This window comes from Narcine bancroftii, chromosome 14 (assembly GCF_036971445.1).
Source record: "Narcine bancroftii isolate sNarBan1 chromosome 14, sNarBan1.hap1, whole genome shotgun sequence".
NCBI lineage: Eukaryota > Metazoa > Chordata > Chondrichthyes > Torpediniformes > Narcinidae > Narcine > Narcine bancroftii.
Genome location: NC_091482.1, coordinates 48,132,524 through 48,204,612, shown reverse-complemented (window position 1 = coordinate 48,204,612; position 72,089 = coordinate 48,132,524). Strand labels below are relative to the sequence as shown.

The window sequence follows — 72,089 nt, the reverse complement described above, 5'->3', positions numbered from 1 at the left end:
AAGGGGGATTGGAAAATTACACAGGCCTTAATTAGCCACTTTCAGGTGCATTGTCCGCCAAGAATGTGCCTGCAGAAGCGGATTCAGGCCTGTGGAATGGTCGCTCAGGTGGCAGCGCTGAAAGCGCAGCGCTGGCCATCTGAAAGGGGCAGCTTCACGGGAGGTGCCTCGGAGCGCACTCGGCTCCTGTCCCTTTGGGATGTCAGGGTTGGGGCGGCTGGCATGGGATGTCACGGGCTGGCCGCCCCAGCGCTGGATGTCACGGGCCGGCCGCCCCAGCGCTGGATGTCATGTGCTGGCCCCCCAGCGCTGACATCCCACGCCGGCCGCCCTTGCCCTGACATCCCATGCTGGGGGGGGCAGGGGCAATGGGAAGGGGGGTCTGTCAGGTGCTCGCCAGCTGATTGTCATCCCCTTGGCATTCAGGTGCCTGGGGGGACCTTAGTGCTCTGGCAATTATCCCTCTCACTGGAGGGTTGGAAAGTGTGCCTCGGAGGCACCTCCTGCTCTTTCAGGTGGCCTCCCAACAGCCCCATAGAGGTAGAATATGTGGCTTTACAATTGGGGTATTTTGCCCACCTGAAAGAGCCTTCTGAGAAGGATTAAATTATGACAGATCCCTAAATAGCAAGGACTAAGGAATTGGATCCCAAAGTCCAAGGAGCACCAGTGCAACACAGTTGGCAGAAGGAATGGAGGGGAGATTCGAGATTTCTTTTATTGTTACATGCACAAAAATGCACAGAGAAGTTTTCCTTTTGTTTGTCCTGTAAAGGTACACAAAAAGTTCTGTCAATACAGCACTGTCAAGTAAAAGAGAGTCCTTTTGGAGACATCGAGTTTCCATGGATTTTGCCACCTCTTCTGATGCTACTGCTCACCTGTACCGTCTGTCGGCACATGGCCTCCGGTCCGGTCTAGAGGAGAGCCTGAGCTTGAAAGACTCTCCTCATCCCCTGGTTCCAGACCCCCGACGCAACTGGGAAGCGGTTGGCACCCGAGGCCCTTTGTGAGTCCTGGTTCCTGGTTCCCAGCCCGAGGTCCACAGCCCTGGAGCCTTGAGCTGGAGCCTGACTATGCTGCTGTGGCCCACTACACAGACGTCTCCTCAATAGTGGGAGAAGGGGGCACTCTTCCTCATCCGGTGCCCAGTGCTTGCCCACTGCTCCATCCAGAGCTCATCTCTGAGGATATCCATGGGGAAAGACAATGGAGGCAAAAATCCTTTTTTTCTGTTTTTAAACAATGCTTGAGAAGACATGAGCCAATGGGTCACAGACCCAGTGCAAGGAAGATGGGATGAACCAATATGGCCACATTGGGTCAGCAGCCTTTGCATCATATATTTTCCCTGATGCTCAGGTTTAAAATCCAATAACAGTGGGGTCTACACCCAAGATGGCAGTGGCTCTAATCGGCAGCAGCCACAAGGGTGTGAACCGGTGCGGACTCGAAAGGCCGACATGGCCTGTTTCCACTCCGTAAGTGGTTATATGGTTATATGGATTTATGGACTCCAGGGATGCAGAGGACTGGCCCAGGGTACCAGAAAACAGGGAGAACACCCACCCATCTGAGAGGGAGAAGCAGAGGAGACAACCCATGGGATGGCGACCACAGCGGTGGACCAGCGTGGGGTGCGGACCCTGAAGAGGGCCCGGGGCTGGGCTTTTGGCGACTCGAAGCGAGGACCCCAGTGACCGCGGACGAGGGGCTCGATCCGGGCTATGGACTGCTGGACCCAGGCCGAAGGGGCTCCAGGTACAGAACCGGGATGCGGGAGGCTGCCAAAGGGGTTCGTGATCATCTCGGTTGAGGTTCAGATCTGGAACATGGGCTGCTGATGGTTTGGACTGGACGCTGTGCAGCGGCAGAGACTGTGGGAGCGCTGGAGGGCGAATCCACGGACACTCCATAACTCTGAGTGCTTCTCTCTCTCTAAATGCAAGAGGCACTTCAGGCAATTTCTGCCGACGGCATATCTGTCGGCCTTACGGCAAACGAGAGCAAATTTCGTGGTAATACCGCACTGTCTTAATTGCATGACAAGAAACTGAATCTTGAAGCATTTTGATAAACAATGTTAGTGCACTCCCAGGAAAGGTTAACGGTGTTGAGCTCAAAATGTTCAATGAATTTATCCTTTTGAGTTTTGAACAGAAACAATGACCACTTTGGGGCCTTCGATATGTTTGTCCTTCCACATTATTCATTCCACATGATGATCTACGTGATAAGATTAATAAGCAATTGGGAAACCTTGCCATGAAATTACTGGCAGGCACAAAGCATCTTTCACATGCTGCCCTTATTTAAATGAACTAATGATTTATTTATCAGTCTCTATTATTACAGGCTGAGACTGGAGGCAAATTGGCTGAAAATCAAAGCGTGTCTCATTCAAATTTACCCCAACAGTATTTTCATTATTGTTGCTGGTAACATTCACGCTGGGTGGGTGGGAATCCTGACTGATGAATGTTAGTTTGTAATCCTGCTGCCGATCTGCATCACCTCTTTTAAAGAAGAGCCTGACAAATGTCCCCAGCCTCCTCTCTCTGCTTTCATGTCAAGAAAGCAAAGTCCTCGGGTTAAAAGGAGAGAAAAAAAAGGACCCCTGGAATCCATCATCTGTGGTAGGTGTTTCAACCACATCGCTGACACTCCAAAAGAAAGTATAATTACACCGGTTGAAACACTTGGTGCTGCAGTCAGCAATTTATTCTAGCAGTTTCTAAGACTGGCCTCTTCTTATCAGGCAACGGCCCCTCTCTCCACGGTCACTCCACTTACTCTGTGTCCACTGGGCAGTTTCCCAGAAGGAGAATGTTTTAAAAACACACAGTAAGTGCCGAATTAAGTCAGCCAGTCTCGTAGCATCCATAGGAGATTAAAAAAATATATATTACTGATGGTTTGGGCCTGAGCCCTTCTTCAAAGGCAGGCTTTTAAATGAGAATGTTTAATGTGTTTTTAAAAGGAAACGGGCAAGTTCGTAAGAACAAAAGGGGATTCAAATTTATTAGAAATGAGTGGTTGAGTGTGTTGGTGATAGTTCCCTAACTCCCACCCTGCCCCCCACGTCAAGACAGCAAAAGTACCAAAAGTACATTTACAAATTTTAGACATTTTTTCCAATATTTTATTTTTGTTTCTTTTTCAAAATATATAAATATAGTAACATCTTAAGCATACAACATATTAAACATTTTTCTCACAAACACAACAAGCAAAAGCAAAACTGTCCCTCCCTCTCTTCTCCCCTTCCATACATACAGATCTGTCAGAGCTTTTAAGTCTATAGTTGGGGAAATGACATTTGTGTATATATACTAGTTTCTTTTATACGCTATTTTTGTTCCTTTTTATTACTGTATCTGGGCCCTTATGAGGTCCAGGTACGGCTGCCAGACTTTACAAAAGTGTCATATTTATTCTTTAAGTTATATATGATTTTTTTCCTTAGGTAAAACAGGTATTCATTTCCGCACTCCATCGTGCTATGATTCGCGGGGTGTCGGGATACATTTTTTTGCGACCGCCAGTGTTATTTTTATAAATGAGATTTGATATTTGGACAATCTGTTGTTTATTTCCATGAAATTACCCAATAGATATAGCTCTGGGTCGCTCGTGAAGGCCACTCCTGTTACCCTGGTTAATTTTTTCTGCGATTTCTGGGCAAAATGGCCCCACTTTCACGCACGACCACATGGCACGTAGAAAGGTTTCTGTCTCAGTCCCACATCTGAAATACGTCTCTAAAATTTCGGCTTTTGACCTGTGTAACTTTTATGGGATAAGATAAAATTGGTGTAAAAAAAATTAAACTGAACCAGTCCATATCTTGCATTTCTAATTGACACCAATCTGGCCAGCTTTTTTCTGAAATCCAATGCCCATCTTTCCCTTGACCTCTGCAGCCCTGGGTTGACACCTCCGCTCTGGAGGTGTCAAAATAATATTTAACAAAATTAATTTTGTTATAAATTTGTGTGTATTCCCCATCCAGACCATTCGTTCAGTTTACAAGTTTTAGTCTTTTAATTTTATTTGTTAGATTTTCATTTGAAAGCCAGCGTAGATTCACAAGCTTCTAACAGTTGTAGGAAGTCCATGGATTATTATTACCTATGCTTTCTCATTATAGAAACTGTTCCCAGTCTGAAGTAGACCTACTGGAAAGAGCCGATTTCACTGACTGTTTGCAGGTAATTATTTTGGCAGCTTATCAAAAGTCCAAAGCTTATTATTTTGTTTGAAATAGACTGTTAAAACATCATGTGCACTGATGCACATTAACCAGTACCATAAAATATGGTACAGAAGGGCAGCTGGAGGCTTCAAAATATTCCTTTCTCTTATTTTAGTTCTTCCTCAGGATTAGGACAAGACCCAAACTTATTACTCATCCCTTCCTACCCTTGCAAAAAAAGTAGCGAGCCCTGTTCTTGGAATAATTCCATTCGTCCAGTTAAATTATTTCCAGGGTACTTGAGAATCAGAGAACTATCTTAAATTAACAAAAACAGGAAACACACAGCAAGTCAGGAAGCAAAAGGGATAGAGTTGACATTTCATGTCTAAGGCCCTTCACTAAGAACATGGGTAAAACCAAAACGTCTGCAGAAACCGTGGTTAAAGTGAAAACACAAGGCTGGAGAAACACAGCTGGTCAAACAGTGTCCTTTATGTAGCAAAGCTAAAGGTAAAGAACCGATATTTCAGGCTTGAACCCTTCTTCAAGGTCTTTTACATGAGATAATAAGTTTGTTTTGGTTGCAGGCAGGGGCGGGGGGGGGTGAAGGACAGGGGAACCTCTGTGAAAGGGCAAGGTTAGGGGTGGCTAGATGATCCTGCTTGACATGGAACCATCTGGTTGGTAATAAAATCAAACAAAACTCCAGATGCTGGAATACGCAACAAGAAGAACTCGACCCATCAGGCAGCATCTGTGGACAGAGAAATCAGTCAATGTTTCGGGTTTGGGTCTTCAAAAGAGAATCGGGTGGAGGAGTGAGGTGCAAGGCAAAAGCCTATACTGAGATTAGGTAAGAGAGATCAGGCGATAAGGTGCCTGAACACTGACCGTTGGGGGGAGGTGGCAGGTTATAGAGAATGGGACAGAAGTGCGATAATGAGGAACAACGAGAGAGCGGTTTACCAGAAGCTGGAAAATTCCATTTTAGAGGAAATTGAAGGGGATGTTCCAGGTGTTAAATACTGAGCTTCACTTTGTCCTATTCACTGTTTATAAACTTCCCTCATTAAGATATATTGTCAGAGTATATACATGACATCACATACAGCCCTGAGATTTATTTTCCAGAGAGGGCAGCAGAATTACTACTTATTGGTACCACAAAAAACTATACTAGTAAACAATACAGTCCTTAAATGAGTCCCTGATTGAGTTTGTTGTTGAGTCTGATGATGGATGGGTAACTGTTCCTGAACCTGATGGTGCGAGTCTTGTGACACCCATACCCTCTCCTGATTTAATTTTTAAAAAATTTTAGACATAGAGCACGGTAACAATGCTGCCCAATTTACGCCCAATTAGCCTACACCACCGGTATGCTTTGATGGTAGCAGCAAGAACAGAGCGTGCGCTGGGTGGTGTGGGTCCTTGATGATTACTGCTAATCTCCGATGGCAGTAGATGTTCCCGATGGTGAGGAGGGTTAACTAGACAGAGGAATCATATCAGCAAGCTTGACCTTGTCCTATCAGGGATGTTCCTTTCTATCTCACTCCTCCCCCACTTTAAAACAAACTTCGTTCTCACTTTTCCTGCTCCTTCTGGAACATTTAACCCTGGTTCTCTTTCCAAAGGCATCACCTGATCTGCTGAGTGATTCCAGCATTTTCTGTTTTTTAATCCTTGCCAGGCTGGTTCAGCAGGGAAGTGAAGGCAAACCGTTTTGGTGCAAGACCAGAAGAAGCATTTATTCAGCATGTCTGGATGCTTTGCTTCACATTACTGGCAAGAAGTTTGGTAACACTTCCAAGTTTGGATACATTTGCAGTGTCGGAGTTATTGACTTACATAGCAAACCGCGAATCTCCATGATGTTTTACTGCCGGGGTTGGGTGGGGGGGGGAGAGAGCAATTCTTCACTCCTATATTTTGTGCAATTATTAATTTCCAATCAATTCTGCTGCCTGCTTCAAATGCCCCAATCTTTTTCATGTGTCAGGTATCATTCCTCAACCAAGGCCCAGAGTCCATGTTCTCTTCATTGCCTTTAATTTAGTCATACAGCATAGTAACAGGCAATTTTGGGAAGCTGCCCAATTTACGCCCCATTAACCTAAACTCCTGGTATGTCTTTTGAAAGGTGGGAGGAAACCGGAGCTCCCGGAGGAAAACCACGCAGTCATGGGGAGAACGTTCAGACTCCTTACAGACAGCGTAGGATTTGAACCCTCGTTCTGATTGCTGGCACTGTAAAGATGTTGCGTTAATGGCTATGCCAACGGTAATGCTGTGCTATTACTTCTTCAGCGCTTGTTATGAGTTGAATAGCATCAGCCTTTTTCGAGAGTCCATTTTTATGAATATTTTTTTAATGTCTGTTTCTAGGTGTTCAATAATCATTTATTTTACTTATGATTTCTGCTCTTAAAGATGAGCTAACTGCTGTATACAGTAGTTCTTTCTGTTGATTTGATCTCATGTTTTAAAGACAACATTTGTTCTTGGCCAATCCATTTCAATTATTCTTCTCCAGTTGAAATGTAGTGAGGAATATGAGAACTAGAGTCGTGTTATTATCACTCATGCAGCCTCCTGTATTCAGTACGTTACCAAAGACTCTTGCAAATTTCTACAGGTGTACTGTGGGGAACATTCTGTCTGGTTGCATCAGTGTCCAGAACGGAGGTGCCAATGCACAGGACAAGAAAAACCTCCAGAGTTGTGATCTCGGCCAGCGCCATCAGGGGCACCAGGTTTCTTCACTCCATCGAGGACATCAATAAGAGGCGGTGTCTTAAGAAACCACCCTCTATCCTCAAGGACCTCCCCCAGACCACACCCTCTTCACTCTGTTACCATCGGGAAGGAGGAACAGAAACCTGAAGACGAGCACTCAGCGGCACAAGGACGGCTTCTTCCCCACTGCCATCAGATTCCTGAATGGACGTTGAACCACAGAGACGACCTCATTTATCCTTTTTCTTGCATTATTTTTATTTATTATGAAATGTGATTTATAGAAATATTTGCCCTGTGACGCTGTTGCAAAACAACAAATTTCACAACATGTTCATAACAATAAATTCTGATTCTGAACCACTGTGTGGAAAAAGATATTAGTCAAGAATAATTCCCAAATGTCTGAATCTGTCTTGTGTTGATTCCACACCATTAATGTCTCATCCAAGAGTTCGACCATAAACAGTATGACTGCGTCCCCATCTCCATGTCCACATCTCTTCATAGTTGGAACTATTCTCCTCCAGAGGATAAAGATCCTTCTGGCACACCCATGACAAACAATTACTGTGTATTCAGGATGCCAGTGGTAATTGGGCAGGTTTCCATAGATTTAACTTTAGACATACAGCACAGTAACTGGCCTTCTCAGCCCACCTAACCCTAACCCTAACCCTAATGTCACCCAAATACTCCCAATTGACCTACACCCCTGGTTGTTTTCTTTTAGATAGTAGGAAGAAACTGAAGCATGCAGAGGAAATCCACACAGACACAGGGAAAATATACAAACTCCTTACAGACAGTGCCGGATTCAAATTCCGGTTCCAGTCACTGGCATTGTAACAGTGTTCCATTAAATGTTGTGCTAACCATGCTGCCCCATCACATGATCTTGGCCTCGCCCAACCCTCTCATTCAAGCAAACATTCTCAAACCTCAGATGCATGTTTTACCTCTTTTGCTCTGCCTCGAGGCTTTGTTCTGCAGATTAGCAGAGGCTGCAGACCTGAAAGCTTTGCCCTTCAAGATAGGCTAGCGATGAATAAATTCCCACAGGAATTGAGTGATATTAAGAATATTGAACCTAAGTTGAAATTGAATATGTATCAAAATAAATTTGTTCAAATTGCTTTAGCAATAGCAAGAAAATGTATTGCCATAACTTGGAAGTCTGACACGATTCTGGGTATAGAATGATGGCATGCTGAAGTTCAGAGTCGTATACCACTTGAGAAAATTACATAATTTAAGAGACAAATATTATACATTTTGGAAGAGATAGACCCCTTATTTACAAAATATGGGTGTGTATATTTAAATAAATCTCCAACATTCCATTCTCCTTAAGATCTCAGTATATGATAAGAAACTTTAAAGCAATAGGCTTTGAGGGTGTGACAGATTATGTTGTGTTTGTATTGTATATAGTTATGTTTTTGGGAGATAAAGTGTGTCAAGTTTTTTAGTGTAGGTCACATACAAACACTTCAAAACAGATCTCATTTAAAATACTGGAGCTCTGCTCATGCTAGAGAGGCCGGCGCCAAGAGCCTTTGCAAAAGCTTTGGAGAGTGCCAAAGAGACTTCACTAATGGATCGCTATTTATAGAAAGGCAACAGATGAAAGAACTTGTCGGAGCTGCAGGCTGACTGGAGTGGAACTTGCTGTTCTAAGAGGGCCATGTGCTTTTGGAAGCAGAGAGAGTAAAACAGGCTTTTTCTCAGAGAGAGAGAGAGAGAGAGAGAATGAATTCAGTTCTAGAGTCAGCAGCAGCAGCTGGGACTGGAACAGGACGAGCTGGCAAGCTTGTGGAAAACCCCATTTGGAAGATGGGTTGTGAGTTCTTAGTTCAGCCTGGTCAAAGCCCATGAGGAGAGGACTGGCTAACTAATGTTTCACTTGAAATAAGAGAAACAAAAAGGAATTCTATGGTGACCTGAAAGAAAGAGGTTATCATATGAAAAACCCTGAAGGGACAAGTTTCTTTGGCAAGAGACTGATTAGAAGGAATCAGTTTGTGTCCTGTGACCAACAAATCTCTCTCTAAAAACCGACAAGAACCTTCCTGAGCAGTAACCATTTACATTTGAAACACAAAAGCCTGGAGAAATTCATAAATGTTAAATTCTGTGCACAGTATAAGAATTGCCTGATACCAGTGAACTTGGAGGAGTGAGAAGTGAGATTGGACTGTGAGACAAAGAACTTTTTATGAGCTTACACACACACACACACACACACACACACATTATCCACACCTGCGCTTAGAATTAGAAGGGGGTTAAGCGAATAGTGATAAGATAAAGTTTAATCACGTTTTCATGTTTAAAGATAATTAAAAGCAACTTTTGTTTAAGTAACCATTTGTCTTGGTGAATTTCTATTGCTGCTGGGTTTGGGGGTCGTCTGGGCTCGTAACAAGGGTCTCTTGTCCAGTTCTTACTCTCTTTTTTCTTTTCTTTTTGTGAGATAGAGGGGGAAGGGGATTAGTATATAGGGAGATTTTCTTACCTTTTTCTTTTTATGCCCTACATGTATTTGTATTGATTTGAATTATTTTTCATTAAATGTTTTATTTGTGTGGTTCGAAATGTATAAATATTTTTTAAAGATAGATAGCGAAGGGGCTTTTATATTTCGAGTTGTATCTTCAAGACTGACATTGAAATATTGTCCTCCCCCACAAGTTAAACTGATCATCTTCGCCGGAAGGAGCAAAAGCAATACATTGATGTGGCTCCATTTATTCCCTCACCCTGATTAGATGGCCTTCATTATTATGGCACGTCAGTTATTTCATATATGCCCCATCAGTAAAAGCATGGCTGATCCTGCACTTTTGAAAACTAACAAGAATAACTCATAGGCCGCTCTTGACGCGCAAAGGATGATCGTGTCTGAGGATACTGCGAAAAAAAATTGATGATATTTCCAGTTTTTGGGTTATTTTCATGGATGGGGGAACAGTTGTGATCACGGGACCTGTGGGGAATCAGTCCTGAAATAGGCTTCACTGCAGTGGTTAATCTGTCAGCAACATAGCCTGGGGTATACAGCACTTTAAGATGCTCGTACAACTATCCCCCTTGAATACCTATGAGGCCGAAATCCTGCTTGGAATTGGTGACTGTGTAAAAATGTCACAATTGTATTATTACCTCTTATTCTGAAATTACACTGCAGCTCAAATCCCACGGCAGCAGCTGGCAGCATCGACACAACGAGACCCATTTACACTCTGATTATCCAGTCCTGGACAGAGTCTCATGCATATCTTGACTGGTCATGGAAAAAAAAATCTCTCCTAAGATTCAGTAACTGTGGAGAACAATATTTTCATTGTCTAACCATTTTACCTGTGATGTCCCAGCCAATCATCCCACAGTTTAGATTAAGGATAATGATTATATGAAGTCAATTTTATTGTCATCTGACTGTACAAGTACAACCCGATGAAACAGCGTTCTCCGGTCCTCAGCGCAAAACATGCAGACACACAACCAGGCACAACACACATACAGACAAACAATTCATATGCAGGACAAGTATTTCAGCCCTACAGATAAATATTATTTTGTGAATGTAAGAGTCTCGAATGGTTCATGTGAGCTGCTCTTTTGGTCGTTCGGCATTCTCTCTGCCCGTGGGAAGAAGCTGTTTCTCAGCCTGGTGGCGCTGCTTCTGATCCTCTTGGATCTCTTGCAGCTGAAAGATGCAGGGCGGTAGGGGTCCTCAGTGCTTTTGTGTACCCTCTTCAGACAACAATTCTGGTAGATCGTGTTGATGGTGGGGGGGGGGGGATGGCGAGGGGAGGAGGGAAACTCTAGTGATCCTCTCTGCCACTCTATGGTCCTGCGGATTGACCTCTGATCCACTTCCCTGCAGCAACCGAACCGCATGTGATGCAGCTGCTGGAGCTCCTGTAGAAGGTTGACATGATGGCAACTGGTAGCCTTGCCCGCTTCAGTCTTCTCAGGAAGTGCAGTCAGAACAGTAAGTGCAGGAGTTGTATAAGACCATAAGATCTTGGAGCCAAAATAGGCTGTTCAGTCCATTGTGTCCGCCCCACCAGTTAATCATGAGCCACTTCCCCACTCAGCCCCATTGCCCGGCCTTCTCCCCATAACCTTTGATCTCTTGGCTAATCAAGAACCTACCTTAAATACACCTAATGGCCCGACCCCCACAACTGCCTCTGTCTGAAGAAATTCCTTCGCACTTCTGTTCAGGTGCCCTTCAATCCTTAAGTTGTGCCCTCTTGCCCTGGACTTTCTGCCAACGTGGAAAACAACCTTTCGACATCTACTCTGCTGCCCATGCCTTTCAACATAAGATACCCCTTCATTCTCCTCAATTCCAACAACTGCGGATTAAACATTTCTCATATGATATTCTTGGATTCATCCTCACAATCCTACTTTGTACCCCGTTCAATGTCAGCACATCTTTTCTTAAATGAGTAGCTCAAAACTTTTCACAAAACTCCAAAATTTAGGACAGTGACTTATAAAGCCTTAACATCACATTCCTGCTCTTATGTTCTATATTATATTCTAGTGCTTCAGTCCAAGCATAAGCAATTTCCCTGGACCTGAACTCAACCCCTTTCACTGAGACTGAACTTGAGAATGCATAACCCAGACATTGCACTTGACAAGGAGATAGGTGAACCTGCAACCATGTATCTGCCTTCATCAACACCACCTTATTTTTGCTCATCTTGTTTTCTCTTTCCCTGACTCTATTCATTGCCTGCTGAACATCGTACCTGTTATTTTGAGATTTATCTTTACCACAGTTTCCTGGTCAGTATTCCATGCCATAATTATCTGCCAGCCCATGGTCCACAGCCTTCTCTGCCTTGGCCACGCAAATACTTTCCTTACCAGTTTCTCAGGCAGTGGGATCTAGATTGTAATGCCCTGTGAATGGACAAATCTTTCCTCAAATCCCCTCCAAAGTTCTACCTACTCCTTTCAAACCTTCACCCTTTGGTTTATAGAAAGCCTTGCGATGGAGAGCAAGGGTATTAAAAGATATTTAAAACCAAATTGGGAGAACATTGTGAGAATGGTTAAATTGCCTCACTATAGGTTTAGGGCAGCATGGTTAGTGTAATGGTTAGCACAATGCTATTACAGCGCCCGCAACCCAGGTTCGTATCCAGCATTGTCTCTAAAGAGTTGGCACATTCTCCCCGTGTCTGTGTGGGCTTTCTCCGGGTGCTCCAGTTTTCTCCCACATCCAAAAGGCTTATGGAATTAGTAGATTAATTAGTTGCATGGGTGTGTTTGGGCAGCATGTGGCACATGGGCTGGAAGCACCTGTTACCGTGCTACATCTCTACAAACAAAATTAAAACCCAGAAGTCGGGATGACTCAAAGTGGTGGGTACTGTGGGTTAATGTGGGAATGGGAGATTCTACTGCAAAAGGTGAGGGTAGAGGGGGGGTTGGGGTGGGTTGTAGGTAGTTAAGGGTGCATAGTTGTTTAAACTGAGCTGTATTTGAGGCCTTCTCAAATGCTCCTTCCTGAGCAAATATCAGCCAGTTGGGTCACTGGACATTTAAAGCAAAGCATTGAGAACATTGAGTCTTTACCTCTGGCCGCCTGGACATCTCTTCCTGCTACAGATTTCAGAATAGAGTCTCTGCTGCTGAAGTGCTGGTGTTAGATGAAGAAGACCGCAGAGCCCACCTCACTGACAAAAGACAAAGGAGGAAAAACCCAACACCCAACCCCAACCAACCAATTCTCCCCTGCAACCGCTGCAACCGTGTCTGCCTGTCCCGCATCGGACTTGTCAGCCACAATCGAGCCTGCAGCTGACGTGGACTTTTACCCCCTCCATAAATCTTCGTCCGTGAAGCCAAGCCAAAGAAAGAAAGAAAGAAGAGATGTACACAACTGTTTGCACAGGGGCACAAACTAAACCGTAGAAATGGGGAACTAGGGTGGAAAGAACATCTGAGGAATCAGATGGTGTTGAGATCAGCGAGTCATTTACAAAGAAACCAGGACAGAAAACAAAACTTTCTTGGAATACTGTAAGTGGAAAAGAGGGGTTGTGGCACAGGTACTGCTTGAAGGCAAGAGGTACAAAACAAGGCAGCTGTCCATAGGAGAATGAGAATCCCTACAGGTGAGTACACAAGGTAATAAGGTTTGGTTTATTGTCCATCAAATAGAGGAAGAGAAGTGAGAGGGTGATTGTTCCAACAAATTTACTGTGCACGCGTATCATTTGTCTGTAAGTGTGTTTGCAGTGTGTTGCCCCGAGGACTGGAGAACTCTGTTTCGCCAGTACAATCAGATGATAAATAAACTTGATCTTGATGATAAAACAAAGATTTCCCTTGCAGTGCTGTTTCACACCTGGGAAATCATGATTTGAATCCAAGTTGTTAGATAGGAAACTCAATGATAATAACCCACAAACTTTTATTACTGCATGATCCACTTTACAGTTACAGTTTATTTTTAAATTTAGAGATAGAGCACTGGAACAGGCCTATCCATCCCATGAGCCCATGCTACCCAAATACACTAATTAACCTACAAACCCCGTAAGTGAAACATGGGAGGAAATCGGAGGAAACCCACACAGGTCATGGGGGGAATACTCCTTACAGACAGCGCCAGATTCAGACCCGGGTGGCTGGCACTGTAATAGCCTGGCACTAACTGTGCCACCCAATGACAGAGCATTGAAAATAATTCCCATTCAATTCTTCAAAAGTGTACGTGGGATTTTTTTCACATACACTTGAGAGAGCTGACAAGCAACTGCATCAGTGCAGTCTGTGTCAGTGTTGCATGGATTTCATGGGGAATTTCAACCACTGAAATTAAGAAGCCAAAATAAATCTAGTGATAGTGGAGGGGCGGGGGGGGGGGGGTAGATGACCTATAATGAGTACATGCCTTTCTTATCCAAAAATGCTAGAAAGGATGGCTTCACTTCTGGATCTCATAATGGAATGCAAAACATAGAGAATACAGAACACAGAGGCAGGCCCTTCTATCCTCTGCGTACTTCATGTGTTTGTCTAGTAGCCTCTGTAGAGGCTTTCTAAGTGACACATGAATACGCAGGTAATTCTGCTTCCACCGCTACCCCTGGCAATCTTGTTACGCACTAATACGAAAGGGACTTTGTTAGCACTAACACAGGGACAGCAATGGAAAATTCACCAGAGAGTGGCAAATTCAAAATAATAGATCTTATTCAACTATTAATCACATAACATTTCTTACTTCTCTCTAAACTTAAACCTGCTTTGGGCAAATGTAAATGGTCATCTTTTAAGGTTCAGCATCATTTTAATCTTGCTTGAAGGTCTTAAATTCTCAGTTAAAAAATAATTATAAAGCACTTTTAAACATTATATCTTCAGGCCTCTTTTACTCACAAGTATGTTTTCCACACAAAGAATCTGCCCTCTTCTCAAAGACAGTGAATGTGGTTATCTTCTTCCACAATGAATTCACAAACCCAGACAAGGGTTAAACAAAGTGGCCAAACACAAAAATTGACCCAGTAGAAATCTTTTCCAAAGGGACTGCAAAGCGGTCTTCATTAATTCAAAATCCCCATATTCTGTGTTCCCCTTTTGCCAGGATAACACACAACAAACAGCACCAATTCTGGTTACTGTACCTCAACCCCGTTTTTCACAAGGTTTCAACCCTTGTATATCCTAGGGTTTTGACTTCTGTGAACCCCAAGCTGAACTTCTCCAAACTGAAAACAAAAGGTCTGAATTTGGTAATATATTTCAAGTCATATGACAGTTACATCATCACTGAGGTGAATCCCAATTCTTGGAAACCACATGACCATCACCATTTCTTCCAAAATTCTGTTCCTTTTTCAAAACCATTCCATATCCATAACAACTAATCTTCAAGATCCTTACGTGGCTTTGATTAAACGAGTAGCAAATACAATTTCAACTTGATTAGTTTCTCCTTGTGTTATGAGCCCAGAGGACTCCAAACCCCAGCAGCAATATTCACCAAGACAAATGGTTAATTAAACAAAAGTTGCTTTTAATTATCTTTAAACATGAAAACAGAATCACACTTTAACTTATCACTATTGACTTACTAGCCTCTTAACCCCCTTCTAATTCTAAGCACACGTGTGTGTAAGTTCAGAAAAGTTCTTTTGGTTCACAGTCCAATCTCATTTCTCCAAGTTCACTGGTTGCAGGCAATTCTTATACTGTGCACAGAATTTAACATTTATAAAGTTCACCAGGCTTTGGTGCTTGAAAGGCAAATGGTTGCCACTCAGGAAAGTTCTTGTCGTTTTTCAGAGAGAGAGTTGTTGTTTGCTGACACCCACAATTGATTTATTTTCATCAGCCACTTCAGAGTCTTGCCGAAAAAGTTTGCCCCATCAGGATTTTCCAGATGATAACCTCTTTCTTTCAGGACATCACAGAATTCCTCTTATTTCAAGTGAAACATTAGACAGCCAGTCCCCTCCTCTTGCATGAACCACAAGGGTTTTGACCAGGCTGAACCAAACACTCACAACCCACCTTCTGAATGGGGTTTTCCACAAGCTTGCCAGCTTGTCCTGTTCCAGTCCCAGCTGTTGCTGCTGACTGTAGAACTGATCTATGTCTCTCTCTCTCTCTGTGAGAGAAAAGCACGTAGCCCTCTTAGAACAGCAAGTTCCCCTCCAGACAACCTGTGGCTCCAACAAGCTCTTTCATTTCTTGCCTCTTTGTAAAAAAATAATCCATTAGTGAAGTCTCTTGGGCGCTCTCCGAAGCTTTTGCAAAGACTGTTGGCCCCAACATGTCTAGCATGAGCAGAACTCCAGTATTTTAAATATGTTATGTATGTGACCTACACCAACAAACCCTGCTCCAATTTATCTCCCAAAAACATATCCATATTCTGTCCATCTAATCTACTTTCAAAGGTAAAGGTTCCATTATTGTCATGTAATACTACATTTAGAATGTAACATACATGAAACACTTTAACTTTGTCTACCATAAGGAAAACACAGTTGAGCACGCCCTCACTGAAATGAGGACCCCAGTGAGGAACGAACTTGCAACCCCTGGCTTATAACCACTCTAACCACTGAGCTATCAGAGCCTCAAAGATGGGTCCACTTTGTTCCTTTCTCTTCCCTTATTTATGTTGGATTTAAATGCAGTGATTTAATTGTGCTCACTCCATAGAACCCAGCACAGCATCATAATCTACCCCAATTTCTAACAACAAAATCTGAACTAACTTCAGCTAACAATTATCTATGGGGATTAACATAAAATATTTTCTGAAGTCTATTAGATATCATCCATTGACAGTTCACTCTGTACTACCTTGGACAACATTCATAAAGAAAATCATTCAAGATCTTCAGTCATAATTGACCTTGTTTCATTATCTACAGATCTGCAAATGGGACTAAAGTGACCAGGCCCATCTCGAGGCTTGTGATTGGATCATTGTAGAAAAAGGATGTTTTCACAGGTAGATTTCTACATAGTAGGGGAATTAAAGGATATGAGGAAAAGGCAGGTAGAGAAGGTGGAGATCATCAGATCAGCCATGATCACATTGAATGGTGGAACAGGCTCGACGGAACAGATGGCCGACTCCTGCTCCTATATCTTATGTTGGACTGATGATCACCTCCCAACAACCACAAACATCTTCAGTTGCTCGGAGAATTCCATTTTTCTCATGATCACCCGTGACATCGGTCTCAGGAATGTTCCACTTGCTCAGGCACGGACTTGGTGTCACGGCCTGTCACTCAAACCTCATCAATGGAATTCACCTTCTTTGTCCAGAGATTGACTGTGACAGTAATGTGTGACAGTAAGATGGGCCATGAGGTACAAAGGATTCCCAAAATGAACATCAACAAACAGTTTATCGACGAGTAGTTGCCTCTTCATAGCACATTGGTGATTTTTAATCTACTTTCCTGGTGAGTTTGAATAGGCTGTTCAAACTACAATTGGTGTGTTCGATTTGTCCCACTATAAGGTTAACTGTTCACTATTAATGCAATTTCCATTGTATCCTGTAGTTCCATGTGCTTAACTATGAAGACAAAATATAGTATTATTGAAGACAAATTAAAAGTGCATGTAAAATGGACACATGCGCACACACGCATTCTCATACACACGCACACACATTCACATGCATGTATCCAAACATGCACACACTCACACATGTGTATGCAAACATGCACACTCAGACACACACGTGTACAAAACCATGCACACGCACATGCAAAAACACACAATTACACACATGTATGCAAATATGCACTCACACACATGTATGCAAACATGCACTTACATATGTGTACATAAACATGCACATATGAAAACATGCACTCACACATGTGCATGAAAACACAGACACATGCTATCACACACAAGTGCACACAAACATGCACACACATGTGTACGCAAACATGCACATACATACAAACATGCACATACTCACACACGTGGACGCAAACATGCACACATAACCGCGCGCGCGCGCGAACTCATGCCTTTGCCCATTCGCCCCCCCTTTATTGACTCCCCGCAACCTTCTGCTTGCATCTTCACTCCCACCATTCCCTGAATCTCCCATCCCTGTCCCCTCAGAGAGAAAGTTCCGAGTCCAGCTCTGTTTACTGTTCAACATTGAGTCCAGTGCAGCCGGCCCTGGACCCATCAGCTGTCGCTGCAAGGATGAGTGTTGGGACAGGTTGCATTCGATAGCCTCGTCTTGCCTTGAATGTGGGGGGTGGGGGGGTCCGGAATTGATAAAGACCGATTAAAAAAAAGGCCACTGGGCTGCGAATCCTTCCGGGAGGGAACCGCTTGGCTCTCAGAGAGTCACCCCTGAAGTGAGGCCGTGTCCGTGGAAAGAATTATGGGCCGTGGAGCCAAGAAGATCGCGGTCCAGGCGAGAGGGGGATGAAAGGCGGACACCTCCACGTTGCTGTTGAGGCGACAGACTGGAAGAAACGCCGGGCTCCTGGCTCCGGCCACGGCCTGGAGGTGCCCACATGCTCCTCAAGGAACGTCGCTCCACACCACCCCGGAGCACCGGGTTTGGAGAGTAACCCGAAGTGACGGTCACGCCACGGGTGGCCCGAGACCGCCAACAGCGCGGTGTCGATATAAGTCACGTCTCTCTTTGACTCAACGTTGTCTTCATCCTATTCCCTAAGCATGTTGCAGCGCTTGGCGAAGAGTAAGTTTCTATGTGCCTGTTCCCCGCAGAACGGGACTGAAACCCCCCCCCCAACAACACCCCTCCCAACAACACCCCCTCAACAACACCACCCAACAACACCCCCCCAACAACACCCCCCCCCAACAACACCCCCCAACAACAGCCCCCAACAACACCCCCCCAACAACACCCCCCAACAACACCCCCTCAACAACACCCCTCCCAACAACACCCCCCCGAACAACACCCCCCAACAACACCCCCCCAACAACACCCCCCCAACAACACCCCCCCCAACAACACCCCTCCCAACAACACCCCCTCAACAACACCCCCCCAACAACACCCCCCCAACAACACCCCCCCAACAACACCCCCCCCCAACAACACCCCCCAACAACAGCCCCCAACAACACCCCCCCAACAACACCCCCTCAACAACACCCCCCAACAACACCCCCTCAACAACACCCCTCCCAACAACACCCCCCCCAACAACACCCCCCCAACAACACCCCCCCAACAACACCCCTCCCAACAACACCCCCTCAACAACACCCCCCCAACAACACCCCCCAACAACACCCCTCCCAACAACACCCCCTCAACAACACCCCCCCAACAACACCCCCCAACAACACCCCCTCAACAACACCCCCCCAACAACACCCCTCCCAACAACACCCCCTCAACAACACCCCCCCAACAACACCCCCCAACAACACCCCTCCCAACAACACCCCCCAACAACACCCCTCCCAACAACACCCCCTCAACAACACCCCCCCCCCCCAACAACACCCCCCTCCAAGCCAAATCATTGGATTGAAAGCCAATGACGTAATGCCGGAGAGAAACAATGTGATTCCGAATCTTTCAACACTATCCACTCCCCGAGCCCGTGGTCGCTCCCTCCACCAAACTGACCGGTCGGGTGGGGGTGGGGCCGAGCGAGGCTCGGCTTTGTTTTTTTTTAAATCGCGGGAGATGCAGGGGTCGAGACAGTCTGTTGGCTGCCCGGCTCTTTTCCCGGGAGTTATTGATCTTTCTTGGTAGCGAATGAATTGTGAAGCAGGGTCTCCGGCAGCGAAGGCAACTGCACACGGTAGGTACGAGGCAAGGGCTTGGGGAGGGACCTAGTGCGCTGGGGGGGGATTGCGTGGTGTGAGCAGGGTGGTGTTGGGGCAAATGCACGGTGTGTGTGTGTGTGTGTGGTCGGCGTGCACCAGGAGTGCAGGGGACGTGCAATTGGGTTTAAATCGGGTACGATGGCTCTTGCAGAGACCGAGGAGCTCGGCGAGCACAGCATTTATTGCTTTGGAACGTGTGTTTTAAGACGAGGCATTTGAGCGAGTTCTAATCCGGAGTCTCATTCATTGGACGAAGGGTGGAAATCAATTTCCTTTCAATCTATAGATCGCGGGCGAGGAAGATGGAAGCGGCGCCGGAGTACTCGCTGTTTCTCGTGCGGATTTTGGAAGAATTGGACGCGAACCGCGGCACGGTTTCCTACCAGGACCTGTGCAAACTGCTGTGTGCCCGCTTTGATTTAACCCATCTGGCAAAGCTAAGGAGCCTTCTGTTTTACACCGCCTGTTTGGACCCCAATTTCCCGGCCACTCTCTTCAAAGAGAAACTGCGGTGCAATGTGGACAACACGCACTCCAAGAAGATCATGATCGCCGCCGATATCGTGACCATGTTTAACCTGATTCAAATGAACGGTGGGGTGGCGAAGGAACGGCTTCCTCATCGGCACCAGCAGAGGGTGAGGAAGAACGAGTCCTTCGAGTCGTGTCGGTCGGACACGGAGATCTGTCGGATGCGCTCCCCGACTTATGCGTGCAGCCACGACCCCAGCGGCGGCGACCACGCCGCTTCCAGGCGCTCCAGCGGCTCGCCCGCATCCGACTCCAAGGACTGCCCGCAGCGCTTCATCTGCACCTCCGACCCCAACTTCTTCCTAGGGATCAGGGATGAGGGGACGCCGGAAAATAACGGCAGGACCACCTCCCTGGATCGGCTGCAGGTCTCCCCGGCTTTCAACGGGCTCGACCCCCAGGACTGCGTCATGCAGTCCACATATTTCCCCATGGACCCGGGTCAAGACTCCAACTCTGACCAAGACTCTCCCACCAGGAAAATGGAGAGGAATGGGACGTTTGATTCCAGCGACGAGGCGTTCACGATCAGCCCCTGTGGGGAGGATTCATCTGTGTTCAACAGCGAGCTTCAGGACATGCTCCCTTGTGTGGGCAAGTTGGCCTCGATGGAGAAGGAATCGGAGGAGAGGGATCACGAGCCACATGTCCAAAACAACTCATCGAGGTTCTCCACTTTCTTCAGTAACAGCTTCGAGATGCCCTACAACAATCCGTACTGTGATACCATCCCGTCCAGTAACCACGAAAAAAGGTATGTCAAGCACGAAAGTTTGGACGACCTGCAGGCCACCACTTATTTTGGCCCAAGTACCATAACGCAGGAGCCCCAGAAACCTGTCAAGCAGAGCAAACCGGCTCCTTGGCTCCTGAAGAGTTGGAGCCTCAACACCGAGCAGGCGGAGGGGAGCGAGAAGTTTTTTGGCGGTGCGAAGCGCCCGGGCGTCGCTCGCCAGTATCAAGGCAGCACCAAGGAGGACTTGGTGGCCGAGGCGCGCCAGCGGCAAGCGGCGGCGGCGGCCGAAGCGATCAGCACCATGGACAGGGCTCAGAGCTACTTCCAGCAGGCGGACGGGACCGTGAACTTCCCGCCGGCCTCCACCGAGCCCGCCGGCCACGCCAACCCCAGGAGGGCGAAGGAGAAGGGCTGCAAGCCGCCGAGTTCAGAGCAGACTTCAAGTGTGGGCACGCAGACGGAGCAAGCGGCCCGGAGTCGGGGGCAAACGGCCGGCCGATGTCCCCGCGCCAAGCCCGGGGAGAAAGGGCCCGTCCGGCAGTCGGACGAGGATTCGGAGGCTCTCAGCGACGACATCAGTGACATTTTCAGATTTCTGGATGATATGAGTGTCAGCGGTTCCACGGGCCTCCTGCAGTCTTGCTACAACAGCAGTGGGTCTCTGTCCCGGTTCCCCAAAGCGGAGGGCGGCAGTCCCGACAAAACCCCAGCTGAAGGCACCAGTCACCAGCCCGAGGCGACTCGGGACAAGCGTCCCAACCAAGTGGCAGACGAGGAGCTGAAGGTCAGCGTGTGTAAGCTGGTGCTGAGGGTGGGCGAGATCGAGAAGAAGCTGCAGAACCTGTCCGGGGTCCGGGACGAGATCTCCCAGATCTTGACCAAACTCGACCACATGGATCAGAAGATCCAGGAGCCGGCGGCGGAGAAAGCCTCGCCGGACATTAACGCCGACAGCCTCCGCGTCAAAGCCCTGAGGAAGAGTTTGTACGTCCGGAGATCATCCAAGTCGCTGACCGAGGAGAACAGTGCCACCGAGTCCAAGATCGCCAGCATTGCCAACTCGCCCCGGGACTGGCGGGCGCTGGGCTGCGGCGGCGGTGGCGAGGCGGGCCAGGGCAAGCGGCAGGGCACGGCGGACAGCAAGGACTGGCAGCGCAAGTCCAGAGAGGTATTTGCATCACCTCCTGCCTCCGATCCCACCGTATCCCCAGAGTGTCCTTTACCAAGAATGGCACGTGGCCAGGTGGGTTGGGAATTGTCAGACAGCTGGGAGAGTGTATAAGGTGCATCGACTTGATGACATTAGAACCCTTTGCTTGGTCGCAGGTTACAAGTCAATAGCGAGATACAAATTTCAGAGCAAGGCAATGAAGCGTTGCAAAAGCACCTGGCCCTATTGAAATTTTTATCAATAGACGTATAATCAACTGCGCGAAAGAGGAATGCATCTCATAAGTAAACGAAAACAGAATCTAGTCGTAGTATAACCAGTTCGACAGGGCGCGCCGATCACCGGCTTTCTGAGACCCTCCTACTTTAAATCTTGCCTGCCTTGCATTCATGCACGGTCTGCAACAATCTTCCCATCTCTGGACACCACCGCTCGCTGGTTGAAACTAAACCGGTGGTGGTTTGCTGTCGGCAGCAAACAGATTAAAACCCTGGCTCCAGTCAGAAAAGTGGGTTCCACCAGTAAGAGTAGCCTCATGTGATTCGAGTTACAGAGGAGGTTGGATCACTTATTAGAACTGCGCGAATGAACATTGTCTTCCAAGGTGAACGGTTAAGAAATTGCTTGAAACTTGTATCAAGAGCGTCAGTGCCCAAACAGTTGTTCAAATCAGGGTCCTGATTGGGGAAGTGGGGTTCTTACAGTGGGGAATGATCAATGGCTCCATTTTCCCCTTCTCTGATCTGCATCCTCCCAATTCATTCAAATGACATTAGCTTTCAGTTGAAACCACGGGATGGAGAACAGATGTAGACAATTGCTGGAGGAGCTCCAGGTCAGACTGGTGGAAAGGGCTGGTCACGTGGTCAATAATTGTTGTGATACAGAATCCATTTTAATTCATGACATGAGTTGTCAATAAGCAGGTCCTCGCAAGAGATGTAAGGAAAAAAAAGGGTGAAGTGACATGAAATTGAAAGTAAAAACATAACGCATCAAAGGCAAAGCTGGGTCCTGCATTCAACGCGCCTAAGGTACAATGAAGGGATGGGGGAGACCTGTGCAAAGTCAGGATCCTATGTGACTCAGAGGGAGAGTTGGAGGTGATATTGGCCACAATGTCACATGGGTTGTAACCTTAGGCTGCATGTTCCATAGCCACATTGGGGCAGAAATGGAGGAGGTGGATATTGAGTCCAGTGCAGATTCACGATGCAGTTCTGTAAGGCATAGACCCCCCCCCCCCCCCCACCAGGGTTGTGGGTTCACTCCCAAGAAATGGTGAGGGTTCCATCAGACTCCAGACCAGCATTACAGATAGTGAAGTGGGACTGTGGGTTCAGTAAGTAGTGGTGGGTGGGAGGGGGGGGGGTTATTGTTGCAGTTCCCAACTTCTACCTCTTTTTGCCAAAGATGATATAAATATTCTGGTTAAACCTCAAATGTATTCATGGTGGAAGAAAATAATGTTCCTGGATCTACAAGAGCTTAATGTGTTCAACCACAAGGACAGGGTGGACCCCTTGAGCCTTGAGGACAGAGGTGTGATTTAATTAGAACAGAACACACACAGCCCACATTGAAAGCAAACAAAAATTCTTCTACTTGCACTTAATAGATACCCCTATCCCATTCACATTCCTGTGTTTATCTAGAAGCCTCTTAAATGCAACTACTGCACCATCCCCTTACAGGCACCTGTGTAAAATAGATGCCTCATGCATCTCCTTTAAACCTCCTCCCTCTCTCCTTAAACACATGACCTCTCATGTATGATGGGGAAAAGATTCTCACTGTGAACACTATTGAAACCTCTCGTGATTGTATAAACCTCTATCGGGTCTCCCTCAGCATTTTTCACTCAAGTGGGTCTTTTAAGTAACAAATGAATTTGAGAGGGTGGATACAGAGAAACTGTCTCCTCTGATGGAGAAATTCAGAAGCAAGAGACTAATTACAGAGACATTCAGGTGAGATAATACTGAGGATCATTTAAATCTGGAGCTCTCACTCCATAAACAGATTAAAATTTTTTTAGTGCAAGACTGAGGAGTGGGAATAAAGAGCAAAGGCAAATAGTTGATCTGCACAGTAAGATGGAGCAGGTGTGCAGAATCAACTATGGAATGGCTTGAATATCTGGGGCAAGGAAATACTGTTGCTGTATTCAAGTCACAGCTTTTCTGTTTGGAGATTATTCTTACCAGATAGTTGCCTGATGTGGCTCTTATCTGACCATGATGACTGACAGAATTTTGATTTAAAAAAATATATATATACATATCTGAGATATTAAAGTCTTTGTCAGGCTTAATCATTTTTGCTGTGTTCAATGTATTCTGTCTCGATTTGGCATTGTCCAAGTTGAACTGACTGGGCTGAGTGTGGAAATTTATTATAATGGGACTCTGGGATGACACCAAGCACTGATAACTCTGCAGTTAAAGTGGGCTGATAACATGGTAATTATTTCTGGAAGGCAGAGAGCAATAATTTGCTAACGTAACATCATTTTTTTTCATTGTTTGGAAATAACCTATAACAGGCCTGGTTCAGATGGTGTTGTATATTTGGGGGTAGATCACGGAAAAACAGGAATTGGAAGGGACATGGGAGAAACTCGGGGAAGTTGCAAACTGGGCGGAGGTACCATGCAAATTTCTGGAGCTGAGGCTGGCTTGTCTCAGGGCCACCTGAGGCATGGATCTATAAAAAAGTGGTTCAGGAGTTGATGGATTGGTTTTAATTTGCAATATTCTTTATTTTTTGAGTAACGTTCCCTATTTTTTCAAGCTGCAATGTGAATGTGCCTGGTTTTTGGAGAATACTTCAGTGCTTCACTATGTGAATAAATCCAGGCAAAGACCTCAGCTCTGGATCCAGACGTTAGATTGCTTCCAGCATTGCCTAGGATGAGATGTTGGCCTGGTACAATTGCTTGATTTCACACTCTCTGCCCCCTGATTGCCCATATTTCATCAATCCACTTTAATCATAACCCTTGCCTTATTCTGCCACAAGCTGATGCATTGCTTGACTCCTGTCACACTCACATCCACATGGTGCTGCTTACACTGGGACAAACAGTCTTTTCAACAGGTGGTTTCATGAATGCGAATTGGGGATTATGATAGGCCACTTCAAGGTGAACCCAAAAATAATCTCAGATTTGTTGCATCACGTGGGAAGTTGGAGAAACATTGAATTGACGCTGACACATTGCATTAGTTCAACCGACCTAAAGATGCTTCGCTGCTGTTTTTCATTTCTACTCAGCGTCTGATGCTTCTTGTGTCAGTGTCCGACAATAGTCGGCCGGCATTGACAGATTCCAGTTGCCCTGATACCGCTTTCCTGTGATCACCATGTCCTGGTAAAACCTTTCATCCTGTTTGACACTGACCGCACCAAGATCAGCAGGGAAGAAGTCCAATTGCGAAAGCAAAAAAAAAAATTGAATTTTCAATGACATGGTTTTGTCTGCTTGAAGTAGACTTAAAATATGACAGGAAATCACAAAAATTGGTTATATCTAAAAAGGCACCTGATAGGAAATTATTAGGGTGATTTTCATGATCCGCAGCCCAAAATCTGTAAAATACACCCAGAAGTGTTCAGGAAGAAAAATCTTTGTTGTCTAGTGTTTTGAAACATTACATGTCATGCTCACAGATGTTCATAGGAGGAGGTGATGCCCACAATTTTTTACATCAGTAATGGAAACAATGAGCAAATGCAGCACAGGAACCACTGAAGACAATGATCTCCTCATTCCCAATCCTCCTCCTCACATCCTACATCCCCTCAACTGCAATCACTTCCAATGGTTTGAGTAGACTCATCTGATGTTCTCCACGTCTCCCACCTCATTACAACCCTACCTCGACATTGCTGATTCGCGTCAGGTAGCTAAAAACTGTAGCCCAGCTCGCCATTAGTTGCAAGTGGCGGGTTGCTTCAGATCAGAAGTATAGACGGATCTACTCATTTCCTCACTGAAGTTCAGTGAGTAGAGTGGTCCCATGGAGAATTGCATGAGATGCGGTCTCCTGCTGAGGCCTTTCCACCTTCTCCCTTTACCAGAACATTGGCCAAGTCTCTGCTGTTCAGTCATATCCGTATCATTTTGTGCCTAAAGGGGGGAATGCTTCCTTGAGCATTGTCTCATTTGCCCAGAAGGGTAAAGTGAAAATAAAGACCTACAGCACAAAACACATCACTCTCTGAAGATTGTACCACAAGGACGAAAAACAGGAATGGGTCATGTGGAGATGTGAAGAAGATAATTTACTTCAGCACCACTTTCCTGCACAGGTATTCCTCAAAATCTATTGATCTCCTCAATGAACATGCTTAGCACCTCTTAGGGAGGCAGACCTCTTAGGGAGAGAATTCCAAAGTTTCACATTCCTGCTGGATGACAGAATTTCTTCTTATCTCAGTCTTGAATGGTTGACTCTTATTTTGAGACTGACCTTTAATACCAAACACACCGCCAGGGAAATCTCATCACCACATTGACCTTGACTTCATAAATTTCAGGGAGATTACTTACCACTCTTGTAAAATCAGGGGAATCTCCCCAACCTCTTTCCATAAGAGAAATATTCCCTTTTTGGAAGCAATCTGGTGAACTCTATCTCTAGCAAGTTTATCCTTATTTAGGAAGGGAGACCATTCATATAATATTTCAAGAGCACTCCTCATCAGGGCCATAAATTAATCCCTGCTTTTATCAAACCACTGCCAACACACCATTTACCTTCTGAAATGCTTGTTATATCTGCATATATCTTGCGATATTTTCCATGTCACATTAACAAGACACTCGTCCCTCTGAACACCAATAATATTGAGTGTCTCACCATAAAAAAGCACTCCACCTCTCTACTTTTTTTTTACATTCTCTTCCATCTGCCATGCCCTTGCCCTGCCTCATTCTCTTGAAGCCCCTACTGCATTCTCCTCACCACCCACACTGCCGCCCAACTCCGCATAATTAAATGAAAACTTGGATACACGGCACTTGATCCCTTCTTGAAAATCATTGCCCTGAGATTGATCCTTGCATCCCACCAATCAAATTGATGTTATTTCTACTCTTTACTTCTTGTCCATTAATTAACCTTTAGTCTACATTGATATATTAGACCAAAGCGTATGTACTCTAATTTTACTTCAAGGCTCCCTATTGAGGTGTGAGACCAGCTCAGTGTACCAATAAGAAAGTCGCCAATGCAATCAGTAGAAGCAGATTTCTTTGCAATTTTATTGACTCAACCGTGCCTGTAACAAATTTGTTACTTTCCACTCTAACAGCATCTTACCAAAGGGATTCTGAAAGTCTGAGTATATCACATCCATTCATTTCCCTTATCTACAATCTCAAAAAAAGGATTTATCATGGACAATACCTCTTTCATAAATCCATGTTGACTTTACCCATTCTTACTACATTATTGTTTTTGTAGCATTGAGTAACAGAATCCAATTCTTCCTTCAACAAACCCAAGCAGTTTCATCATTTCCACCCTTCCTAAATCAGACATCTGCAGGAACTGTTCAAGGATCTATGCAATTTTGAAAGATGAAACCACCATATCCATTATCTCCATCACTACCTCTTTCTCAACCTCGGGATACAAGTTTTCAGATCCTGGGGTTTAATCAAGTTTTGATCTCATTTGTTGCTCCTGTCCTATTTTAGTTAGCAATTCTCTCAGTTCCTCACTCACAATCGACAGTTCTCCCCTATTCTGTAATGTTGATATTTGTTGATTTGGGCGGCGCGGTTGGCGCAATGCCTTTACAGCCTCAGCAATCGGGACCCGGCTTTGAATCCCGCACTGCCTGTAAGGAGTTTGTACCTTCTCCCCGGGTCCACATGGGTTTTCCCCGAGGGCTCTGGTTTCCTCCCACCATTCAGAACATACCTGGGGTTGTAGGTAAACTGAGCGGCACGGACTCGTTGCTGTATATCTAAATTAAAGAAAAATTCTCCACCATTTTATTCCCCTAGATAATTTCTCCTGATCCCTTCTCTAAGTCACTCCTATTAACTTTCACTGATTTGTTTTCGCATCCAAAAATCTTGGCAGATTGTAAAAGATTTTCACCAGTTCACTCTCTTTGTGCGTTCTCCTTCCTTATCAATTTTCAGCCTGCTATTACTGAAATCTGAAATGTTTCCCATACTGAAATTTATTTAAAATCTTTCCTCAATCTTCTCTTGTTATCCATGGTTGGACTACTGGGATAAAGCACATTTGAGGGACATTTATTTGTTCTAATCTGTACATTTGGGTGTTTTTTTTTAGATGTTACCCATTGCTTGTTTGCCGTCATACTTATCACAGCCAAATCTTGACTCATGCTTTCAGAGCTTGCTCTGTATAGATTTGAGACCCTTTGAACTAAATTACTTTCAATCAACATTTTAAATTCTGTGATGCGATTATTCTTTCCGAAAGGCCCCATAGCTATCAGATGATCTCATTGCACAAAACTAAATAGAATATTGCCTGATCACTCAATAGCTCTCTGACGTGTAGATCTAGAAAACTATTGCTTGCACACTTCATGAATTTGTTCTTCTCACTGTTGCTGTTAATGTGCACAGTCCATGAGTAGATTAATGTCTCCCATGGCAATAGTGTTATATTCATTACAAGGAGCTCAAATGTCTTGATTATGCTTGTTCCACATTCTGATTGCTTATTAGAAACCTATATATTTTTTCTGCACCAAAGAGTTTCTTTGCTTCACTAATTCCACTCCTTGATTTTCTGATTCAAGCCTTTTCTCTTCACAGCCTTTATCTTCTGGTTTATCATCAGTACCATCTCATATCCTTCGGTATCAAGGAACATTTAATTCCCCGTCTTGGTCATGTTATCACCACTTGGCAACTTGGGAACTTTAGAGCACCTTGCCATTACAGTAGCGGATATCAAGCAAATTGAGACATGGCATCATTTATTTGATTGGACACCCACCAATTGCCTCTCATGGACCACCAGGCAATCCATAGCTGGCCAGTCACAGTGCAGTGTGGACCATCAGCAGAGAAGTGATACACCGCCAAAATCTGTAATCACACATCTGATCCATCCCTCACTCTATCATCAGATCAGGCATGGGGTTCAGTGAGAAGGGTGTAAGAACATAAGAACGAGCAGGTGGCCCATTAAGCCTGCTCCTCCATTCACGAGATCATGGCAGATCAGGCCACGGACTCAGCTCCACCTGCCTGCCTATTGCCCATAACCCTTCACTCTTCTACCATGCAAAGATCTATCTAGCTCCCTCTTAAATATATTTAGCGAGGCAGCCTCTTCTGCTTCCTTGGGCAGAGAATTCCACAGATTCGCGACTCTCTGGGAAAAGCAGTTCCTCCTCATCTCTGTCCTAAATCTACTCCCCTGAATCTTCAGGCTATGTCCCCAAGTTCTCATTTCACTTACCAGTAGACACAACCTAACTGCCTCTATCTATCCATTTCACAATTTTACATGTTTCTATAAGATCCATTCTCATTCATCTGAATTCCAGTGAGGACAGTCCCAGGTAACTCAGTCTCCCCTTGTAGGCTAATCCTTTCATTACTGGGAGCATCCTGGTGAACCTTCTCTGCACTACCTCTAAAATCAAGAAAGGAGACAAGGATCCTTGCCCACTCATTTAACCTATCTGCAGATTCTCTGCATCCACCGGACATTGAATTTTATGTCATCAGCAAACCGCCACGCCACACACTTGGACCTCTCTTCATTGTTAATGCACCTCGTGAATAGTTGTGGGCCTATTTCCAAACGCTGTGCGCACCACTCCCCTCTGATTGCCAACCAGGGAAACACCCATTGATCCCAACTCTCTGCCTTCCATTGGTTAACAATCTTTTAACCATGCTAATACTTCATGCCGAATTCCATCCATCCTCATCTTATGGATAACTCTTTTATGCAGCCTCTTTGCAACTTGCGCATCACTTCTTTAAATGTTAATCATTATCTGTCCACTCTCATTGCTCTTGATATGTTTTCCCAAACAACTACAGCCATCTCTCCTCTCGTGCTTCCAAAGTTTTCTTAGAATCCTATTTTGCAATGAATGAAATCGCTTTTAAACTCAATGTCTCATTCTGTATATTAGAGTCAGTCATAGACTCCACCAATGTGTGGGCTGAAGGGCCTGTAGTGTGCTGTAATGTTCTATTAAACCAGACTCTTTTCCCAAGGTATCCACGTCTGTAAATTCCAAATTTGGCTGATGCCATGTTTCAGAGCTCAGCCCATAGCTTTCTGCGTCACGCCATTCCACATGCACATGTAGAGATTTTCACGTGTAAGTGTGTGTGCGCATGTGTGTGTAAGTATGTGTGTGCATGGGTATGTGTGTGTTTGCGCGCGCGCGCGCATGTGTGTATGTGTGGGTGTGTGCGTTTGTGTGGGAGCATGTGTGCATCTGTGCACGCGCAGGTGTGGGTGTGTGCGTTTGTGTGGGAGTGTGTGTATGTATGTGCGTGGGTGTGTGCGTTGGTGTGGGAGTGTGTGTGTGTATGAGTGTGGGTGAGTGCGTTTGTGTGGGAGCGTATGTGTGCACATGTGCATGTGCTCACATGTGTGTGGGGGGGAACGTGTGTGCATTTGTGTGCGCGCGCATGTGTGCACGCGCCTCGGTATTTGGATGTGTGCATTTGTGTGGGAGCGTGTGTATGTATGTGTGTGGGTGTGTGTATGTGTTTGGGTGAGTGTGCTTGTGTAGGAGCGTGTGCATGGGTGAGTGTGTTTGTGGGAGTGCATGGGTTGGTGTGTTTGGGAATTTGAGTGTGGCCGTTGATGCAATGTGAGTATTCATTGATGCACCTGAAGAAGGAGTGTTGATGTCTCACTATTTCCCAAGGACATTTTGTGAAGTTATGAGCAGGAAACTCCAGGAAATTTTGCCCGGGATGACAAGGTGCAGATATTATAATGACATCTTCAGCTTTGCTCAGATGCTATAGGAAACATAGCGTCGGTGCAACAAAGCAGTCTTGCTTGCCTGCTCTGATTACCACCTTCGCTTCTCTTCTCCACTGATTGCTCCTCGATGGAGTGAAATGAGTTATGTTTCCAGAAGAGTCTCTGCACCTTGATTATTGGTGGCCAATCACACGTCATCAAAGTGTTCCTTGCTTTGGATTTCCATGGATAATTTGGCACTGACCACCTGTGCCTTCTTCCAGCCAATGCCTGTACCTTTTCTGTCTCCTCCGTCACCAACAACCTTTGTTGTTAGGTCCTCATGCCTCTATCATAGAGTTGGACAGCTTGGAAACAGCCTTCGGCCCATCTCATCCTGCCTTCCTAAGTTGGACAAACTTTCGGCCCATGTTGCTCATGTGCCTCAACCCTCTAAGAACAGAGCCATAGTCAAGGGAACCTCCACATTTTGTTAATTTAGAGATACACCACAGTAACAGGCTCTTCCATCCCCTATGTGACCAAATCAGCCTACCAATCCCATGTGTCATTGGAGTGGAGCACCCGGAGTAAACTCACCCAGGTCACTGAGAGAAGGTACAAATGCCTTCCAGACAGCGGTGGATTCGAACCAGGGTCACCACCACTGTAACAGTGTTGCGCTAACTGCTACACTAATCGTGCCACCTCTTTTCCAATGTATTCCTCCTCCTCCAAACATAATTATTGAAAGCTAATACTGTTGAAGCTCTCTTTCTCTCCCTTCCTGTCTTAATTGACCCCCCTGCATTCTGATCATTGCAGCTGCCCCACTGGAGATTTACTTAGGACCTTCTCTGAAACCACTTCGCACAGTGACCCCACCCCGCCACCACAATCTTCCAATGGGCAAACTAGGGATAGCGTAGCAGTCTGCGCAATTCTATTACAGCGCCAACGATCGGGTCCTGCGTTCGAATCCTGCGCTGTCTGTAAGGAGTTTGTACGTTTCCCCCCCCCCCCGTGTCTGCATAGGTTTTTCCTGGGAGCTCTGGTTTCCTCCCACTGTTCGAAATGTGCCAGGGTCTGTCATTCAGTTGGGTGTAATTGGATGGCATGGGCTTGTGGGCTGAAATGGCCTGTTACTGTGCTGTATGTCTAAATTTAAGATTAAAAGATCTGTTGCTTCCTGAAATAGGGCAGCATCTTCACTCACTTGGTAACAGGTGGCTCTCGACAACTGGAGTGAAGGAGGTTGAGGGTTGATCTGTTATAAGGCTGGGTAAAATCTTCTTCTTATGGTAGGGAAGGGGCACCAAATATAGAAGGGCTCCGATTTACAGGGTCAGGGTGAAAGGAAGAGGGTTTAAAGGTAATCTGATGGGAAAATATTTGGCACAGAGAGGGGTTGATATCTGGAGCCAACTGCCGGTGGAGATGATGGAATCAGACATAAGCACTTAAGAAGCATTTAAACGGGCACCAGATCAAGCAAAACCTAGAGGGATACAGACCGGATGGGATTGCAAAGATGGGGGAAAATGGTTGGCATGGACATGGAAAACTAAAAGGCCTGTTTCTCTTCCACGCAACTATCTCTCACTCTATCTGGGACAGAGATACAGAGGATGGGGGATCTGTATTCTCATTGTTGCCACTAGCCGATTAACCCTCGATTCTGCTCACAAAAGGTGAGGCCTCGTGCCAGACTCTGCGTGCGGGGACTCAGAGTGAGCTTGAGTTCTTAGCCTCTTTTAAACTGCAGCACCTGGGCGGTCCTCCTGGGACCCGGGTGCGATGACTGGGGTAAAGGGGTTGGAAGCACCTTTTAAATTGCAGGGGGGTGGACCCATTAAATTGCAACCCGGCCTTGCAATGACGCGTCACGTATTCACCATAAGTACCGCTGGATGTTCAGTTGCTGGCTGCCCGGTGACGCGCTGACGTCACCGGAATAAGCGGATCGGCCATTTTCATTTTCAGATCAACTGGGTTCCCCGACTACCTCTGAGGTAGGTCAGGGACCCGGTTGGATTCTGACGGGATTGACCGGGTCAGACCCTTTCTAACTGGGGCACTAACTGGGAAAATTGCCCCGGTTTACACGGCAGTTTGAAGGGCCTCTGGCCTCAGGAGGAGGACGAGGAGGGTCAGATTTAGTGAGTGCTGGTTGAATGAGGAATGAGAAATGATCGTTGAGGGCTGGCACTGAATGTTCATTCGAAAACTTTTCATCATTATCTTCCTCCCACCAGAATCTTGTTGGAGTTCAACTGGCGCATTTTGTTCACCTGGCAATGGACTCCAGATATGGCAGTGTCCAGGTGGTGAGAGCTCTTCACAGAGACCAGACGAGCAGCAGGAGACGGATGTTTTCAGGATAATGTTCAGCCCATAGGAATTGGTTCCAGTCAGGTTCAAAACTGGGCTGGGATGGGTTGTGTGAAGCACAAAAGTCTGCAGCCACTGTGATTGAAGTAAAAGCACAAGGCTGGAGAAACTCAGCAGGTCAAACAGTGCACGTCTTAAAGATACATAACCAATATTTCAGGCTTGAGCCTTTCATTCCTCGATGAAGGGCTCAAGTGCGGAACGTTGGTTATGCATCTTTACCTTAGCTAAATAAAATATAACTGTGTGACCTGCTGAGTTTCTCCAGCATTGTGTTTTTACTGGGATGTGATAGATGGATGAAAAGCCACTGCTGGTAGGGATTGATGTGAAGACGTGTAATGCAATGAACTGCACTGTGGTCTTTCGAGACTCGGCTCTGTGGTCTTTCGAGACTCGGCACTGTGGTCTTTCGAGACTCGGCACTGTGGTCTTTCGAGACTCGGCACTGTGGTCTTTCGAGACTCGGCACTGTGGTCTTTCGAGACTCGGCACTGTGGTCTTTCGAGACTCGGCACTGTGGTCTTTCGAGACTCGGCACTGTGGTCTTTCGAGACTCGGCACTGTGGTCTTTCGAGACTCGGCACTGTGGTCTTTCGAGACTCGGCACTGTGGTCTTTCGAGACTCGGCACTGTGGTCTTTCGAGACTCGGCACTGTGGTCTTTCGAGACTCGGCACTGTGGTCTTTCGAGACTCGGCACTGTGGTCTTTCGAGACTCGGCACTGTGGTCTTTCGAGACTCGGCACTGTGGTCTTTCGAGACTCGGCACTGTGGTCTTTCGAGACTCGGCACTGTGGTCTTTCGAGACTCGGCACTGTGGTCTTTCGAGACTCGGCACTGTGGTCTTTCGAGACTCGGCACTGTGGTCTTTCGAGACGGCACTGTGGTCTTTCGAGACTCGGCACTGTGGTCTTTCGAGACTCGGCACTGTGGTCTTTCGAGACTCGGAACTGTGGTCTTTCGAGACTCGGCACTGTGGTCTTTCGAGACTCGGCACTGTGGTCTTTCGAGACTCGGCACTGTGGTCTTTCGAGACTCGGCACTGTGGTCTTTCGAGACTCAGCACTGGGTTCAAAGCATGCCGGAGTGCGTGCAAATCTCCCGAATTGTAGGTTTCCCCTGAGGCAGTGAAGCCCCCTCTCTGATGATCATCATGGGTAGTGGGGAATTCAATAGCTTCTGTTGCCTGCTCATTTATAAAGTAGCTCGTCACAGAGTTGGATTTGGAGATGATCCTAGGAGGACAAGTCGACCCTCAGATGCGACACATGCCTCTGGATTTCACCTTGGGGGGGAAAAAAAATCAAACAAACCAAGTGTTGGCATCAGGCCCAGCAGGAAGCTTTCCAGCCTGAGGCAGAGAGATTAACGTGGCTTCCTTTACATTCCTGTAGTCACCCATATAGGAGGGAGAAAGGATCAGGCAAGAGGACCCTTGTGCTGAACCCAAACACCAGCAGGGACCCGCAATGTTGAATGGCCTTGACTCTGCTTGAAATTCTGCTGTTCATAAAACTTACACGGTCAGAAACACAAGCTCTAGTTATATAATCATGGTTTCATCTCAGTCTCTTTGAAGTTTGAGTGAAGTGTGTTACGAACCGGGTGTAAAGTGCAGCAATAGGCAATGAACCAGACAGGGTTTAATTTTTTTCTTTTTTAATTTTAATTTTATTTCTTAGTCTTAAACTATAGTCTTAACTTTTAAACTATCGTGTGTGTGTGTGTGTGTGTGTGTGTGTGTGTGTGTGGGTGTGTGTGTGGGTGTGTGTGTGTGCGCGCGTGTGTGTGTGTGCGCGCGTGTGCGTGCGCGCGTGTGCGTGCGAGTGTGTGTGCGCGCGTGTGCGTGTGCATGTGTGTGTGAGTGTGTGTGTGCGTGCGCGCGTGTGTGGGTGTGTGTGTGTGAGTGTGCGCGTGTGTGTGAGTGTGTGTGCGCGCATGCGTGTGCGTGCGTGCGTGTGTGCATGTGTGTGCGTGTGCGTGCGTGCGCGTGTGTGTGCGTGTGTGTGCACGTGTGTGTGCGTGCGTGTGTGTGTGTGCGCGCGCTTGTGCGTGTGTGTGTGTGCGTGTGCGTGTGCGTGCATGTGCGTGTGCGTGTGTGTGTGTGTTATGCCTTTGAAATTTGAGGCCCACAATTAATGTTGAACTGACAGGAAGTCTGGAGTTGTGGCAGCTGGCGACTCATGAATTCTTCTTGCGTTCCCTTTGAAGAAATGTCCATCTACATGAGCTGCAGTCATAACACTCCTGATCCTTGATCTGGGTGACCTCCATGAAGACCCGAGCACCAGTCTCTCCAAGTGACCTTCACTGTGAGTCACACTCATAATGAAGGCTTTTGCTTCCCAAGAGACCCTCCTGGCGCAGGTCACTCCACTGAAAAGGCCCAGTCATTCACAGAGCATGGTTTGCTCTGAATTCCACAGAAATGGTTGGCCACAAGAGTTGCTTCAAAGAGCTGTTTTCTCTCCAGCAGCCAGAATAGTTCACCCATTGTAAAATCTCAATGTCTTTGCAAATGTATCGAATTCTGGAACAGACTGTGACAAACCTTCCCTCAGTTCTTCCAATGTGTCGAATTATCGCTTGGCTGTGACTTGTACTTGTGTGAAAGGTTACTGTGACCATTCAGTCCCTCCTGTCTATACTCTCCCTTACAGTGATAGCCCCATTTCACTAAAACGGGAGCTCGTAATTAGTGCAACAGATACTCGGTTCGATGCTGAACCTCTTGTAAGAGAACGACAGGCAGGCAAGATCAAGCTAGGGACCACAGCGTTGCATGTGAATGTGCACTGGGCTGCAATGTTCAGACAGCATCCTTGATCGGAGTGATGTAGTACAGAGGGTTGAATTAATTAAATTACATTCTTTAAACATTTAGAAATACAGCCTGGTAGCATGCCCTTCCAACCCATGAGCCTGTGCCGCCCAATTGCACCAATTAAGCTACAACCCCCGAATGTTGTTTCAGAGGGTGGGAGGAAACAGGAGCACCCGGAGGAAACCCACGCAGACGCAGGGAGAACGTACAAACTCCTTACAGACAGTGCCAGATTCGAACCCAGGTCAATGGAGCTGTAATAGTGTTAAACTAAGTGCTACGATAATGATGGAGTAGAACAAAGAACGTTAAAATAAATTGCTTTCAATCGCCGATGGCCCTGGGAAGTAAGGACAGAGATATAAAATCAAATATGAGATTTATGACACATCAGAAGAAACAGATGTCTCTGAGCACCTAAAGAGGGGATGTTAGATGGGTTAAGGGCACTGAACAATTCAAGGGGGGATCAATTACTCTCAGTCAGGACTAGGCTGAATGAAGCCTGAGGGAGAGGGATCCCCATTCCCAGTATGAAAGAATGGTCAAACTCAGAGGATTGCAGGGACCTGACACCGTTTATTCTTAACAATGTGGAGGGATGTCGGATCCAAAACCATAGATCTCTCAAGTTCGCCATGTTGGTTGATGGGGTAGTTAAGAAGACTGGCCTTCATTGATCGGGGGATTGTGTTCAAGAATTGTGACATAATGAGGCTGCTCTATAAAACTCTGGTGAGACCACACTTGGAATTTTTTGTTCAGTTCTGGTCACCTCATTCCACATAGATGTGGAAGCTGTGAAGAGGGTGCAGAGGAGATTTACCAGGATGTTGCTTGGAGTGAAGATTATAAGGCAAGATTAGTAGACCTGCGGCTTTTCTCTTTAGAGGGAAGAGGATGAAAGGTGATTCTGATCTGATCTAAAGATCATGAGCGGCATAGATAAGGTGGACAACCAGCACCTTTTTCCGAGGCAAAACTAGCAAATTCCACAGGACATCTGTACAAGGTTGGGAGGGGTGAGGAAAGTTTAGGGGAGATGTCAGAGGTATGTTTTTTACACAGAGAGGCTTGGAATGCATTGCCAGGGGTGGTGGTGGAGGCTGGAACCACAGGCACATGGATGCAGGAAAAATAGAGGGTTATGGGTGTGAGGTCAGGAAAGTTTAGTTTGTTAAGTAGGTTGTATAGGCCAACACAATATGGTGGGCTGAAGGGCCTGTGCAGAGTTCTATGTATGTTCTATGAAGGTGTCTATGGGATGGTGCTGGGGAGGTGGGTATTAGAGAGAGCTCAGAGTTGACGGATGGCAAAGTGGGAACGTCTCTGGAAGATTCAGCAGGTCAAGCAGCATCGTAGAGAAATGAACAGAGGTTGTGATCAATGGACCCAAAATGGTAATTCTTTTTCTCCAATACCAGACATTGCCTGATCTGATCTGTATTTCTAGCTTTTTCTGTTTTTGTCTCAGATTTTCAGCATCTGCAGCTTTTTAATTCAATTGCTGAGAGTGGGGCCAGGAGTGTCTGGTGAAAGGCTGCAAGCTGGGAGGTCAGGGCCTGAACATCGGGGTATCATAGATTCAGGGGCAGCATAGCTATGGAAGGACCCGGGGTGGCGGGGGTGTGGGAGGGGTGAAGTTGATACAATGCAGAGAATTGAGGGGATGATGTGTTGATGAGCTGTGGTCTGAAGGTTGCAATGTTCTAAGGGATTCGGATGAAAGGAGTTCCCTCCACTGCTACAATAAGAAGATCGAGTTGTCCAAGGAGTGACCAACAATTCACAGAACAACTCAGACTAAGCTCCATAAGGACCACAGCACGGCCCTGCGCAAACTGATACGGTCTGGATAAGGGTTAAAAATGATGCAGAAACTACATCAGAACACAAATGTGACTCAGGGCTGGAGATTCCTGGTTGAAATTCTGGAGCAATATACAGGCAGTCCCCAGGTTACGAACGTCTGACTTGTGGGCAACTCGTACTGACGCGTGGCTTCAACAGTTTGTCGGCTTGAGGAAGGAGAACGCTATCCGCCATTTTAAGTCGGATCATGTTGCCTCTCCCTTGATGCCCACTTCAAGTAATTGACTCCAATAGTTTTAGATGTATAGAGAGGTAAAATATATACTATATACTAAGACAAACATTTGACTAACTGATGCTATATAAGAACCTGTTCTAACTTACCTACAAATTTGACTTAAAGACAGACTTAGGAATGGATCTCGTTCGTAACCCAGGGACTGCCTGTAAAAATTGTGATCTGAAATCCATTGTGGAGGTAAAGAATTGAATTTCAAGTATCTTTTCTACAGATCTGCATAATGAGAGTCAGAATTAAAGCAGAGGGCACGTCAACAACAGAACAAGTTGAATATAATCGGGTGTGTCAATATTACAGTTGAGTAAAGATGATTATGGAGGCAAGGGAGAGAAACTGGCCACAGCCGATGGAAGGGGACCATAGCAGGGAACACAGTGGAGCAGCCAAGGCAGGAGTTTCTGGGGATAATTGGGACGCAGGGTAGATTCATCCCAAAGGAGAAGGTGCAAGAGTGAGGCAACAAGGACGGCATAAAAGCAAAAGAGAGGGCACGAGCTATTGCAAAAACTAGCAGAAAGCTGGAGGATTGGATAGCTTTCAAAACCTAACAGAAGGCCACAAAAATAAGGAAAAGTTTAAATATGAAAGCAAGCCAGCCAATAACATAAAAGAGGACACCAAAAGGTTTGTTTGCATATATAAAGAGTAAAAGAGAAGCAAGAGTGGGCATTGGACCACTGGAAAATGACACTGGATAAGTGGTAATGGAGAATAAAGAGGGGGTGGATGAACTGAATATTTTGCATCCATCTTCACTGCGGACATCACCAGTGTTGTGCCAGAGAATTAAGAAAGTCAGGGCGGAGAATTGAGTGTAGTCATTATTACTGAGGAGAAAGCACTTGGGAAGGTGAAGGGGCTGAAGGTGGATAGATTACCTGAACCAGACGGACGACACCCTAGGGTTCTGTAAGAGGTAGCTGAAGATATTGTGAGCACATTAATAATGAACTTTCAGAAAACATTAGAGTTTGGAATGGCTCCAGAGGACTGTAACATTGCAAATTTCACTCCAGTCTTCCAATGGGAGAGGCGCAAAAGACAGGAAATTAGCCTGACTTCAGTGGTTGGCAAGATTTTAGCGTCTGTTATTAAGGATGCAGTTTTGGAGTACTTGAAAGCATAAAGTAATATAGGCCAAAGTCAGCCTGGTTTCCTTCATGGGAGATCTCGCCTGACCAATCTGTGGGAGTTCTTTGTGGAAGGAATAAGCAGGACACACAAAGAAGTGACAGTAGATGTGGTTTATTTGGATTTAAAGAAGGCCTTTGTCAAAGGGCTGCACTTGAGGCTGCTGAAGAAGATAGGAACCTCTGGTATTGTAGTAAAGGTATTGGCATGGGTAGAAGATTGGCTGACTGAGAGTGGGAACAGAGGGGACCCTTTCTAGCTAGCTGCCAGTTGAGTCAGCTACTTTTCACGCTGCAGGTAAATGATATAGATGACAGAATTGCTGGCCAAGTTTGCAAATGACATAAAGTGGAGGATAGGGTAGTACTGAGGAAGCAGGAAGCCTGCAGAGGGACTGGTTGGGAGAATGGGCAAAGAAATGGAAAATGGAATTCAGTGAAGAGAAGAATGGTCATGTATTTTGGGAGAGAGAATAGAGATGTAGATGACTTTCTAAATGGGGAAGCAATTCAGAAAGTGGAGCTCCAAATGGACCTGGGAGTCTTAGTGCGGGAATCCCTATAAAGGTTAACTTGCAGGCTAAGTCAGTAATGAGGAACACAGGTCATTTTGGGAACACCAGAACATAAAAGCAAGGCTGTAATTCTGAGGTTTTATAAAGTGTTGGTCAGACTGCATTTAGAGTATTGTGAGCACTTCTGGGCCCCATGTCTAAGGAAGGATGTGCTGGCATTGGAGAAGGTCCAGAGGAGGTTAATGATCCCTGGGGTGAAAAGGTTAAGGAATGAGTTAATGTCTCTGGAACTGTACTCACTGGTGTTTTAAAGAATGAAGGGAGATCTAATTGAAGCTTTCAGAATATTGGACATGGATAGAGACTATATGAGGACCCCCACCACCCAGACCACACCCTCTTCCCTCTGCTACCATTGGGGAAAAGGTACAGGAGCCTCAAGATGAGCACTCAGCTTCTTTGCCGCTGCCATCAGATTCCTGAATGATCAATGCCTGACTCTTTGTACCTTACGATTGTTGTTACTTTATTTTTTATATTAGTATCGTAAGATGGTTATAATAGATATGTTTGCACTCCTGATTCTGCTGCAAAATACCAAGTTTCATGACTTGTTTATGACGATAAATCCTGATTCTGGTTCTGAGATATCACCAATTGTGGGTGAGTCAAGGACCAGAGGGCACAAGGACATCCATTTAGAACAGAGATTTCTTCAGCCAGAGGGAAGTAACTCTGTGGAATTCATTGCCAAAGGTAGTTGTGGAGGCCAAGCGATTGGGTAGATTTAAAACAGAAGTTGATAGGTTCTCGATCTGTAAAGGGACACCAAAGGTTATAGGGAGAAGACAGGAGAATGGGGTTGAAAGGAAAAATACATCAGCAATGATTTGAGCAAAGCAGGGTGGACTCGATGGGCTGAATAGCCTAATTCTGCTCCTCCATCTTCTGATCATAATAAGAAATAAAAGTGGGAATTATTGGGCGGCCGAGATGAAGTTTGTCACTTTCCTCTTTGATGGAAGAGACAAGCCTTCATGGGTAGAAATTGAACTGCCCAAAGTCGGAGAATATATATATTGGCTGTTAACTTTATTTTCACTGGAAAAGAAGCACCAACAATAAAACATATTTAAATGAGGAAAAAAATTACTCCCAAAACACTCTTGTTTCGGAACAGATTAATTCCTTAAATTATGGACAATTTAATTCTATGTGCCTGGTTCCATAAGGAGATCAGATATGTAGAAGGTTGTTATGTACAAGAGCAATTAATGTCATTCGAACATTTAAAAAATAAATGTAATATTTATAATAATACAATCTTCTGTTACTTTCAAGTAAGAGGCTTTCTCAGAGAGGAATTAGGACTGAGCACGATGTTACCAGAGCACAGTGAAATGGAGATTGTAATTCGAAAGGGGAACACAAAGAAATATGCCTCAGTTATGTATGCTTTATGTCAATCAGGTCCTCCTAAACGTATAGATCAAAACAAAGATAGGAATCAGACTTGATTATCTATTAATGACAAGACCTAGTCTGATTCATGTCATGATTGCTTAACTAATACAATTAATGTTAGATATAGAATGGTACAATATAATTTTTTGTATCAGCCACATCTTACCCTGTAGAAATTACATAAATTAAACTTTAATTTTTCCAATATGTGTTTTAGATGTGGGGAAGAAGCATACTTTCTTACATTCTACCTGGCAAATTGAACCCCATTTGGGAAAATTTGAGAGTTTTATGAAATCAAATTATTGGAAAACAATTGCCTCTAAGTCCAGAAATGTTCAAAAGGGAGTTAGATAAGGCTCTCGTGGGCAAGGGAGTTAAGGGTTATGGGGATAAGGCAGGGAATAGGTACTGTCAGAGAATGATCGACCACGATCTGAAAAATGGCGGTGTTGGCTCAACGGGCCAATTGGCCGATTCCAGCACCTACTGTCTATTGTTTCTCTTAGGAAATATTGTGGACGTAAGACCTAAAATGAGACAGTCCAAGTACCAATTCGGTTTCTTAAAATTTTATTGGCAGTGACCAGGAAATGTATTGCCGTTACCTGAAAGTCTGATTCTCTCTCAGAAATAGCCCGTTGGAAAACTGAAATACATAGTTGTGTTTCCCTGGAGAAAATCACTTACAATTTAAGGAAGGCAAAACACAGGATTCTGTTGACACCATGGTTAAGTGAAAAAAACACACAAAAGCTGGAGAAACACAGCAGGTCAAACAGTGCCTTTATGTAACAACGCGAGCCCTTCATCAAGGTGTGGGGGAAAGCACGAATAAGTAGAACACATTTTTGCAGGTATGGGAACCTTAACTACAAACAGAAGGGTTAAATACTTAATAAATAAGATAGTGATTCTATTTATTTTTCTTCCCTTCAATTTTCTTCCTTTTATTGAGATCTATGAAAATATAATTGGGTCCTCCCACCTCCCCCCCCCCCCCCCACTTTGTTGAATTGGATTCCAGATCTTGACAGCTCCTTTCTTCTCGTTTCCTTTTTTTTCATTTATTTAGGGTTTTGTTGTGGGGTGGGTGGAAATAGGGATTATACTTGGAACATGTGTCGATGATTAATTCACATTTAATTACTTCTCTGCGATGGTAATTTTGGTAGTATTTGTTGATAAAATCAAAGTAAAATATATTTTTATTTTATTTATTATAAAACAAACTAATAACCACAATTACAGAATTAGAATGAACAAATGATCAAAAAGCTATTTACATGGTTACATAGAAAAAAACTAAAAATAATCAAAAACCCACCACCCCCTTCTACCCCTCCCCTTAACCTAAATCTACCCCCCCATTCCCCATTAAAAAAAACGAAAAGAGATAAGGAGAACAATTTCAGTCATTCATTTACTATTTAATGCGTAGGCTCAGCTGCATAGGACCAGTTTCAGATTTTCAAATTAAAATAATCCAAATATGGGCTCCAAATCTTTTAAAATCTATAATATTGGTCTCTTACATTATGTTATCTTCTCCATTGGAATTCATAACCTCATTTCCGAATGCCACCTTTGTAAGCTAAGCTCCGTCTGATCTTTCCATGAAACAGCTCAACATTTCCTTGCTACATATAAAGCCAATCTCAAAAATGCCATTTGAAATGTATCTAATTTATAAAATCAAAGTAAAATATTTTTTAAAATATAAGAAATAGAAGCAGGAGTTGGCCCGTCGAGCCTGCTCAATTTGATGAGATCATGGCTGATCTGCTGCCGACTCAGCCTTCCCTCAAAATCCTTTACTGAGACAACCTCTGCTGCTTCGTTGGGAAGGGAATTCCTCAGATTCACCTCTCTCTGGGAAAAGCAGTTCCAGCTCTTAGATTAGGAGGAAGAGTGGGGCAACGAGCGAGAGGTTTTAGAGTTATACTGCGTTCAGAATGAACAGCAACATGGAGTGTCGGACTGAAGAGCCCTGTTTTTTTTAAAATTGTATAATTAATTGTATAATTTGTGTATCAATTTTATGTTGATTGCAATACAGCACTAGTTGGACAATTAAGAACCTGCTGTGGTTGGCGTCTTTGCCAAACATACTCCAGATTCACATCAGGTGACACCCCTCGATTAGCTGAAGGGAAGCTTGGCAACAGATTTGAAATAGCTCTGCAGCTTCTCATAAACTATTAATATTGCTGCACTGGAATTAAAACTAAATTCAGATGTTGTCCTTGAAACACCACCGCGAGTTTGAACCACCCGCCAGAGTGTGCCGTTACTCCTGGTTGCTTCATTTTGCCTGAATCCATTTCCATCCATTGGTGTATTCTGAACATAAGAGTGGGAGGGAAGAAGGTCGCAGGATTGGGCCCCATGAGACAGAGGGTCTGGCTGAAGCACTTTTTGTAACGAGAGCCTTGGGTCAATGTGATAGTACAGATCTATCACCAATGTACCTAGTGTATATAGTTACTGTATCTAGACTGTGCTTACAGCGATTGGCTGAGAGCTAAGCCACTCCTATTGTCTGGGCCTTAAAGGGTTGTGTCCCTAGCCAGGTCGGATCATTCCGGACTGGTCGGCCACCTGTGAAGAGCTCCGGTCTTTTGCTAATAAAAGCCTTGTTTTGGATCAACAAGTCTTTGGTTCTTTCGACGAGCTCTACAGTCAATGAATGGAAGTTTTTGAACCAAGACAAAAGACAGTGAGTGCTCTCATAGAGAAGAAAAGAGAATTGTACTTCAGATTTTTCATCGGAACAAAGCAAATCCGGGAGGTACCATTTTTCTGTCTGTCAGCATCTTTTGGGTGAAGCAAGCTTTTAGCCATAGAACAATACACAGTAACAGGCCCTTTGGCCCTTCTAGTCTGTACCAAACTATTATTCTCCCTAGTCCCACTGACCTGCACCCCAACCATAGCCCACCAACCCAGATACCTGTCCAAATTCTTCTTAAAAATTAAAATTGAGCCCACATTCACCACTTCAGCTGGCAGCTCGTTCCACACTCCCGCCACTCTCTGTGTGAAGTCGTTCTCCCAATGTTCCCCCTAAATGTTTGCTCTTTCACTCTTAACCCATGTCCTCTGGTTTGTACCTCCCCTACCCTCAGTGGTAAAAGCCAAACTACATTTACTCTGTCTAGACCCCTCATAATTTTAAATACCTCTATCAAATCTCCCCTCATTCTTCTATGCTTCAGCTGCCCAAATAGGAATGAGGAAAAATGAAGGAGGGAGAAAAGAATATAGAAACAAAAGTGACCAACTTAACATGTGGTTAGTATAGGCTAGTTGGGCCAAATGGCCTGTTTCCATGCTGTAATTATGAACCTTGTTCTCTCTTTCCCTGTCCGTCTGAGACTAGCCACCATTCAATTCATTAATCACAACTCTCTTGTCCTCTGGAGAACCTCAGTGGTGGGAACATCATGGATCATCCTCTCAGATCTGGAGAAGGTGACCCCAACCCAAAATATGAGGTGGTGTATGGGATAAAGCTGCCTCCACTAACCTCAGATTTAATGACCAGCCCTTTATTTTGAAATTCTATCCCTTTATTTGAGATGTTCTCATAGTGAAAACATTCCCTTGGCCTCCAACCTACCAAACCTTATGTGCTTCAAGAAGTTCATTCTTCTCAATTTCAAAGAGCATGGACACAACCTGTTTAACTTATTAACCTGTTGGTGGAATCTTCTCAGCACAGGGTTTAGCCTGGAACACTTCCAAAGCTACAGTGTCCTTCCATGGAGTAATCCATTTGTCCAGATGCTTCAAGTCAAGAAGAGACCTCCAGCACCAAACACATCAGCGACTTTACCACATAGAATGGTACAGCACAGTATAATAGGCCTTTTGGCCCATCAACTCTGTGCTGACAATGATGTCAATCTAACTAATCACAATGGTCCATAGCCCTGTTCTAAATGTCTCTTCAACATTGCCATCATAGTCATTTCTACCACCTGGAACCCAACACTTCCAGTGTAAAAAAAACCTACCTCACAGGACTCCTTTAAACTTTCCTCCTCCCACCTTCATTCTATGCCCTCTGCTATTTTACAATTTTATTTATTTACCACACTGTAGAATAGGGGTATCCAAAGTGGTTGATATCGACCTCTGATGGGGGGTGGGGGGGGAGTCGATGGGACTATCCAAGGGGTCAACAAATGCCAGAAGGGGTTCGAAAGGGGTCGATGAATGCCAGGGGTCGATTGAACTTTTGGGGTTGAAAGAAATGTAGAGCTTGAGGTCCCCGCTCCTGCCCAGGACCCCAAGTTCCCCACTCCTGCCTGGAGCCTGAGGTCCTCGCTCCTGCCAGGAGCCCAAGATCCCCGCTGCTGCCGGACGGCTCAGTACCTGATGTTGAGAATGGAGTCGCTGATGCTGAAGACCTGGACCCAGCTCCATTTGGCATCTTCCTGGCCAGAATCAAAAGTTTTTTTTAATTGTAATCACTTGCTTGCTTAGTTTATAGATTTGTTATTTGGTAATTAGGGTTTTGTAACAAAGTTTGGGTGGTTGCTGGGAAGCCCAGACACCATGCATATGGTACACAGTTTCCCTCGATAATGTTTATGGAAACTGTTCGGTCTATTGAATTATTTATTTTTGTACATGCCTGGGAGTTTATGAGAGATCAAGAATTTCATGAAGGGGTCGATGGTCTAAAATGTTTGGGGACCCCCCCTGCTCTACAGTAACCAAACCATACTGTTTGCAACCTGCCAAGACCCTCTTGAAAGAGGTCCTGTAGAAACATGACAGGTTGGTGACAGGTAACCTTGCCCACTTCAGTCTTCTCAGGAGGTGCAGTCACTTTTAATGTCCATCCACTACGGCCCCTAGAAAACTGGCTGAGGGTCCCTCTGGTGGATGTGCTCCCACGTTCGGTCGGGGAAAGAATTCAAGGAAACAAAATTAGTTGTGATTTGGAGAAGCGGAGATTTATTAAACGCTAATTACATCTGAGAAACTCGGGTGAGTTACCTAATGGAATTAATAGATAGGGTTAGCCTGCTTTTGGCATATGAGCTTCAATAAGACATCTGTGTCCGAGAAGTGAAGGGGGCTCTGTGAATACACAGAAGCAGAGGAGTGGTGAACTGCAGGGAAGTATTTCTGGAATTGCTGGTCTTCTCATCTAATATGGCTTGGTTGTTGGTGAAACTTGAGAGTTTGAAGATGATACAGTGGTGCTCCACAGAGGGAAGAAAACAAGAGCAGGTTGGAGGAGGTAAAATGACAGACTGATGGCAGATGAGATAAAGAGGGAAAAATAAAGTGGCGTAAGAACATTCCGGCTGATCCCACTGCCCTGCTGTTCCCCCATCGCTGCACAGAGCACCTTCGCTCTATCTGCATCAGTGACAGGGATCTCCCAATGGCCGACCACTTCAATTCTGTGCCCCAATCCCATGCTCACATATCTGTCCATGGCCTCATGACCAAGACCACCTGACAATTGGAGGACCAACACTTAATTTTTCAGCTGGATTCCATTAACATCAACCTCTGGTTTCTGCCAGCCGACTCTCCGATCTCCCTCCCTTCCCCGTCTCCTTTCCTCCAGCTCTCCACCCCTTCCCTCTCCCCCGTTTGCTGGCGTGCCCTCCCTCCCTTGTCCACCTGCCTTTGGGATGGTGCTCCTCCCCCTTCCCCTCACAACCCCACCATTCTGTTCGGGAGTCGCCCTACATTTTTTTTCATACCTCAAGCCTGAAAGGTTGGCTATGTATCTTCATCTTTGCTACATATACACTGAACAGCTGAGTTTCTCCAGCACTGTGTTCCCCTATAGTTCTGGGTGCTCTTCAATTACATCTGTGGATCCAACTTTCCTTAGAGAGACGTGGCCTCCATTCTTTGAGGTAGTTTCTAGAACACCCTAGATCATTTGAACTCGAAACTGAGGTCCTTTACCATTGACCCTCCTACCACTGAAAACAGTTTTGAATAACTCAACCAAATTTTTCCTTAACTACTTCATAAAGAAAAACAATCTCACTTCACCTGATCTCTGCATGTTAACCTGGCAACGTTAACCTGGTAAAGCTCCTCTGCTTCCAAAATCCTCCGAAAGTATCATGGCTAGAATTTCATAAAATGGGGCCAGTGGTTGAATAAAGAATTTAATGTCAGGTCACTTGTCTGGGTGCCACTGGTACCGTGTAACCCAATACTACCTGTCACATGGTCGGTGACTAAACGGGCTTCACTGGTGAGGAAGGTGGGCTAGACTCCCTGCAGGATGCCAAAAGGTGGATGAACCCTCTTGTAAACACGGGAAGTTGCGGAAAGGGCCTCCCTTGCATCAAAGCTTGTTCTGGCCGTTCACCGCCACAGAACTTCCCCCATTCGTCTTGGACCTCACCATGCTGCTGGATCCAGGAGGGGATGTCGAGAGGGTGGGTCTGCAACCCCCCTACTCCTCCAAATCCATTCACGCACATGCTGTTCCTTTCTGAGGAGTATGTTATCCTTTTATCAAAACCCCACAAATTGACTGGAAGGAACCATCATCATCCTCTGGGATGGAGAGCTAGAAGAAGAAAGAAAGAATCCCATAATGTATTGATTTTACTCCTGCGTGTCTCTCACTAAAATCACTGACTTAATTATCCCTTCTGATTTGTTAAAAGCTTATTTAGCTTTCAGCATCTTCAAAGTCTGGATGTGTTATCCCTCCCCACCCCAGACCCTCTGACCCTGTAAACATGTAAAATTGTTGTATTTAATATTCATTTTCTAACTGAATTCCCTCTTCCAACTTAAGACCATAATATGGAGGAGCAGATTTAGGCCATTTAGCCCTTTGAGTCTGTTCCACCATTCAGATCATGGCTTGATGCATTTTTCCTCTCAACCACATTCTCCTGCCTTCTGCCTTTAGTAATGGTAGTTAGAACAACACCAGCGACCGGGGATCAAATCCGGTGTTATCTGTAAGGAGTTTGTACATTCTCCCCGTGTCCGCATGGGTTTCCTTCGGGAGCTCCTGTTTCCTCCCACCCTTCAAAATATCCTGGGGTTCTAGGTTAATTGGGTATAATTGGGTGTCACGGGCTCGTGGGCCAGAATGGCCTGTTACCGTGCTCTATGTCTAAATTTTTTTTAAAAATCAGGAACCTGTCAACCTCTGCTTTAAATCTACCCAATGACTTAGCCTCCACAGCCATCTGTGGGAGCGAATTCCATGGCTGGAAAAGAATTCTCATCTCTGTTCTAAAGGCACATCCTTTCATTCTGAGTCTGTGCCCTTTGGTCCTAGATTCTCCCACTGCAGGGAACATCTCCACATTTGCTCTCAACGTGCATTACCTCTTCATGTGATATGATGCAGATGTGACAGCTGGCCAGCAGAACTCACAGAGGTTCTTCTCTCCAAATAATGTTTCGCATCAATGATAATTGCCATCAAAAATCAGCTTGGCTCAGTAATTTGGAGTTAGACTGAGGCATTTCAAAAAAGAGCATATCGTTCACTGACTGCCTTAGCTGAGCATGCAAAATATGCCACCGATTTGGTACGGTGCTCCTTGTACTGGGCACTGCAGGACAGGAGATACACACATCAGACCCACAAACCCATCCAGAGTTGGGAGAGAAAGACTGGACAAGAGACCTCTGCCTCTCACTCCATGGTCACATCTCTGATTAGTTGCTGCAATCTTGGAGACCCCTACTTGACATTCTTACTGGGAATGGAGAATGATGGATATGCACACTGGGAGGCCCATTCCTACTCCATGTGACCTCCCTCATCACCCAAATGCAGACCCATCCCTACACCATGTGAGCTCGTTCATACCTCCACCATGTGAACTCCCTCATCACGCAACAATGGACACATCCCTACACCACGTGTGGGTCCCTCATACCTCAACCATTCCTGTACCCATCCCTCACTTGTAGCTGCACCCCTGCGTGCAATGATGTCTCCTGAGCCATTCCGTTCGGTTACCCATCATTACCCAAACTCTCTCTTCAGCCTCGGGGATGGCTATTGATTGCCTGACTGTACAATAAAGTATAACTTTGCCACTTAGTTTATCATGGTTATCCATTTAAACTTAGAAGAATTATGCAAATTGTCTGTGATTATCAAATAATTATTTGTGCGAGATCTGCACTTGTTTTATGAATCTTTAGGATAGATTCACACGAAGGAAGGAGAAGCCAACCTTTAGGCTGATAGAATTAAGATGGAAATAGTCTTTATCTGTTCAACTTCAAACAGTAACTGGCTGTCTGTGGTTATGGGCGGGAGTTGCCTTTGGTTCAGAGTAGTTCAAGTGCATCTTTGCTAAGTTATAATTGAGAATCTCTGAAATCTGCTCATGTCGAATTGCCCATTATTATCTAATGTAATGGACTCTTGCTTAGTCTTTTCAAATGTCAGCACCCGCCTCTGTGGATATCATTATTATTGGACGTTCAAAGAATATTTCCTTGAATTAGTGGCAATTGACCAATTTGAGTCTTCCATTTCTATGGCCTATAATATTGCTTCACTCTTGTAAGAGCAGTGGGGTGAGATGTTTGACAAAGACATGCTGTCATAAAATCTGTGAGATTAATGGACTGCATGAAGGAGAATTCTGAGGAAGATACCCTGAACCTTAGCGGAGTGATTAGTCCCGTAATTCCTCTTTCTTTGTGACATAGACAGGCCATTCAGCCCATCAAGCCTTTGCCAACTCTGAGAACAATCCCATTAGGGTTGTCCATTCCACATTGTTCGTCCACAAATGTCGTCTGCTTTTCTATGAGCACATTGACCTGTAACCAATCCGCAGTCAAGCTGCCTGTGAGGGAGAAGTGAGCAAGGATTTTTCCCAAACCTTAGCCTGGTCCGTGGTGGTAATTTGGCTGTAGTGGTCAATCTTTCATTGGCTGTTTTTACTGGAGGGGATAGAACTTTGGATAAGTGGACTCTCCTCATTCATGTTCATCTTTCATCTCCAAACAGAATCCAGCCACATAGAAACACCTAGATTCAGAACTTAGACTCAAAGATACAGCTTTAAGAATGAAAAGTAAATAAACTCAACCAAATGGAAATGCTGAAAATCTGGAGAACGAAAGGAGAAAATGTTGCAAATGCACAGAACTCTCACTCTGTGGTCTTTAAACTAAATCTCTCTCCAAAGACGCTGCCCTGACAACTGACAGTTTCCAGTGTTTCTTACCTTTGTCTCAAATATTCACATCCTGAAGGCTAGAATAGGACCGGCCTTTATTGTTGTTCAACCAATTGCTGCAGTTGCTGGGGTCAAGTACGATGCACAAAGGTGCTATGGAAATTCAGCAGTATCTGAGCCCATCATCAAGAATAGGACTGGACTTTATTGCTAGCTTGGTGTGAGGGAACAGAGCTCCTCATACATTCCTGGTGGGATGACTTAATGGCAGAGACTCAAAAGGGCCAGATAGCCTTCTTCCATGACACATGAGATAACATATGCTTATCACCACATATACTGGCTGTATTAAAACTAGTGTTCCCCAAACTAACCACTGCCACACCATACCAGACCACTGTTCTTGACATCCAAGCTTCAGAACACTGATATATGCATCAGCTGTTCATTATATCATCCATCATGTTGACAAGAAATCCAAGCCACTAGTGACAATCTGCAGTCTGGATTGGTGCCAGTTTTAAACTGGGAAGCCTTCAGAGGCTGGGGTTGTAGTGCAATAGACAAAAGTGCTGGAGAAACTCAACAGGTCTCGTACCATCTGCAGGAAGTAAAAGATAACCAATGTTTCAAACCCTCAGCATTTCTTCAAGGTATAAGCAAAAAAGCAGACAGGCACCTGAATTAAAAGGTGAGGGGAAAGAGAGGGTGGAGAGGAGAGGAGGAAGGAAGGGGCAAGGGGTGGGGTGCACGTTAACAGGACACAGGATAGCACAATGTTTGAATCAATCTGATAACAAGCAAAGCACATCTGGAAACATAACATAACATAACAATTACAGCACGGAAACAGGCCATTAGGCCCTTCTAGTCCACACCGAACCAAACACCCCTCTCTAGTCCCACCTCCCTGCACAATGCCCATAACCCTCCATCTTCTTCTCATCCATATACCTGTCCAACCTTTTCTTAAATAATACAATTGACTCCGCCGCCACTATTTCTCCCGGAAGCTCATTCCACACGGCTACCACTCTCTGAGTAAAGAAGTTCCCCCTCATGTTACCTCTAAACCTCTGCCCCTTAATTCTTAACTCATGTCCTCTTGTTTTAATCTTTCCTCCTCTTAGCGGAAATAGTCTATCCACATCCACTCTGTCTATCCCTTTCATAATCTTAAATACTTCTATCAAATCCCCTCTCAACCTTCTACGCTTCAAAGAATAAAGACCTAATCTGTCCAATCTCTCCCTATACTCTAGATGCTTAAACCCAGGTAACATTCTGGTAAACCTTCTCTGCACTCTCTCCACTCTGTTTATATCCTTCCTATAATTAGGCAACCAGAACTGCACACAGAACTCCAAATTAGGCCGCACCAACGTCTTATACAATCTCAACATCACCTCCCAACTCCTATATTCCATGCAATGATTGATAAAGGTCAGCATACTAAAAGCCTTCTTCACCACCCTATTCACGTGAGTTTCTACCTTCAGGGAATGATGTACCGTTACTCCTAAATCTTTCTGCTCTTCTGTATTCATCAATGCTCTCCCATTTACCACGTATGTCCTGTTCTGATTCTTCTTACCAAAATGAAGCACCTCACACTTATCAGCATTAAATTCCATCTGCCATTTTTCAGCCCACTTTTCTAAGCAGCCCAAATCCCTCTGCAATCCTTGAAAACCTTCTTCATTATCCACTATTCCACCTATCTTAGTATCGTCTGCATATTTACTAATCCAATTCACCACCCCATCATCTAGATCATTAATGTATATAACGAACAACAATGGGCCCAATACAGATCCTTGAGGCACACCACTGGTCACCGGCCTCCAACCTGACAGACAATTATCCACTACCACTCTCTGGCCTCTCCCTTTCAGCAATGTTCAATCCATTTGACTATCTCAAAATTTATACCTAAAGACTGCACCTTCCTAACTAACCTTCCATGTGGTACCTTATCGAAGGCCTTACTGAAGTCCATATAGACAACATCCACTGCGCTACCCTCATCCACATTCCTAGTCACCTCTTCAAAAAATTCAATCAGATTGGTCAAACATGACCTTCCTCCCACAAATCCATGTTGAGTGCTCTTGATCAGACCCTGTCTATCCAGATGTTTATAAGTACTATCTCTAAGAATTTTCTCCATTAATTTACCTACCACAGACACAAACTTACAGGCCGATAGTTGCCAGGCTTCCTCCTTGAACCCTTTTAAAATAACGGAACCACATGCGCAATGCGCCAATCCTCCGGCACTATCCCCATATCTAATGACATTTGGAAAATTACTGCCAGAGCCTCTGCTATTTCCTCCTTCACTTCTCTCAATGTCCTGGGGAAGATCCCGTCTGGTCCCGGAGACTTATCCACCTTTATATTCTTCAAAAGTCCTAAAACTACATCTTTTGTAATCTCTATATTCCCCATATTTACCCAATTTGCTTTTTTTTATCTCACATCTCCCAATATCCTTCTCCTTAGTGAATACCGAAGAAAAGAAACTGTTCAATATCTCCCCCATTTCTCTAGGCTCCACACACAGTTTTCCGCTCTGATTTTCTAAGGGACCAATTTTGTCTTTAGCTTTCCTTTTACCATTAACATATTTGTAGAACTCTTTTGGATTAGTTTTCATCCTGCTTGCCATAGTTTCCTCGTACCTTCTTTTAGCTTTCCTAATTCCTCTCTTAAGATTCCTCTTACATTAAATGTATCTTTCAAACATCTCCTTAACTCCATGCTTCTTATATCTAATGTACGCCTCCCTTTTTCTTCGAACCAAGTTTCCAATATTCCTTGTAAACCACGGCTCTCAAACCTTTTGCCCCTCCTTTTAACCTAACAGGAACATAAAGCTTTTGCACTCTCAAAATCTGATCTTTAAAAGACTTCCATCTCTCTACTACATCCTGCCCATAAAACAAATTGTCCCAATGCACACCCTGCAAGTCCTTTCGCATCTCCTCAAATCTAGCTTTTCCCCAATCAAAAACCTCAACCCTTGGCCCTGATTTCTCTCTTTCCATAATGACATTGAAGCTGATGGCATTATGATCACTGGACCCAAAGTGCTCGCCAACACTAACCTCCGTCACTTGACCCATCCCATTTGCCAACAGTAGATCTAACACTGCTCCTTCTCTGGTTGGCACCTCTACATATTGTTGTAAAAAACTATCTTGCACACATTTCACAAACTCTAACCCATCCAGTCCTTTCACAGAATGTGTTTCCCAATCTATATGTGGAAAATTAAAATCTCCCATAATTACAAACCTGTGCTTATCACAAATATCTACTATCTCTCTACAGATTTGCTCCTCTAGGTATCGGTCCCCTCCGGGTGGTCTATAATACACCCCTACAAGTGTAACCTCTCCTTTCCTACTCCTCAGTTCCACCCAAATAGCCTCCGTGGATGTGCCCTCTAATCTATCCTTCCTAGGCACCGCTGTAATATTTTCCCTGACAAGCAATGCAACCCCTCCTCCTCTTGCCCCTCCGACTCTATCACACCTAAAACAACGAAACCCAGTCACATCCCTCCTGCAACCATGTCTCACTAATCGCTACCACATCATACTTCCAAGTATCAATCCACACCTTCAGCTCATCCACCTTTTTTACAATACTCCTGGCATTAAAATATATGAATTTCAGAGATTTCCCAATTTTTAATCCCTGTTTTCCCTCATCTTTAATAACAACATTATTTACTTTTCCTGCCAATTGCCCTTCATCTTCTTCCAGAGCATTTCCCTTCTCTATCACCTACCCATCCATATTCAAATACTTGCTACAAACTTTTTTGTTTGCATTCTAACCTTCTCCTTACTGCTCTGTACTATTTTGTTCCCTCCCATGAACGGATGTCTAACATCTTCACCAATGGAAAAGGTATTTACTTTGAAGTGTGTAGGCCAGCAACGAGGCAGAAACAGCAAATGCAGATCCAACTCAGAATGGTGTGGGGCCTGCAGGCGATGTTCTCCTTCAGCCATTGCTGTGTCCGTCTTGGTGGAGGGGACCATGGGTGTGGGAGTGCTGCTGGTGTTTTGCGGATGGTACGCCATGCAGCCGCTGCGCACAGGCGATGTTGGGGGGGGGGGGGGGATGTGGTTGATGGGATGCCAGTCCAACAGGCTCCTTTGGCCTTGGGGCAAGCAGGAATGTCTGATGATGCTGTAAAACTGGAGCAACTCAGCACAGCAGGCAGCATCTGCTGAAGGTAATAAGACAGTCAACGTTTCGTGGTGAAGGGTTTCAGCCCAAAATGTTGACCAGGTGTTAGATTCCACAAATTGCTGTCTGATCCATGGGGTTCCTCCAACCTTTTGTGTGTTGCTTTGATCTGGAGTTTCTTGAGTGCTGGACTGCATTCATCCAGGCCCACAGAAACTCAGAATCACAATTGATTGTCATGAATGTGTTTTTTTTTTAACAGCAGCGTTGCAAATATTGCTATAAATTACATTTCAAACTAAATAAATGGTGTAAGAAAATAGGAGACACTGAGGTGGTGTCTGTGGTTCATTGTCCATTCTGGAATTTGATGGCAGAGGGGGAAGAAGCTGCCCTTGTACCATTGGGTGGTCATCTTCAGCCTCCTGTGCATCCTTCCTGATGGTAGCAGAGTGAAGAGGCATGGCCTGGGTGGTGGGGATCCTTGAGGATAGAGGCTGCTTTCTTAAGACACTGCCTCTTGTAGATGTCCTCGATGGAGTGGACTGGTGCATGTGATGTTACAGTCCGAGTTCACATCTCTCTGAAGCCTTTTCCTGTCCTGTGCATTGGTATCTCTGTACCAAACAGTGATGCAACCAGTCAGAATGCTCTCCATGGTACAGCTGCAGAAATTTGGTGACATACCAAATTGCCTCAAACTTCTCTCAAAGTAAAGCCACTGGTGAGCCTTCTTCGCAATTGCATCGACATGGAGACCCCAGGACAGATCCTCATAGATGTTGGCACCCAGGAATTTGACCCCTCAATGAGGACTGGATCATATTCTCTGATTTCCTCCTGCAATCCATGATCATTCCAAATGGAAGACACTCTTCCTTCGCACTCCTGCCTTGTAGATTTTGAAAACACTTTAAGGTGTAGGAGGTGAATTATTTGCTGGAAGTTATCTAGCATCTATTGTTGTAGCCACGGTATGTTTGTGGCCAGTCGAGCTGAGTCTCTGGTCACTGTGACCCCCCCCCCCCCTCGTAGCCAATAAAGGTGGGGGAAACTTGGCAACAGTGATGCCATTGAATGGTAAGGGTTGGTTGTTAGACTCTCTGTTGGAGATAGTCTTTCCTTTAAACTTCCAAGGAAAATAGTGTGCCAATGTAGGTTCGTCCACAATATCTAGAGTGTCACATGGCAGTCCTTCATGTCCTGAATTTGCTCACTCAATATGAGCAGTAAATATCATAACTGGACATCATAAGTGCAATTTATTTTCTTTTTTTTTTGGATATTTCATTTTTGATTTTCCCAAGACTCACACAAATCCAAAATAATAATACAATCTTTCTCAACAATGATTTATTACATTGAGTCCATTCCCCGCCCCCGCCCAACCCTCTCCCTTCCCTCCCAGACCCTAATATAACAAGGAAAAGATTATGTATATTAAATAAACATAAAGAGCCAAAAGGCCTATAGACCCTTAAATGAATAAAATATAAACCCAGAATAACATAAAGTAAAATGAAAAAGATCTGAAACAAGAGCAAGTTGTCTGCACCATAGCCCATTTCATTGATATCAATCATTCCACTATTAGTAGGGATCTATTTGGAAGGGGTGTAACCATATCTGTGTCCCTTATGTTGCGGATAAGGCTTCCATACCCTAATGAATGTGTCCTTAAATTGTATGTGATTTTCTCCAGAGGAATAAAACTCTGCATTTCCGTATTCCATCGTGTAATGTTTAGTTGGGAGTCGGACTTCCACATGACCGCTATACGATTCCTGGCTAACACCAAGGCGACCTTCACAAACTGAATTTGGTACTTGGACAGTTTACAACACACGTCCATAATGTTTCCCAAAAGGTACAATTCTGGATCCTGTGGAAAATCTACCTTGGTAATTTTTTTCAGCATGTCCCCCAGGTCCTCCCAGAAGGATCTCACCTTTGTACACAGCCAGGTGGAGTGGATGAAGGTTTCAACCTCCACACCACATCTGAGGCACATTCCGAGATTTCTGCTTTAGATTTATATAGTTTTTGTGGAACTCGATTTATTTTCTAACCTCAACAGACTGAATGATTAGGGTTGAATGGAGTTAGTCCAGATTGAATTTTGCAGTTCCGTAGACCAATACATCTTTTCAAGACTTTTCAGTAATAGCATCACATCATTGACCCTTCAGCCAGAGAAACCGCGATAAGTTCAAATCTTCTGGGGATTCACGAGACTGCAGACGCTGGAATGTGGAGCAAAAAGTAATCCGCTGCAGGAGCTCAGCAGGGCGGACAGCATAAGTGGGAGAAAAGAATTGTCAGCATTTATGGCCCATAGAATACTACAACCAGGCCATTCAGCCCTGTGCTTCTAGTCAAAACTGATGATAAAGGGTTGTAGCCCATAACATTGACCTCCCTGTTGAGTTCCTCCAGCAGATTACTTTTTGCCCTATTTCATATCTTCTGTTGGACTACTACCTGGTTGTCATGAAGTAAATTTTTACATTTATTTAGACATACGGCATGATAACAGGTCCTTTTACACCCAATTGACCTACAACCCTCCCCCCACCCCCCACCACCCGGTACGCTTTGAACGGTGGGAGGAAACCAGAGCCCCTGGAGGAAACTCACGCAGACACGGGGAGAACGTACAAGCTCCTTACAGACAGGGCAGGATTCAAACCCCGGTCACTGGTGCTGTAGCAGCGTTGCACAAACCGTGGCACCCTTGCTTCTGGGTTCCACCACGTTCCACTGACGCCAAATCTTTTTTTTTATTTGCATCACTGCAGATTCTAATGAGATGGCATTTTCAATCCTTGAATTTCTCCTCCAGGCAGATCGCCGCTGCATCATTGCACAATCACAACGGCCATCAAAACTCGGGAAAGATTCTCTTTTAATTGAACAAGTCTTCAGCCCACATGTGTACCCCAATTCTATGAAATCCCACATGAAGACCAACCCACTGTACACGGATCTCCGTCTGACTGAGGTCCTGGAGCAAAAGCAGCCTCAGCCATCTTGGGCCATTGAGGAGTACACCCGGAACATCAGTGAAAAGGTAAAGTTATCATCTCTGGAAATCCAGGTGAGGTCCAGCATTAGTATCTGTCACTGTCAGAACCAGAATCAGAACTATTTGTCATGAGCATGTCACGAAATTTGTTGTTTTGTGGCAGGATCACAGTGCAAACATTTCTTTATATAAACCACCTTACAAATTAAATATCAAAGAAATAGTGAAAGAAAAAGTCAAAGTGAAGCAGTGTCTTGTTCATTGATCATTCAGGAATCTGATGGCAGCAGGGAAGAAGCTGTCCTTGTGCCGCTGAGTGTTCGTCTTCACTCTCCTGCATCTTTTTCCTGATGGCACCAGAGTGAAGAGGGCATGGCCTGGGTGGTGGGGGTCTTTGAGGATAGAGGCTGCTTTCTTAAGACACCTTCTCTTGTAGATGCCCTCGAAGGAGTGAAGTCTGATGTCCGTGGTGTCTCTGGCTGAGTTAACGAACCTCTAAGGAGTTTTTTTCCTGTCCTGAGAGTTGGCGCCTCCATACTGGACAGTGATGCAACCAGCCAGAATGCTCTCCACAATACACCTGTAGAAGTTTTCGAGAGTCTTCAGTGACGTACCGAATCTCCTCAAACTCCTCACAGTGTATAGCTTTTAAAATTTTGTCGAGTCAGGCTCAGAGAGGTAGGTAGATTCAGAGGACTGGATTGAAAGAGGTCGATCAGCTGCAGGAACATCAGCCCTGGATGTGGTGGTTGAGTTTGTTCACCCTCTCATAATTAATAATCTGTGTCTCCGAACAAAGCTATCAAATTTTGCCCTGAAACTTATGTTGACTTCTAGCCACAATAACCTTTAGGTACTTCATGAGACCAGACTGAATAGCAAACCGTCAATGTACTGCAGAGTTTTACATATTTACAGATTTCAGATTTATTGTCAGAATATATATATATATATATATATGACATCAAATTCAATTCTGAGATTCTTTTTCCTGCGGGTGTGGCAAAGTTAACACTTATTGGCAGGGCAAAAATATAGCTGAGTCAATGTTGTTACGAGCCCAGAGGACCCCAAAACCTAGCAGTAATCGATATTCACCACAACAAATACTTACTTAAACAGAAGTTGCTTTTAATTATCTTTAAACATGAATATAGAATCAAACTTTAACTTATCTCTATTGACTTACTTAACCTAACTTAACCCCCTTCTAATTCTAACTGCACGTGTACGTAATGTGTGTGTAAATTCAGAAAAGTTCTTTGGTTCTCAGTCCAATCTCGCTTCTCATTCCTCCAAGTTCACTGGTTGCAGGCAATTCTTATACTGTGCACAGAATTTAACATATATAAAATTCACCAGTTTTGGTGCTTGAAAGGTAAATGGTTACCGCTCTGGAAGGTTCTTGTCAGTTTTCAGAGAGAGATTTGTTGTCCCTTTTTAATCAGTCACTTCAGTGTCTTACTGATGGAACTTACCCCTTCAGGGTTCTCTAGATGATGACCTCTTTCTTTCAGGTCACTACAGAGTTCCTTTCTTTTTCACTTATTCCAAGTGAAACATTAGACAGACAGTTCTCTCTTCTTGTATGAACCACAAGGGCTTTGACCAGGCTGAATTAGAACTCACAACCTGTCTTCCAAATGGGGTTTTCCAAAAGCTTGCCAGCTTGTCCTGTTCCAGTCCCAGCTGCTGTCTGTAACACTGTGCAAGTGATCTCTCTCTCTCTCTCTCTCTCTCTCTGTGAGAGAAAAGCCTATTTAACTCAGAACAGCAAGTTCTCTCCCAGACAATAGTGGCTCCAACATGCTCTTTCATCTGTTGCCTTTTGCAAATGACAATCCATTAGTGAAGTTTCTTGAGCGCCCTTGCAAAAGCTCTGGAGCCGATACTTCTACCATGGGGCAGAGCTCCAGTATTTTAAATAAGATCTGTTTTGAAGTGTTTGCATGTAACCTACTCTTGCATTTTAAACTCAAACCACTGTCTGGGTATTGGGGTGGGGGGGGGGGGGGGTGGAAATTCTTCCTGCAGCCCTTCTAAACCTCTCACTCCTCCCCTTAAACCTGCACCATCTGATTAGAGCAGTGGTTCTCAACCCCACTCGCATACCACTTTAAATAATCCCCATGGCGTAGGTGCTCTGTGATGAGTAACGGAAGGAAAAGGTCAATGTTTTGGGTTAGGAACCTTCATCAGGGCAGCACGAGTATAAAGGAGTGGGAGGCGGATGTGGGGTGGGTGGGGAGAGGCAGGAGGTGGATCCAGATGAGATGGGCTTTTTTGCTTTGATTGTTACCTCCTCTCCTCTCTCCTCATCATTATAAGTTCCTGCTGGCCATTGCAAAAGTTGCCTTCATTGCGTGGATAAGCAGCGAGTTAAAGCTGGCCTCTCCCCACCCTCCCTCATCAAGACCCAGCCAGTGGGGTGGGAGGGGGGGGAGACGGGATGTGGAGTGGGTGGGGAGAGGTAGGAGATAGCAAGTGATAGGTGAGTCCAGATGAGATGGTGTTGTGTGGAGCCGACAAGGGGACTGCAGAGGGTGGGATCTGATGAGAATTGATGAGTGAGACCAGGTAAGGTGGGGGGACCCAGTAGGAGGCATGTGTGGGTGTTGGAACCAGCTGGGGAGGGGAAAGAAACTGGGTAACAAGGCTCGGTGGGGGGTGGGGAGGGTTGGAGAATTGTTCAGAAGAAGATGGTGTGAGAAAGGACCTGGGTGAGTTAGATGGAGAGACAGAAGGGGTGCGGGATACTTGAAACTGTAGGATTATAAACTTGCCCTATAGTTTGCATTTAGGTCAGCCAGGTGCTATTACAATGTATAAGAAAAAATTGGACTGGATGGCTTTAGAGGGATATGGGCCAAACCCAGGCATGTGGATGTGGGTGGGTCGGAATGAGAAAGTTGGGCTGAAGGGCCTGTTTCTACGCTGCATGACTCTCTGACAATCCCTGCCTCCAGAAGGTGACACTGCTGATTTGGAGGGGTGCATTTACTTTTCCATTCCTCAGGCCCCTATCTTCCTTCCCTGTGACCAACCTTGCCTGGTCTAATCACTCAACTTTATCTCCTTGACAAAGATATCACATAGGATTCAGAGAACTTGTATTTTCAGCTGAATAGATCATCCAAAAAAGAAAGTAGTACAAAGCAATGCATTCTGGGCAGAAATGCCTGAATCAAATCATAGAGCCTTACTGAATGAGGGAGGCCGTTTGGTACATTCTTTCTGACCTTGACCTTCAATGCATTCCCTCTCTCCCAGCGTCTACTTCATGGCTGCAATGTTGCATTCAAGCCCAGCTCCTCTCAGATGATTCGGTGAAATTTGGTTCCACCGCGTTTTGGATGAAATCATTCATCTCCATTTGCCATCTTCTTTCCACGTGTGAATGAGGTGGTTTCATTGAGATGAGCAAGATCCTCGGGCTGAGGTGCAGTTTCCAAATTCTTCAAGAATGATAAGAGCAGTAAGCGTCATCAGAACTGGCCTCGGACCAGAAACATTAACTCTTTTTCCTCTCTCCACAGATGCTCCCCTGATCTACTGAGAAGCCCCAACATTTTCTGTGTTACTTAAGTTTATGGAATTTGCAGCAGTTGTCCGGGGTCTCAGTGAGGCCACAACTGGAGGGTTGCAAACAGCTGTTGTCCCCCTGTCAGAGAGTCATAGATGGAATGCAGCAAAAATTCACTGGATTGGCTCCAGTGATGATGGGTCGACCATATGAGGCGAGGATGAGGAACATAAGACAGTATCCTCCACAGTCTGGAAGAATAAAACATGATCTATCTGGATCCTCTAAAATTCTTCCTGGGTTTGATGAGAATGTTATCCCTGGCTCTAGCATCAAGGACCAGGGGTCACTGGCTCAGAACTAGCTGTGGGTCATTTAATGTGGGAGAATGTTTCTCCACTCATTGGGGCGGGGGGGGGGGGGGGGTTGTGGGTGGTGAACCTTTGGAATCTCCGCTCCGATGATGGTCACTGACTTAATTCGAACCCGAGATCGGTGGATGGCTGGACGTGAAGGGATGTAGGGATAGTGCTGGCCCCAAGGAGGCAGATCAGCCCCAACAGGAAGGCCCAAATACCCTATTTTCCTTACACTTTACAGTATGTTCTGCCCTCAGCAACATTTTGCTTTCAGAGATTTCTTTAGGCTATGGGTTGCGAATCCTTGGAACTGTGCACCCCAGAGGCTGACGACCTCAGTCAAGGTAGGGATTGATTTGCGTCGGTCAACGGAGTGACAGAAATGACAAACGAGAGGGTGGTGTGAGTGGGGAGTGAGCAAGATCTGACTGAGTGGTCTATCTCTACCCCCTACTTTCTTGTTCTGAAGTTATTGACTCACTGTTAACCCACGAGGATTTACTTTCATTTGGATTTAGTGGCATCGAGCCGCTATCGTTTTAGGTAACCCCCTCTGCTTCGTGTGATCTGCCTAAGATGACATTAAGAGGACTTTCTTTCTCCTTACAGAATCAAGAATCTTTGAATCCTAATAACTTAGAATACTGGATGGAGGATATCTACACCCCAGGATACGATTCCTTGCTGAAACGGAAAGAGGCAGAATTCAGAAGGGCAAAACTTTGTAAGATTGCCGCCTTAATTGTAGCAGCTGTGTGTACTGTGGTTCTGGTCATCGTGGTTCCAATTTGCACAATGAAGTCCTAATGCTATCATACACGCAGCAAAGAGTCTGGATAAACGTCTAAAGTCTCAGATCAGTATGTGCATTTGAGACCGATATTTATCACTGTTTTAACCTTTCGTGCGCTCAATCCATGGGTTTACACGTATCAGACCCTAAGGTTTTTATCTTCACCAGTGAGCAACCAGTTAAAATATTTGCCTAATCTCCCGCTGTGCAGTGTTTCACTTTGACTATTGAAAACATACAGATAACTCCATCATAAAAGCACTGTGTGGGAAGGAGTTAAATAGTCTGCAGACTGACTGTCTGCACGTTTATGGAACGTTAACTGGAACGTTCTGAGATTTAAAAAAAAACTGATTACTGGCAAGGTAGCACACCGACAATGGCCACAGAGAGCAGTGTTGGATATTAGCTGTATTTTGGCCCCAGAATTTAAAGCAATGATGGCTTCTGGAACTGTTAGGAATTGACACAGGGGTTCTATGTTTTATCTTTTACTGGGGAGGGTTTCTTCTGTTAATGAAGGAGCTTCACCTGTCTGCTGGGTCCAGCCCCATCGAGCCTCGGTGTGGACTGACTACTGTCCTCCACAGGCTGACCTTGAGGGGATGCTCAGCAACTTGTTCATCACCGTAAGGGGTTTTATTTGGTTCCACGACTCTGCATCCACCGGGGACATAACCGGTTTAAGGCCAAAGGGAGATGGGCTCCGTGTAGCCATTCAGTGAATTCAACGGACCTGTCGCAGAGAGAGAAATGAACCAAGCAATAAAACAATTGTGTTCCCTCTTCCCCATTCCCTAAATTCCTAGAACCATAGAACAACACATCACAAAAATAGGCCCTCCACCCCATCTAGTCCATGCCGAACTACTTTTCCGCCTTGTTTCATTGACCTGTGCCTGGACCATAGCCCTCCATTCCCCTCCCAATGGGCAAAAGTTGCAAACTGGTTGAATTGTTTGCTGACCGTGCCCGTAATTCAGACATACTGACACCCATGGTTTGAACTTGCTGAGGTGGACATCAGCAGGACTCTTGCACTGTTCAGGCACCTGAGAGAACTGTAAGCGTACACTGGTCACTGGCTGGCTGAAACCCACATCTGAGATCTAATGGCGCCAAGGTCTGTCCCTGATACCAATGACACTTAAGAGTAAAATGTAAGCAGCAAAGAACGAAAACCAATAAATTCAATCATATTAGATTTTTAAAAATGAATAGAGAAATAGGCTAAATTAAATGAATTAAGAAGGAAAGAAAGGGAAAGCATAATATATAAAACACAGTTTTAAAATATGTTGGCAGGGTCGCACAGTTAGAGTAGCAGTTAGTGCAACATCTTTACAGCACCAGGGATCAGGAACAGGGTTCGAATCCCGCGCTATCTGTAAGGAGTTTGTATATTTCTCCCCGTGTCTGTGTGGGTTTTCCCTGGGGGCTCCAGTTTCCTCCCCCACCCTTCAAAATGTACTAAGTTTTAGATTAATTGGGTGTAATTGAGCAGCACAGGCTTGTGGGCCGAAAGCGCCTATTAACGTGCTTGTTTTACCGCCTGCTCACGAGGTTCAAATACAGTCAGCCACGCAAGATGACCACCAATCACATCCTGCGAGACCCCAGGAGAAACCATGCCCCCCCCCCGTCCCAGAGCTCCCTTTTGCTGTCAAAATGTCAAGGCTCTGTAATAGTTTTTAAACATGTCTGGAATTAAGGGGCACTTAAAAAGCATTACAATTGCCATAAGTGAATTTGTTAAAATAGAGAATTCAATATAGAATAAAAATAAAATATCTTAAGAACCATCAAATGGCCTAAACAAAACGTATTTCAAAATTAAATAACAACTCACCTTCTTCCTGGTCTTCCTGTTGGGGATTTGAGTTAAGGGGAGAATCCACTCCTTGCCCTGATTTGGAAACCATTGATGATCTCAGCAAGTTCAGCCTCTTGGCTGCAGTCTGGTCCAAGGTGAGAACAGCATAGTGACACAGCTGGTCCCTCACCAGTTCAATCCTGACCTCTGGTGACTGTGTGGAGTTTGCACATTCTACCTGTTATTCTATGGGTTCCCCTCCCTGCATCCCAAAGACATGCAGCTTGTTGGTTTAATTGTCCACTGCAAATTGTCGCTAGTCAATAAGTGAGTGGCAATTGAAGCAAAGGTTCAAGGGTCAGTAGGCCGAAGGGCTTATTTCCATGCTGTATGTAACTCTCTAAGACGATGATTCCATTTCCTTGGATGTGGGTGGGGGGGCGCAGAGAAAGAGGAGAACTCGGTGAGGCAGTTGTCTTCAAACACATCCACTCCTCCAGCCATTGGAATTAATGGCAGAATGAATATCCCTTGCTTGTGTTAGAGGAGTTTCCCAAATTTGTACTGATAGATTGAGTCAGCACCCATCAATTAGAGAGAATTAGAATTTCCAGACCCTGCGGTGAGAAGTTTGATGCATAAAAACAAGTGTGGAAATATTGAACCCAAGGAGCAGAAACAGGTCCAGTTGGTTAGCCTTGCAGGGTCCTGGTGGGTTTCATTGATACTAGGTAGGTTGACCAATGCTGGGAGTTACTCTTGACCAAATCAGCCTATGACAGAACTGACAAGAGTAACCCTGAGATCTGAGGATCTGAGTTCCATCTTTTGAGATCACCTGGACACCCCACCTTAAGCGGGTGTCAGCTCTGAGTCCTATCAGGTTTAAGGCTGGACCAGCAAGAAGTGGAGAAGGTGACTTGATGTCATCCGCAAGGGGTGTGTGAAGTAGCCCCTATAACTTGGAATAAATGAATACGTCATCATTATTGATCATTAGTTGTGAACTAGAAAGTGTGTTTTCAGTCCTGCAATTCCACATGTGAAAACTGTGATCTATTACAATTGAATTGAATAATTTTGCATATAATCATAAAATAAACAGAACTGAATGTAATCCCACTTTGAACAGAGAGTGTATGAATGTTTTCAAAATTATGCCCACTGCTTCTCTGACATGGAACGTCATCGTGTAGACATCAGGATAATAGGTGACAGGTTAATAATGGAAGCAAATTAGTCTGTCAGGCAAACGTGAATGAAATTCTATCACTTGCCATATCACTTTTCTCCACAAGAAAACCCAATGGAAGCTACACTGAAATATTAAAATGATATTCCTTTTCAAACTGCACAGTGGCTGAAAATGTCCAACTGTTCTGAGAATGACGCTCTGCCACAAGTAAGTACGATTAGGTATGGTTTGAGCTTAAAGGGTGAAGCGTGCTCTGGGGGAAGGTGACCCAGATGAAGCTCCACAGAGCTAATGTCAGCATGAATGTACCAGATATTTTTTTCAGATTTATTGACATCACATACAACCCTGAGCTTTTTTCCTGCAGGCGAGGCAGAATTAGCACTTATTGGTAGTGCAACAAAATACTGACTCAACATACACATGTAAATTTAAAATTAGATGTGGACATACAGCACAGTAACAGGCCATTTCATCTCACAAGCCCGTGATGCCCAATTTACAACCCATTAACCTGGCACATTTTGAACGGTGGGTGGAAACTGGAGCCCCCGGGGAAAACCCACGCAGACATGGGGAGAACGTACAAACTTCTTACAGTGTGGGAATCGAAACCCAGGTCCCAACCGCTGGCGCTGTAAAGGCGTTGGACTAACCACTACCCCAACCAATAGAAAAATGTAAAGAAACTGACTATGCGAAACAGAGATAGAGAAAAGAAAATCAATAAAAACCGCCCACCCTCACTGAAGCAATAACAATTTACGGTCTTCTACGTGGACATTCAAGTCCTTCCGAAGTCCATTTGTGTGCCTAGCATTCTCTCACCACTTGAAAATATTTTGCCTTTTAATTTTTCTGTCAAGGTGGATGGCCTCAGATTTTTCATCGGTCACACTGCTCATTCATTTCATCTCTCGATATCCTCCCAAACCTCCCGTCATAAATTCTGCAACCCACATTGGCATCCAACTTTGTAATATTCCATTCAGCCCATAATGTAGAGTCATACAGGAGTGCAGCACAGAAACAGGTCATTCAGCCCAATATGTTCATGCTGACCTATTGTCCATTTGCCTGCATTAGGACCTTCTAGGCCTTCCCGGCCTAGGGCCTGGCTAAAAGTCTTCTAAACATAGTTAGTGCATCGGATTACAACACCTCTTCTCTCAGTGTGAACCAGATATCACTCTGATGTAAACACTCAGCTCCACAACCTTAGTGTCCTCAGTATTTTCTGGGTTTATTTTAGTCCCATGGACCAATCTCTCAAGCAAGACTTCTGTTACCTAACTGATGCACTGGTGATTGGTGATGATTGACAACCAATGAAAGATCCATTTTGTAATATGGAAATGCACAAACCAATCTCCACAGAGCAATTGTCCATAAACAGAAATAAACCTTTTTTTAATTTAGTGATACAGCCCACCAACAAGTCCTTCCAGCCCATGAACCCTCGCTGCCCAAATACACCAATTAATCTACAAACCCTGTACATTTTGGAAGGGCGGGATGAAACTGGACCACCTGGAGAAAGCCCAGGCATTGGCAGTGTTGTTTTGTTTTAATGTTATCAGGATACTGTAGATTTCTTCCTTGCGCTTATTCAGAATGGGGTCATGGGATTATTTGTACCAGTCTTAGTATCACACCAGACACTGAAACTCCCACAATTCACCATTTCTTCAGAACTGCACTGGATTCTCAGTCTAGGTTTGCAATGAAGTTTCTGGAGCTAGATTTGAACTCACATTGTTCTGAATCCTAGGGGAAGGTGCTGCACAAAATCATGAGTGGAATTGATTGGGTGAACATACAGAGTCCCTGCCCCGGAGTAGGGGAATCAAGGACCACAGGGAGGAAGGGAGAGGGGGGGGGGGGTTGAGAAATTCAATTGAAGCCAGAGGGTGATGGCTGTATGGAGTGGACTGCTGAAGGAGATGGTTGAGTCAGGTACTAGATTTCAGAGTTTTTGTCAGAATACATATATGGCATCACATACAACCCTGAGATTCTTTTTCCTGCAGGTGAGACGGAATCACCACTTATTGGTAGTGCAAAAAAAACTACACAAATACACACATAAACAAATGTAAACAACTGACTGTGCAATAAAGAGAGGATTAAAAAAAACAATAATGTGTACAATCAATGTGTCCCTGATTGAGTTTGTCATTGAGGAGTCTGATGGTGGAGGGGTGACAACGGCTCCTGAACCTGGTGGTTCGAGTCTTGTGGCACCTACACCTCTCCTGATGGCAGCAGCGAGAACAGAGTGTATGCCAGATGGTTGGTGATGGTTGAATGTTTTAGAAAGATTTAGGCAGATACATGGATAGGATGGGGTTAGAGGGATATGGGCCAAACACTGGCAGGTGAGATGAGTGTGAATGGGACATGTTGGCTGGTGTGGACAAGTTGGGCCAAAGGGCCTGTTTCCACGCTGCATGACAAGATCAGTGACCCGGCCAGGAGCAGAAACAAATGGTGGGATTTCCCACTCGAGCCCCCTTCATCCATCATTGCTCCCAGATGCCTTGCTTGCCAGATCAAAGACCAGGGTAGAAATAAAAATAGAAAATTCTGGAAACACTCAGCAGGTCTGTCAGCATCTGTGAGAGAGAAAAAAAAAACAAAGGATTTGTTTCAAGTCAAGCGTTCTTCATCAGAACCAGAATCATGAGAAATTGAGTGTGTTTCATTTGCAGAGAGAGAGTGAGAAAGAGAGAGAGAAAGAGTCAGGGTGTCATAGTCATGGACAAAGGCTTTTCTGCCCATTGGGTTTGTGCTGACTAAGAACCTGTCATTTACTCTAATCCTATATTAATACTCTCACACTCTACCGCCCGTTTTCACCAGGGTAAATTTACAGTCACCAACTAATCTTTCAACCTCTGGAAAAAAGCAGTTCTTCTTCATCTTCATCCTAAATCTACTACCCTGAATCTTGAGTCTATGGAAAGGACAAGTTGGCAGTCGGATCTGTTTCATTCCATAAAAATCTATTGTTAGAGTGGACCTGAGGTTGCTTGAAAACAAACATGAATACAGCTGCAAAAAAAATGTTTTGATCACTTTGCAAAGCATGAGAACTCCGTTACAGCAAGAGCACCTCCACAAGCAGCTAGTCTCACCCCTAGAGTCTGTCTTGCGGCTTACAACTCACTTTTTTTAATAATGAAAAGCTTCCAGTTTTCCAGAATATTCAAACAAACTTACATCATGTAAGTTCATATTTCTTAAGACTCTTGGGATTCGTTAACCAGGCTCATATCCAATAGTTAATAGTCTTTTACTGCTTTGCCAGATAAGGAGTTCATTATTAGGGAGGCGTGGACGGCATAGTGGTCAGCACAAAACCGTTACACCACAAGCGATCAGGACCGGGATTTAATCCCGCGCTGCCTTTAAGGAGGTTGGACGTCCTACCCATGTCTGCGTGGGTTTTCCCCAGGGGCACTGGTTTCCTCCCACCATTCAAGATGTACTGGGGGTTGAGGGCTAATTGGGTGGCATGGGCTTGTGGGTCAAAATGGCCCGTTACCGTGCTGTATCTCTAAATTTAAATATGATCTGCTCTCGCCTTGTTAAATTGAAAAAAAAGAATGGAACGTGGTTCATTCTCTCTCGCAGTCAACATTTTAAATCATATTTTCACTATGACTCCATAAAGGCTCCTGAAAGTCATCCCACCACCTCCTACATGGTGAGGGGGTAGCAAGGTGGGTAGAGAGAGGCATCAGCAGGAGGGTAGGAGACCAGCTGTGCCACAGCCATCAGGGCCCTGCCACAGGTAACCTGAACCGCCTCTCCCAGCCTGAGCCTCACACAGTGGCCTGAGAATATCAGCTCTTTGCTGCAGAAATAAATCAGTTCTTCCACTCCAGACCCATCAATCCCTCTGCAACACAGCTCTGTAAACCATCTGGGCTCCACAGACAGGGAGATCACCCATAAACCCTGCCCTCCTCGCAGCTTGGTCACTGAGATGAACATTCAAGGTACCTCTTATTGCTGCGTAATAAAACATTAAAAATATAATACTTAAATGTTTGCCTGCTGTAAGGCAAACAGAATCACTATCAATGTTGCCGACGTTCCGTACAGTACTAGAGAAAGTGAAGGAAAAGAGAGTGCCCTCACAGTCACAGAGTGTCTGTGGATTCGCCTCCAGTGCTCCCGCAGCCTCTGTAGACGTGCAGACTCCCATTCGATCCATCGGCAACCCACCCGAACCTCCATCACGATCTGGAAGCCTTCAGCCCCCCTGAGGCCTGTCGGGCGCTCTTCTTGCCCTCCGCACCCACTCGAATCCCGGCTCCGATGCTTGGCTGCCAGTAGCTCACGTGGGTCCCTCAGTCGCCGTCCCGTCAGGTCATCTACTCTGCTTCTCCTTCTCAATGGGGACATTCCCACCCGGACCACCTTTCCCAGAGAGAGCTGCAGAGCAGAAATTCTTTCAATTCATTGGGAAAACTCCTCATAATTCCCACAAAATCTTAAGCCTTCCTATTCACACAGCCAGAACATTAATATATCTATACAAATGCTTTGCTGCAATATCTCCTGCCCTGAGGATTTGCTTGAAAAATAAATAAGGCTTTTCAAAAATCTTCCTTTCCAGTTTCATCTGTAAATAAATACATTTAACACTTTACATGTTTTAATCATTTTCTGAAGGCATGGTTTTTAACGTAGAGCAGAAATGTTTCGCTGTCAAGGAAGCTTGTGTTCATTAGCCCAGTGCTCGAGCTGAGACACTATCATCCTGTTTCAAATTCAGCAGGTGTTCAGCTGCAGAGAAAATCAGACTGTCAGGGATGCAGAGCAAACATTTCCGAGTTAATGGTGAGAAGTGACCAGAATGGTTAGGGTTGGTTCTGTGGACGATTTGGCCTCGAGTAACTTACTAAGACTTTAAGCTAGGAACGCACTGATGCTTAAACAAATCCAAAGACCATTGAGTGTTCTCCCAAACCGGCCAGCACAGAGATTGAACCAAAATGATGTGGGATCCCCAGATGGGGTCTGAACACTGGACACAGCCCCAAGGAGGGTCTGCACACTGGACAGAGTCCCCAGGGAAGGACCATGCACTGGACACAGCCCCAGGGAAGGTCTTCATAATGGACCCAGCCCCAGGGAGGGTTAGCACACTGGATGCATCCCCAGGGAGAGTTGTTACACTTGACACAGACTCAAGAAGGGTCCATGCACTGGACACAACCCCAAGGAGGGTCCTCCCACTGGACCCAGCCCCAGGATCCATGTGCTGGACAAGCTCCAGGGAGGGTCCACACCGCTGGACACACCTATGCACCCCCAGACAGCCAGTGGTGACTCAAGGAACTCAGGCCTCAGTGTGGATTTGAAGACTGAGCAGCTGTGAAGACCCTCCCTGGGGCTGTGTCCAATGCGAGGACCCTCCCTTGGGGTGCATCCAGTAGTGAGCTGGGACCACCATGACAAAACTCATTTGCATTGATGTTTTTACAGGGATCCCAGTAAAAGCCTGCAGGTTGGCTGGTGTTTGGCCTGGATCGTGGCCCCAGGTTTCACCTTGGTACCAGTTTCTGATTCCAATTCACTGCCAGGTGTCAATGGCAAGTTGCCTCCTTGCAAAGCATCTGACCCATTTAACACGCAGTGTGCGTCAGTGTGCAGAGTACGTGGCCATTGTAGTGTGTAAACCCCAGCAGTATGCGCCATGTAACCACTTCCAGTCAGTTCAACACCCCGGCTGTCTGTCTTTTCCGCAGTCAGGAGGAAATGGTGTACCATGCGTACATGGAGTGCGAGAGGCTGCAGCCCCTCTTTGCCTACTCTTCAAGGAGCTTGAAGGGGCTGCTCCTCAAGTTCTGGCTGCACCTCAGCCCCATATTCCTGATCAACAGTGCAGGGGTTGGGGAGGGTGTTGGGAGCATGGAGAATCTCCTTGTGGCCAAGCTGGCTATTCATAGGTTGAAATGGCAGGCAGTCAAGGGATCAGGGTGAGTCGACTGCCTGCCCTCTTTCAGGGTTACGTCTGGGCTCGTGCAGTGTTAGAGTGGGTGCACACGGTGTCTGAGGGGATGGTGGGTGAGTTCCGGGAATGGTGGGCCCCCCAGGCGATTGAGTGTGTTGTCAATAGTGAAAGACAGATTTTAATCTGAACCTGTAAAGTGTACGTAACAGAGGGGCGGTGTTGATTTACCACCTATCCTCAACATTTTACAATGTAGGTAGTATGTTTAGATGTAGTTCTGAATCAGAATCAAAATTTATTGTCTTGAGCAAGTCATGAAATTTGGTGTTTGGCGGCAGTATCATTACTGCATGTATTATATATTATAACCATCTTACAATATTACTATAAAAATTAAATAGTGCATAAAAATGAGGCAGTGTCTTTGGAGAGCATCTTATGAACTGCATCACTCTGTGGTTCGGGAACTGCACCATCCCAGATCGCAAGTCCCTGCAGTGGACAGTAAAGACTGCTGAGGGGATTATTGGGGTCTCTCTCCCTGCCATGATGGACATTTATAATGGCCGTTGTTTGCGGAAAGCCATAAACATTGTGAAGGTCTCCACACACCCCTGTCGCAATCTGTTCTCCCTCCTGCCGTCCGGGAAGAGGTACTGAAGAGTTCGGGCCCTCGCGACTAGATTACGAGACAGGTTTTTCCCCCAAGCTGTGAGTCTTCTGAACTCTGGGGACACAGGGCTAGCATATGTAACATGATATTTAATAAGTGATATGTTATTTATGATGTGTTACTTACTCCGAAACATGGCCAGGAATCCTTGGCAAGCATGGTGTCGGCAAGTGCAATGACAACGGGCGCCTCCTGTTGGAACTCTGCGCAGAACAGTGGCTTGTCATTACTAACACCCTTTTCCAGCAGAGAGACAG

The 72,089-nt window shown here is 45.1% G+C and overlaps 1 protein-coding gene across 1 annotated transcript; it reads left to right on the top strand.

Moving 5' to 3' along the window:
- The first annotated feature begins 19,070 nt into the window (after positions 1–19,070).
- minar1 (membrane integral NOTCH2 associated receptor 1) lies at positions 19,071–65,098 on the top strand. Its single transcript, XM_069910362.1, has 4 exons — positions 19,071–19,269; positions 19,581–21,729; positions 57,326–57,553; positions 62,000–65,098. The coding sequence occupies exons 2-4, from the start codon at positions 19,597–19,599 to the stop codon at positions 62,195–62,197; spliced, it is 2,559 nt and encodes an 852-aa protein (XP_069766463.1). The 5' UTR covers positions 19,071–19,269; positions 19,581–19,596; the 3' UTR covers positions 62,198–65,098.
- The last annotated feature ends 6,991 nt before the right edge of the window (positions 65,099–72,089 follow it).

Excerpts from the sequence above, each read along its gene's own strand:
- minar1 (XM_069910362.1), top strand. The coding sequence starts at position 19,597 with ATGGAAGCGGCGCCGGAGTACTCGCTGTTTCTCGTGCGGATTTTGGAA. Across the intron at positions 21,730-57,325 it reads GGCAGCGCAAGTCCAGAGAG|GCAGATCGCCGCTGCATCAT; the intron begins GTATTTGCATCA and ends TTTCTCCTCCAG. Across the intron at positions 57,554-61,999 it reads CCCGGAACATCAGTGAAAAG|AATCAAGAATCTTTGAATCC; the intron begins GTAAAGTTATCA and ends TTCTCCTTACAG.